This window comes from Zingiber officinale, chromosome 7A (genome assembly GCF_018446385.1).
Source record: "Zingiber officinale cultivar Zhangliang chromosome 7A, Zo_v1.1, whole genome shotgun sequence".
Lineage (NCBI taxonomy): Eukaryota > Viridiplantae > Streptophyta > Magnoliopsida > Zingiberales > Zingiberaceae > Zingiber > Zingiber officinale.
The window spans coordinates 137,022,461-137,094,549 of record NC_055998.1 but is presented as its reverse complement, the minus strand read 5'-3'; the positions used below and the strand labels follow the sequence as shown (position 1 = coordinate 137,094,549).

The 72,089-nt window shown below is 36.0% G+C and overlaps 5 protein-coding genes across 6 annotated transcripts; 1 reads left to right on the top strand and 4 right to left on the bottom strand.

The window, feature by feature from the left end:
- Positions 1–17,760: 17,760 nt before the first annotated feature.
- On the top strand, positions 17,761–20,394 carry LOC122002761. Of its 2 annotated transcripts, none has more exons than XM_042558065.1 (3): positions 17,761–18,018; positions 18,321–18,709; positions 19,958–20,394. In XM_042558065.1, the coding sequence occupies exons 1-2, from the start codon at positions 17,812–17,814 to the stop codon at positions 18,696–18,698; spliced, it is 585 nt and encodes a 194-aa protein (XP_042413999.1). In that variant the 5' UTR covers positions 17,761–17,811; the 3' UTR covers positions 18,699–18,709; positions 19,958–20,394. The 2 variants fall into 2 exon arrangements, with proteins under 2 accessions (XP_042413999.1, XP_042413998.1); XM_042558064.1 differs by having other exon boundaries at positions 17,764–18,018; positions 19,961–20,394.
- Positions 20,395–24,789: 4,395 nt separating this feature from the next.
- On the bottom strand, positions 24,790–27,131 carry LOC122002759 (ATP-dependent RNA helicase eIF4A-like). The gene is made up of 6 exons (XM_042558063.1): positions 26,944–27,131; positions 26,722–26,859; positions 25,690–25,923; positions 25,263–25,302; positions 25,093–25,190; positions 24,790–25,022 (listed from the first exon to the last, which is right to left on the bottom strand). The coding sequence occupies exons 1-6, from the start codon at positions 27,073–27,075 to the stop codon at positions 25,005–25,007; spliced, it is 660 nt and encodes a 219-aa protein (XP_042413997.1). The 5' UTR covers positions 27,076–27,131; the 3' UTR covers positions 24,790–25,004.
- A 2,319-nt stretch (positions 27,132–29,450) lies between these two features.
- Positions 29,451–31,839, bottom strand: LOC122002758 (BOI-related E3 ubiquitin-protein ligase 1-like). The gene is made up of 4 exons (XM_042558062.1): positions 31,710–31,839; positions 31,516–31,601; positions 31,151–31,440; positions 29,451–30,161 (listed from the first exon to the last, which is right to left on the bottom strand). The coding sequence occupies exons 1-4, from the start codon at positions 31,796–31,798 to the stop codon at positions 29,640–29,642; spliced, it is 987 nt and encodes a 328-aa protein (XP_042413996.1). The 5' UTR covers positions 31,799–31,839; the 3' UTR covers positions 29,451–29,639.
- A 1,213-nt stretch (positions 31,840–33,052) lies between these two features.
- LOC122002757 (pinin-like) lies at positions 33,053–53,609 on the bottom strand. The gene is made up of 10 exons (XM_042558061.1): positions 53,470–53,609; positions 53,270–53,365; positions 53,124–53,183; positions 52,858–53,034; positions 52,677–52,790; positions 51,007–51,078; positions 37,953–38,036; positions 37,770–37,870; positions 37,310–37,394; positions 33,053–33,638 (listed from the first exon to the last, which is right to left on the bottom strand). Exons 1-10 carry the CDS (start codon positions 53,545–53,547, stop codon positions 33,282–33,284), a joined length of 1,224 nt encoding a protein of 407 aa, XP_042413995.1. The 5' UTR covers positions 53,548–53,609; the 3' UTR covers positions 33,053–33,281.
- Positions 53,610–67,472: 13,863 nt separating this feature from the next.
- LOC122002756 (leucine-rich repeat extensin-like protein 2) lies at positions 67,473–69,814 on the bottom strand. Its single transcript, XM_042558060.1, has 2 exons — positions 68,562–69,814; positions 67,473–68,481 (listed from the first exon to the last, which is right to left on the bottom strand). The coding sequence occupies exons 1-2, from the start codon at positions 69,779–69,781 to the stop codon at positions 67,737–67,739; spliced, it is 1,965 nt and encodes a 654-aa protein (XP_042413994.1). The 5' UTR covers positions 69,782–69,814; the 3' UTR covers positions 67,473–67,736.
- Between the last annotated feature and the right edge of the window lie 2,275 nt (positions 69,815–72,089).

Here is a 72,089-nt window from a genome sequence, read left to right as displayed (position 1 = left end):
AAGAACGTAAATTAACTCATAACAAGACTAAAATTAAAAAAGATACAAATTACAGGATTGAAAATATAATTTTCTATTCTTACCAATAATATCTTTCTACTCTCTCTAATGCCTTAGCAAGAACACAAAAATCAAACTATAATAAAAGGTAAGAAATCCATTCATATCAATTGCTTACACAAGCATATAACATAGTTCAACTCCCATTAATAGGCTAAATTGAATATGCGATGCCCACTTTAAAACTATCATCATTTCTACTCTATAGCATATGGCTCGTATCAATGAGTTACTTTCAAAGTCTTAAATCTTTCTCCTTTTAGATAACTTCTAAAAATGAAGGGACCATTTATAATATTATTTTTATATACACTAGGTATCATTTATAACAATTATAGTAAAATATTATTATATTCATCTTAAACGTCTTTTACCGTCCATTTCCATGTTAAAATTTGATTTATGTCCTATTGTAATAAATTTATCCTATTCTAGCTAACTGAGCACCCCATAAATTTTGTGGGGATTAACACAAAGTCTCATTTATAACAATGTGACAAAAGACATTTGCTCATCCCCAACCCTCTCGTCAATCCGTCCCTAGGCTAACACGGAGGATGTAAATCATGGATTACTACTGGCTAAGGTATGAGAGAAGACATGCACAAATACACCGAGTTTCGATCCCAAAATCTAATATTACAGTACCTCATATTTTAATTATCGCATCGTCCCAAAAAAAAAATATCATTTATAGCAAGAATTTTATGATGAAGGCTAAAGTGAACCAGAGAATTTAAGCTCAATTGATTTAGACAATTTTTATTTGTTAGCCTTCAAGCTTCACTTAGTATTTTATTGCTCTATTATCGATTAGTCGAGTGAATCCACTATAAGTCGATGGATTTCCTTATCGCTTCATCCGGTAGTCTTTCGAAGCCTAGCTAAGTTGATTGAATTCTATTATCAATTGAGTGATCCAATGTAGCCTCATGTCATTTGACCGTTGCACGCAAATTATTAGATCAATGATTACATTTGTCTTCCTGCTATAACATGTTATCAATTGACTAACCACGAATTAATTGACGACCTAATCAACTCAACAATGAGTAGAAATATTCTATTTGCTAGTTGGTCAACTTAAGCGGAGTATTTAGTTGAATCAGTTCACCAATCAACTAGAATAGCTTCCAATCAACTGAAGCCTCAACTACGATTTAGTCTTCTCATTAGTTGAAATCACTTCCCTCCTAAGTATACATGATGCAAAAGGTTGAACGCTCGCTCCCAACATCTCCGCTCAGGACCGACCCTAGATTTTGAAGGGTTCGGTGTAAAAAAAAAAAAAACCCTTTATATTTATATAAAAATAATAATAAAATCGTTACTAAAAAAATAATTTTATTAACAAAATAAGAATTTTACCATAATAAAAAGAGAATAAACGAACTAATTGAGTAATCTAAAATATTTTTCATTTAATCATGCATCAAGCTAAATCAACATGGATCGAACAAGAAAATTCCACCTAAATTAAAGTTTCGAAGGGTTTAAGTGCGTGTGTAGTGTCAATGGGCATCGGTGGTGACGCATACGATGCAATGACAATGACACTGGAAATCACAGTGTGGACACTAGGAAGGTGACTATCGGTGGTTGTCAAAGTAGCCGAAAGCGAAGAGTTTGAGTGTGAGACAGGGAGTAAAAGTGAATTTAGGATTTAGGAAGAAATAGGAAAATAAGATATGATCGAGCTCCCTTGCGTGGGTATTTCTCTATTTTATTATTAACATTTTTATAAAAAAAATCTACCATCATTTTAGATTTTATAATTAGATTTTTTAAAATTAATTTTTTATTCAATAAAATACTAACATTTTTTTTACTAATAGAAGTGGGGCCCTGCCCGAGGTGGGGCCATGTGCACCGACCCCTCCTTAACCACCCTAGGGTCGGTCCTGCCTCCGCTAATCGGTCTCACGGCTAACACGGATAAGCTAAATCAAGAAACTACAAATAGTGAATGCATGGGAGAGTCTTTTTGAATCCTCAGCATTTTGCCGAGACTCTCCCAAGTATACAGGGTAGCCAAGTGGAGAAGAGACGCGGCCAATTCATCACTGTTCATTGCCAAAAAAAATTGAAATTGACCATTTATTTGAAAAACTTTCAACCTAAACTATCTATTGGTGCCACCTTTATAAAAAATATCATGACTTGAAATATTAAGTATTAAATTTTAAAAATAAAATATATATAATAATAAACAGATGAACTAAATTGTAGAACATGAATTGAGAGCACTAAATTAAAATTGGATCGGATTCAAACTAAATTCAACGAGTAGATACAAAGATAAAAATTAAGTTGTTTCAAACCAGGATTTATTTGGAGTTGATTTGGTCAAATTATGATCGAACAAAGTCTAATGTTTAAACGGATTCGATCTGTTTAAAATGAATTAGGATATTTTGAAGAAACATTCTCTTTCCTTTTTTTTTCTCCCTTTTCTCCCTACGCACGTTGCAACCCCGTCGTGTCTTCGCTCATCTCTCTCTTTTATTTTTCCCTTCTTCCCTATTTCCTTCTTCTCCTTCTGTTCTCCAACAACAGTAAACTTGTAGTTTTTTCCTCTCCTCTTATGAAGAACAAAACTCTCTTTTCTTCTTCTTTCTCTTCTTTAGCAAGTAAGAAACACAACATCAGTTGTTGCCCTCTTCCAACAACAAGAGCAGGTCTCAACCCTCAAATCTTCTTCCTTTTCTCATGTTTTCTAGGGTTTTGTTAGCATCGATGGGCGAAAATTGCAAGTGCATGGATATCATCAAGTAATAAAAAGATCGATCCTACCAGAACTGTAAATCTAGTACCAATCGAATTCGCGAAATAGGTTATCTAGAAAGTCACAAATCGCAAAAGTTGAGAAAGAAAAAAAACAAGTCGAGCACACACATGAAGTTGAAGAAGAAATCTAAATTTTGGGGAACGATTCTAGGATTTTGATTTTGTTACGATGACTTTTGATACCCTAAATACTATTTACTATCCTATCTCAATGTTTATTCGCATATAGGTGGTCTATTTTGACATACTGAAATAGACTTTTGGAATTATACCTGTCTGTCTGCCCAAATTCGATGCCTACTTTCAAGGCGATTGATATTGGGTGTTAAACCCAGCGCGCCATCTCTAGCTTTCAAACAGGATCAACGATGATACTAGAGCGGACGCTTTCTCAGGGAAGCTCTTGTCATGATGCCCCATGGTCCTCTAAGTGTCATCCCCTACTTCATGATGCCAAGTTGGGACAAACTCATTAAGCTCTGTGATAGCCAATGGTGAACTCATGAGGTTTTGGACTGCTTTTGTGGCCAATCCCTCATATCTCGGTCTTTTTGGGTCAAAGATTTAGGTTTACCTTTTGGTCCTTCCTCGTGTCGCGTGAAATATGAAGATATATATTTAGTGTCATAATTGTGTATGCTCAATAAAATCGGATCATGGAATAAATATAGCATGCAATAGAAAAAGATAAATAGGCATATAAAACTAATGTTAACAAATATATTGGGCTACTCTCTCATCCTAGAATTAGAGAACTATTTCATGGATATGAAGTTACAATTGAAAGATAATGAAGAAAGCATCCTGCAACTCAAAACAAAGAGAGAAGACAAGAATAAGCTTAATCGAGATGGTTGTCAGTGTCTTTTGGAAAACTCTAAGCTCCTAGGGTAGACAGAAACTTTGATGACTCCTTGGAATGACGTTCATAGGGTTCCTTATCATAGGAAAAACCCTCTCCCTCAATCAAGAGCCTTTCAAGGAATTTTATAGCCCTTTGAACAGATCGAAACGGTTGAAGTTTGCCTAATTTGTCAGGGCATCGCCATTGCACCACGACCATGTTGGGAGGCATGACTGGGCAGTCAGATGCTGAAATCGAGGGTCAGACATGGTCATATATGCCAGCCGACACAGCTAGACTATGTTCGGCGCTGTGAAGAGGAGCATAGTCGTGTCAGGGGCACAATCAATGCGTGTCGAGCGATATGAGGAAGGGCACAATCATGCCAAGGGCACGACTAGGTCGTGTCATGCACTATGGAGAACAACACGGCCGTGTCTAGGGTACTGCTTGGGTGTGTCAACTCCTGTTACGACTAGATGGGTCATGGTCGTGCCTTGGGGAATGGCCAACCCGTGTCATGGTCTAATAGCCTCATTTTTGCTTCATTCTTCTTCTAACTTTGGCTAGAGAAACATATCTATATTATAGGATACGATCAGAGCATATTCCTTACTTTGAATCTATGTTCCAAGGCTTTTAAACTCTAATTTTTTTTCTAATTTCATGTCCTGTCAATGAAAAAGCACAAATAGCAAATTTCCAAACAAGAAGAATAAAAATAATAAAAAGAATATACAAATATGAAAAATATGCTTATGAAATGACACAATGCATGCAAAGCAATATTAAAAACTAAGCATGAAATACACACATCGGGCACCGTAAGAATAGCCAGATTTTACCTTGCCTTGCTCTTTTTGTGTCATTATCAAGTTCACCGAAGCTAATCAAGATTGCTAATGAAAAAGGTAAAGCTCTCCTCTTTTTTTCTTCTTCCTCCCTATCTTCTCTTCTTTGTTTTTCTCAAAAGCAACGGTCTTCCTTTTATTTTTTCCAACGAGCATCCTTTACAAGCAATTCTTTTTCCCCTTTGTCCAACCACAATAACAACAAGAGTAAGTTATTTCTTTCCTTTTTCATATTTCATTAATTGAAGAGAGTTGTAAAGTATAAATTTTATTTTATTAGGTTGCTAGTTAGGATGGTTATTTAGATTGTAATGAATGTCTCATATATAAGAATACTAAATATTATGAAGAAGTGAAATCAAAATGATTCTTCAATTTCAAGTAATAGATAAGGTCTGGGAATTGAAGGATCGTTATTTCAACTAGAACCAAGGGCTAAATATTTTATATTGTATTAATTTTTTTAATTTAATGAATTTGCTCGTCTAGTTAAAATTCCTGATTATGCCACTTTATACATGTCTCTCAACTCTCATAGCTCACATAAAAGTTTAACTTTCATAACTTGACTTCACCATTACCATTTTTTGCCAAGTTACTTGTCCCTTAAGATGCATTGAGCACATAATCATTCCACATGTCATCCTTTACGCTTCAACTACATAAATGACTATTTTGAGATTGTGGATGGATTATTGAAAGTATTATAGCCTCATTAGCGTTCTTAGATGACTATTGTGAATAATTTCAACCTATTAGGTGTTTCCTTTTTTTACTAAAATAGCTTGATGGGGAAAACCACTCCAAATTGGCCATGTGAGACTATAGATGGATTGATGGTATTCTAGCCTCATTGCTAGTCTTAGATAACTAACAAGGAGGGGTTTTAGCTTATCATGGTGATTTGAGACATCATTACATATAGTATTCTTGACCCACTAGTGTCCTTAGATAACCATTTTAGAGTGCTTTTGCCCATCAAGGTATTTTGGACAAAACATCTTTTATGGTCAAAAAAAAAAAAAAAAAAAAAAAATCTCCCATGGTCATCTAAGACATTGATGGATCATAGATTGTACTCTTAAGTCACTAGTAGTCTCGCATGACCATTTTGAAGGGTTTCAACCTAATATGCTAAGTGTTTTGGCCAAAACATTTTGAAGAATAAAATCATTCCAAATTGGCCATCTAAGAACATAAAGGAATCATTTAATATTATTTTAGACTCGTTGGTAGTCCTGAATGACCATTTTGAAAAGTTTTTTATCATTAAAATGTTCTAAGTTAAACGCATTGACACTTAAGCTTCAATGATATTACTACAACTAAAAAAAGCTCCCCATACACCATTACAAAGTCCAGGGATCACCATTGAACTTTTATGGTTTTCGAAACCTTGATGACATAATGGGCAAGACAAGTGACTTTAGAAGGAAATAAATATTGTGTGTGCTATGGTATGATGTGTGGTTTGGGATTCAATGCTTCATTAGGACATGGGGTTCAACATGAGAATGTTGGTCCCTTGGCGGCCGGTAAAAGTAGGGTGAATTATCCTGAAAGTTAAAATCAACCCTTCTCGACGTAACAAACTAAATTAAGAAAATTGTATAATAACAAAACGAAAATGCATAAATTAAAAGCAGAGACAAAAGAATTTACTAAGTTTGCAATCAGAGGATTGCTAATCCTAGACAAATGAAGTTTACTCAAGTCTTCTTTGGGATGAGAAGCCTCTTATAGCATTGATAGCTTACACGGTAGTAGAACAGATAAAGAAATTGATTACAAGTGATTATTCTAAGCTACTGGGATCAGGGCTGTTGGTTAGTTCTAGGAAGATCGTACCGGTTTCACTGTACAAAAATTTTGTACAAGTGTTGAACCTTTCCTAAACAACATATTGTGTTCTTGAGAAGTTAAATTAGAAATCGCAAACGGAACTTAACATTATTGATTCCAAATTTAACTTATCTATTCTTAATGGTTTAGATTTGGATTGCAAGCGGAACTTAACACTATTGATCCAAATCAACCTATGTTATAAATTTAATTAAATATTAATTTCCAAAATTGGCTTCCAAGACTGCATGGCGAGGCATATGACCTTCTTGGGTATGAGAGCATCCACCACCGCCTAGACAAAGTCTTTTAAGGAAAACTAATATTTAATTTCCTTATATAACTCTAGGTTTAACCAAAAGGAATAATTGAATCACAAACTCGAAAAACAAAAAAAAAACATAACTTCAAAACAAATCCGAAAAACTAGAATCTAATGTCTCTTGTGTTTGGAATTCTTACAAAGAAAAATAACTAGCATGATGCGGAAGAAAATTACTAGTTATACCTTTTCTTTGTATGCTAATAACCTCGAGATCTTCTGTCATATTCCTCGCCTCCTCTTGGGCGTCGTGTGGGCGACGATCCTCCAAGATGAACACCACCCAAGGAGCTTCTCTTCCTTCTCTAGATTTCGGTCACCACCACCACAAAGGAACCAAAGAGAGCAAGGGGAAAGGGAATAGGGAGAGGGTCGGCCACTATGGAGATTATCAACAAGAGAATAAGAATTGATAATGATTGAGGTCTCCTCTCCCCTTCTTTTATATTACTTGCCCAAGACAAATAAGGAAAGACTTTTTACAAAAAATAAAATCTTCCTCTTGTTTTTCCTTTTCCCCTTTTATTTTTCCTTTTCCTTTCTCTTGATTGATTCAATCATCCAATCAATGATTGATTGGTTTATTTGATTGGTCGGCCCCTTGCTTGGGCACCAAACAAGGGTGGCCGGCCCTAATAGGAAGGAAAAATAAATTTGTAAAAATTTTATAAGAAAAGAAGGAATGCTCTTATAAAAATTTTACAAGCTCTCTTTTAATTTCCTAATGTGGATGTTAAAAAAAAAATTTTTAAAATTAAAACCATGTTTTAAAATTTAAAACTTCTCTTCTAAAATTTTCTTTTTTAAACATGGTTACAAAATTTTTTTAAAAAAAAATTAAACTTGTCTTCCTTTTTTCTAAAACCATGAGAATGGTTAAAAAAGAAAAGTTTTAAAACTTTTAAACTTTCTTTTAAACCATGTGGCCTAATTCAAATAAAAAAAGTTTTATATTTTAAAATCTCTCTTTTAAAACTTATAGATTTCTACAAAAAGAAAATTTTAAAACTTCAAAACACCCCTCCTAATTTGAATTATTGTAGCCGACCCCTTCTTGCTTGAGCACCAAGCAAGAGGCCGACCCTATTGAGGAGGAAGTGGCCGGCCACATGGCTTGGTCACCAAGCCATGGGCCGACCCTCTCTTGGACACCAAGATGAGCTTTTCCATGAGTGGATTTAAGGCATTAATGAGGCTACTGTTGGTGCAACCTTAGGTCAAGGTTGACCTGGTTGACCTGACTCGAGTTGACCTGACTCGAGTTGTATTTTGATGTTTGACGAGAATAGAAAAGTTCTATTCTGATGTTTGACGAGAGTAGAAAAGTTGTATTCTGATGTTTGACAGAATACAAACTTGGGAGATTGTGGGTGCAATCTTTAGTCAAGGTTGACCTGGTTGACTCGAGGTGAGTCGACCTAATTCAGGAAATCCTGGTGAGTGAAGCCAGGTGAAAGTCCTGGTGAGTGAAGCCAGGCAAGGGAAAGTCCTGGTGAGTGAAGCCAGACAGTTGGAAAGTCCTGGTGAGTGAAGCCAAGCAAGGGAAATCCAGATAGGTCAAGGTTGACCAGACATCTGGTGAAAAGTCCAAGCAGGGAGCTTGGCACGGGAAAAGTCCAAGTATGGAGACTTGGCACGGAAAAGTCCAAGTATGGAGACTTGGCACGGAAAAGTCCAAGTATGGAGACTTGGCACGGAAAAGTCCAAGCAGGGAGCTTGGCACGGGAGAAGTCCAAGTATGGAAGCTTGGCATGGGAAGTCGGAGAGGGCTCGGCAGCTCGTTCTCCGGACTAGGTCAGAGAGGGATCGGTAGCTCGTTCTCTGGACCGGACGAAGTCGGAGAGGGCTCGGTAGCTCGTTCTCCGGACTAGGTCAGAGAGGGCTCGGTAGCTCTGTCTGAGACTTGGCACGGAGAGGTTAGAGGTAGCTTGCCTCGGACAAGGCCGAGAGGGAGCTTGGCACGGGGAAAAGTCCAAGTATGGAAGCTTGGCATGGGAGGTCAGAGAGGGCTCGGTAGCTCGTTCTCTGGACCGGATGGAGTCGGAGAGGGCTCGGTAGCTCGTTCTCCGGACTAGGTCAGAGAGGGCTCGGTAGCTCGTTCTCTGGACCGGACGAAGTCGGAGAGGGCTCGGTAGCTCGTTCTCCGGACTAGGTCAGAGAGGGCTCGGTAGCTCGTTCTCAGGACCAGGTAGGATTTAGGGCTGGGAGCTCTAAACCTGGATCGGTCTGGTGACCGATCCAGTGATACGCTGGTTAACTGATCGGTCTGGTAACCGATCAGTAACCAAACTCTGTGAATTACCTGATCGGTCTGGTGACCGATCAGTAATTATACAGAAGTGAAGAAGACCGGGAGAAGAAAGAGGGGGATCAGTCTGTGGACCGATCCACCTGAGTCCTGATCGGTCCATAGACCGATCAGCGAGTTCGGCAACTCTCTATGATTCACATGCTGATCGGTCTGGGGACCGATCAGCATAGGTCCTGATCGGTCCCTAGACCGATCAGAGAAGGTCTGGACCGATCAGGGTGGAGCTTGATCGGTCCAGGCCTTAGCCGTTGCGACACAACGGCTAGTTTATGTGTCTTCTTCTTCGCAGGTTATATAACAGGTCGAGGGCTACAGGATTAGGAGCTGCTTCTCTTTTCTTACTGAACTTACTGCAATCAGAGCTTTGCTGAGCTCTCATTTTCCTGAAGCTTCGTGGAAGCTTCCTTCGGCTGGTTTCTGCTGTTGTAGGTGTTTCGTGAAGTTGCTGCTTCATCCAGTCGACGAGAAGGCAAGCTGTGTTTTTACATTCTTACTGCCTTTGTATTGTGCTGTATCTTTGTACTCCTATCTTGCTGTTGCAAGAACTTTGTGGCGAGGTTTCTCCACCCAGAAGGAGTGTTTATTAGCCGATTTTCCGGGGTCTCATCCACCGACGGATTGATAGGCTTCGTCCACCTTACGGACACGCCGAGGAGTAGGAGTTTCATCTCCGAACCTCGTTACATCGCTGTACTTGAGAAAGAAACGCGAATTTGGGGTCGGCTATTCACACCCCCCCTCTCTAGCCGCGACCGTCGATCCTAACAGCTACGACAGAGACCTAGAGAAGAAATTGGTTTTGGCCTTCCGACGAGCTTAAGTATCCCGTGTTCGCCCCGAACACACAACTCAAGTTCATCAATAATAACTCATTCTACTATAGAGTTATTATTGTACTACCGCACCAATCCCAAATTACATTATGGGCTCCTTCTTACTATGAGTGTGTTAGTCTCCCTGTGTTTAAGATATCGAATGTCCATTAATTTAATTGAGTTACTGACAACTCACTTTAATTAATGTCTTAGTCCAAGAGTAGTATCACTCAACTTTATTGTCATGTCGGACTAAGTCCACCTGTAGGGTTTAACATGACAATCTTTATGAGCTCCTCTTGGGGACATTCTCAACCTAGATTACTAGGACAGAGTTTCCTTTTATAATCAACAACACACACTATAAGTAATATCATTTCTCAACTTATCGGGCCTATTGATTTATCGAGTTAAATCTCACCCTTTGATAAGTTAAAGAAATAAATACTAAATATATATGCTTGTTATTATATTAGGATTAAGAGCACACACTTCCATAATAACTAAGGTCTAGTTCTTTTATTAAGTCAATATAAAAAGAGCTTACCTAAAATGGTCATACTCAATACATTTAGAGTGTACTGGTATAATTTATTAGTCAAGATAAACTAATACCTAATGGTTTGTTCTTTTCCATCTTAGTCGTGAGCAACTGTTTATAATTTATAAAGAACTGATAACATGATCTTCTGTGTGTGACACCACACACCATGTTATCTACAATATAAATTAATTGAACAACTACACTTAACAAATAAATGTAGACATTTGACCAATGTGATTCTTTTATTTCAAAAATAAATGTTTACAAAAGCTAGACTTTTAGTATACACTCTAATAATGGCTATATTTATAGCCCTGATTGAGGCCCCTGAAAGGGTTCCAAGCGCCTGGACATGAATAGAATTTGATCCTCTTCGCAACGGATCGCACCACGTCAAATTTTTATAAATTTTTTGGTTTGGGCACCCGGACCCAAAAGGTCAATTGTCTGTTGACTTTTTGATTCGGGTCTTTCGCTCCGGTTTCGCTCGCTTGGGTCCGAATCTTCTGCTCCGGCTCCACTTACTTGGGTGATTTCGGTCATCCGGAATAGAGCTTACCCGAACTCATTTTCTGGCCTTCGAGCAATCTTCCGCTCTGGCTTCTCGTCCCTCGGAAACGTCGTGCGCGTCCTTCTCGTTCGCCAGCATACTCTTCCGCAGCGCCTCATCCCTCGAACGCACTGAGACCGTCAGCTCTCTCCCGTGTCGTTCTTCTCGCTAACTGCATCTTTTACTCGACTTTCTGTGCTCCTAAGTTCTTGCACACTTAAACACAAAACATCAAAATAACAATAGTACCTAACTTGACTTGGCTGACCACATCAAAATCATCATGAGATACTTATAATTTTTTTTTTTTTTATGTGGATCAACCCAAGTTAAATTAGGGTAAACAAGATATTAAATTAAAAATATTGAATCAAATTGAAATTAAAGACATTGAATGGAATTGCAAGTTTTTGAAACAATAAATATAAATATATTCCTCCCCTTAAACTTAACTTCTAACTCTCCCCCTTTGATCACATTATAAATAGGGGTACTTTAAAATGACTTGGAAAAAGTCCAAAACAAAATCTACGGAAAATACTATTGTAAACGATTATCCAAGAAATCATGAAAGTTTAAGTTTCGACAAAATCTAGACTTTAATAAGTTATAAAAAATGATTTGAAAAATATTTTTAAGCATTGAAAAATTCTAAAAATTTTAATAGGGGTTGAACAGACATTTATGAAGTAGATATAAAATTTTGCACAAATGAGTTAATTTAAGTAGGAAAAAAATTCTAAAAAAACTTAAATTTTTAAAAACTATCTTTTCGAGTAATTGACAAATATTTTTGGATTGGACAAAAAATTTTTTATAATAGTTAACTATTTAACAGTTAGTCAACTAAATATTCATTTTAATAATTAACTTCTAGGCTATGACAAGGCACTAAGCCTTCTTGGATATTAGAACAACAACCACTTCTAGACAAACCCTTTTAAATAAATTAAACATTTAATTTTCTTACTGTAAATTGTAACTTTTAAAAAAAAAAATTATTCTAAGTAAGATTTGAGAACGCAATATAGGTTTCTTCCTACTGGATTGATCAAGTATTTTTTAGGAACATATTGTGGTGATAACTTTATAATTTGACCTTTATGATATCTAAAATATCAATTTAATCCTTGATAATATCTAGAATATGAGCACGTAGAATTTTTTTTATTTTTTTATTTGTTCCTTTAAATTAGCATTTTAAATTTATCAAACTCCTCTATTAAACAAGATTTTGCTAAGATTTTTTTTTATTTTTAAATTTTGCTTTTTCAATTTGTCCTTTTTAGTTTTCAATCTATACATGGATTTAAATATTGATTTAATACCATAATATAGTTGATCAGGAAGTAAGAGGCATACCTCACTTATTATGTCTGATCTGAAGCTTGATTCTCCCCCTGTTTCGCTGCATTCATCTGAAGTCGCTCCCCCTTTATCAATGCTAGCTTCTGAGGTACTTTGTTCTTCATGGCTAGTCATTAGTGCTATTCCGGCGTATGCTTTTATTTCTGACTCGGATGATGAGTTTTCATCCCAAGTGGCCTTGAGATTCTTGTGCTTGTTTTGCTCAGGCCCCTTGTCTTTTTCCTTTTTGAGTTCCGGGCAATCCTCTTTTATGTGTCTTTTTTGACACTAGTAGCATCAAATCTTTGTTCTATTTCATGGATTTTTCATGTTCTGCATTTCTTTAAATTTATTAGATCTAAATTTTTTTTTAAATTTCCTTACCATGTAAGCTTCTTGGTATCCTTCCGGATCTGAATCTGATTCGGATTCATCCTTCTTTATGGCTTTTAGTACCAGATTCTGACTTGTCTCTTTTGTTGTACCTGCACATCTGGTTTCATGTAATTCTACAGTTGAAAAGAATTCCTCTAAGGTACTTACCTCTAAATTCTTCAAGATATAGTGGACGTTGATTATCGAGGTTCATTCTAGAGCCTGGGAAAAGCATTGAGTGCGTAGCGTACCGAGTCTCAGTTGGTTACCATTTTGCCAAGTTGACCAGTCTAGAGCTCAGCTCCTTGATCTTCGCATGCAGTTTGGCTACCTTCTCACCTATTTTAGACAGATGTTCGTTATCTTGTTCCGAAGAATGTCCCGTCATGCAAGTTTCACTTCGGATGTTCCTTCGTGGAATTTCAGGAACTTCTCCCAAAGGTCTTTTGCCAATGTGTAGTTTCCGATGTGATTTACTTCTTAAGACGGTAATACACTTAAGAGGTGATATTCCGCTCTATTGTTGGCTACAAAATCGCTTTGCTTCTTCGTCTAGAGGTATTCTTCTTTCTCTACGTCTTGTTGATCTTTTGGAACTGCAAAATCATACTTAATTATTAAAAGAATTTCAAAGTTGATTTTTAGGAATATCTCCATTCAGTGTTTCCAGTGTGTGAAATCTCCCTCGAACTTTGGTGGGATGAGGCTTGGTCCGACCATTGATTTTGCTTCGGTCGACAGTTAGTCCTTCTGAAGTAACCTCGCTCTGATACCAATTGTTTGTCCCTTGGCGGCAGGCAAGAGGGGAGTGAATTGCCTTGAAAATTAAAATCAACACTTCTCGACATATCAAACTAAATTAATAAAACACTTGTATAATAATAAAATGAAAATGCATAAATTAAAAAGCAGAGACAAAAGAATTTACTAGGTTTTCAATCAAAGGATTGCTAATCCTAGACAAATGAAGTTCACTCAAGTCTTCTTTGAGTGGAGAAGCCTCTTACAGCATTGACAACTTACATAGTAGTAGAACAGACAAAGAAATTGATTACAAGTGATTGTTCTAAGCTACTGAGATCATAGCTATATTTATAGTCCTGATTTAGGCACCTGGAAGGGTTCCAGGCCCCTGGATATGGATAGAATTTGCTCTTCTTCGCAACGGATCATGGCACGTCAAGTTTTGATAATTTTACGATCCGAGTGCTCGGACCCAAAAGGTCAATTGCCTGTTGACTTTTTGGTCCGGGGCTTCCGCTCCGGCTCTGCTTACTCAAGTGTTTTCGGCCATCCGGAATATGGCTCACCCAAACTCATTTTCTGACCTTCAAGCAGTCTTCCGTTTCAACTTCTCGTCCCTCGGAAACTTCGCGTGCCTCCTTCTCGTCCGCCAACGTACTCTTCCGTAACGCCTCGTCCCTCAAACGCACTGAGTCTGTCGACTCTCTCCCGTGTCGTCCTTCTCACTAGCTATGTCTTTCGCTCGACTTTCTGTGCTCCTAAATTTCTGCATACTTAGACACAAGACATCAAAATAACAACATAACCTAACTTGACTTGGTTGATCATATCAAAACCATCACGGGGCACTTATAGAGAACATAGTATATTGATATACTAGGCTGTGACAAGGCACTGAGCCTTCTTGGATATTGGAACAACAACCACTTCTAGACAAAACATTTTAAATAAATTAAACATTTAATTTTCTTACTGTAAATTGTAACTTAAAAAAAAATTATTCTAAGTAGGATTGAGAACGCAATATAGGTTTCTTCCTACTGGATTGATCAAGTATTTTTTAGGAACATATTGTGGTGATAACTTTCTAATTTGACCTTTATGATATCTAAAATACCAATTTAATTCTTGATAATATCTAAAATATGAGCACAGAATTTTTTTAATTTTTCTATTTGTTCATTTAAATTAGCATTTTAAATTTATAAAGCTCCTCTATTAAGCAAGATTTTGCTAAGATTTTTTTTATTTCTAAGTTTTGCTTTTTCAATTTGTCCTTTTTAGTTTTCAATCTATACATGGATTTAAATATTAATTTAATACCATAATATAGTTGATCGTGAAGTAAGAGACATACCTCACTTACCATGTCTGATCTGAAGCTTGATTCTCCCCCTGTTTCGCTGCATTCATCTGAAGTCGCTCCCCCTTTATCAATGCTAGCTTCTGAGGTACTTTGTTCTTCATGGCTAGTCATTAGTGCTATTCCGGCGTATGCTTTTATTTCTGACTCGGATGATGAGTTTTCATCCCAAGTGGCCTTGAGATTCTTGTGCTTGTTTTGCTCAGGCCCCTTGTCTTTTTCCTTTTTGAGTTCCGGGCAATCCTCTTTTATGTGTCTTTTTTGACACTAGTAGCATCAAATCTTTGTTCTATTTCATGGATTTTTCATGTTCTGCATTTCTTTAAATTTATTAGATTTAAAAATTTTCTTAAATTTCCTTACCATGTAAGCTTCTTGGTCTCCTTCCGGATTTGAATCTGATTCGGATTCATCCTTCTTTGTGGCTTTTAGTGCCAGATTCTGACTTGTCTCTTCTATTGTACCTGCATATCTGGTTTCATGTAATTCTACAGTTGAAAAAAATTCCTCTAAGGTACTTACCTCTAAATTCTTCGAGATATAGTGGACGTTGATTATCGAGGTTCATTCTAGAGCCTGGGAAAAGCATTGAGTGCATAGCATACCGAGTCTCAGTTGGTTACCATTTTGCCGAGTTGACCAGTCTAGAGCTCAACTCCTTGATCTTCGCATGCAGTTTGGCTACCTTCTCACCTATTTTAGACAGATGTTCGTTATCTTGTTCCGAAGAATGTCCCGTCATGCAAGTTTCACTTCTGATGTTCCTTCATGGAATTTCAAGAACTTCTCCCAAAAGTCTTTTGCCAATGTGTAGTTTCCGATGTGATTTACTTCTTAAGGTGGTAATACACTTAAGAGGTGATATTCCGCTCTACTATTGGCTACGAAATTGCTTTACTTCTTCATCTAGACAGATGTTTGTTATCTTGTTCCGAAGAATGTCCCGTCATGCAAGTTTCACTTCTGATGTTCCTTCGTGGAATTTCAAGAACTTCTCCCAAAGGTCTTTTGCCAATGTGTAGTTTCCGATGTGATTTACTTCTTAAGATGGTAATACACTTAAGAGGTGATATTCCGCTCTACTGTTAGCTACGAAATTGCTTTACTTCTTCATCTAGAGGTATTCTTCTTTCTCTACGTCTTGTTGATCTTTTGAAACTGTAAAACCATACTTAATTATTAAAAGAATTTCAAAGTTGATTTTTAGGAATATCTCCATTCGGTGTTTCCAGTGTGCAAAATCTCCCTCGAACTTTGGTGGGATGAGGCTTGGTCCGACCATTGATTTTGCTTCGGTCGACGGTTAGTCCTTCTGAAGTAACCTCATTCTGATACCAATTGTTTGTCCCTTGACGACAGGCAAGAGGGGAGTGAATTGCCTTGAAAGTTAAAATCAACACTTCTCGACATATCAAACTAAATTAAGAAAACACTTGTATAATAATAAAATGAAAATGCATAAATTAAAAAGCAGAGGCAAAAAAATTTACTAGGTTTGCAATCAGAGGATTGCTAATCCTAGACAAATGAAGTTCACTCAAGTCTCCTTTGAGTGGAGAAGTCTCTTACAACATTGACAACTTACATAGTAGTAGAACAGACAAAGAAATTGATTACAAGTGATTGTTCTAAGCTACTGGGATCATAGCTGTATTTATAGCCCTAACTCGGGCACCTGGAAGGGTTCCAGGCCCCTGGACGTGGATAGAATTTGCTCCTCTTCACAACGGATCACGACACGTCAAGTTTTGATAAATTTTTCGATCCGAGTGCCCGGACCCAAAAGGTCAATTGCCTGTTGACTTTTTGGTCCGGGGTTTCCGCTCCGACTCTGCTTACTCAAGCTAGTGTTTTCGACCATCCGGAATAGGGCTCATCCAAATCCATTTTTTGACCTTCAAGAGTCTTCCGTTCTGGCTTCTCGTCCATCGGAAACTCCGCGTGTCTCCTTCTCGTCCGCCAGCGTACTCTTTCGTAACGCCTCGTCCCTCAGACGCACTGAGCCCATCGGCTCTCTCTCGTGTCGTCCTTCTCACTAGCTATGTCTTTCGCTCGACTTTATGTGCTCCTAAGTTTCTGCACACTTAGACACAAGGCATCAAAATAACAACATAACCTAACTTGACTTGGTTGATCATATCAAAACCATCACGGAGTACTTATAGAGAACATAATATATTGGCCCTCTCGACCATCATAAAATTTAAAGTGTGCACTTTAGTAAAATATCATCGAATTACATCAATTCAAATTGAATAGAAGCATATGAAAGAAAAGACAGAATTAATTCGAGGTATCACTGATATTTTGTGAAAGAAGTGAGATGTGATTGTTTTAAATTAGGGTGTTAAAATGGGTGCTAGGATGCTTTAAATTTGGTGTAGCAGACCAGAGAAGGGGGAGGGAGGTTGGAGTAGTTAATGAAAGCTCTGCATTTACTACTTCAACTGCATGCCTTCATCTTCTTCTTAAGCATTACAACCACTCATTTATAGCCTCTACAATGCACACCAACCATGTCATTACTCCTTCACACCTTATTATTTCAATTCATTATGTTTGGGGGTTAGGTTAGTAGCTTTGTGGCATGACAAGTAGATGCAAATGAAGATTAGATTATGAGAAGAAGAAAAAAAAGGATAGCAATAACAAACATGTATGTGTGCATAGGAGGGGTGGTGTACCCCCACTTACTTAGGGGAACAAATAAGAACAACAAAATTATTCAAGAGAGTGTTTTGGATTTACTCGGTAGGTGAACCGGGAGAAGATCGTCTATCTCTAGAATTAGCGGGTGCAATTTGGACATCCGGATTATCAAAAGAGAGAGAGAGAGAGGTGTGGCAAGTAAGATTTTAGTTAGAAAAAAATTGTAAAAGTTGTGGGACCTCCGATGATATTCTACTATGGTATGTCGCATTAGATTCTTGCTTGCTTTTGTGTGCCCTCAAATTCAATGACAACCCCTTCTTCCTCTGCCTTTACTAGAATCCTGTCCTATATAAGTTAAAAGCTCAAGCTCCCCACTAGAATTGAGAATTGGCTTAGGCTCCGTCATGGTGTCCTTGCAAGAAGCCATGCCTCTCGAGAAGAAGTCATGCCGCGAAGCAAAGAACTTCTACACTAAGAAGAGGAAGATGGGAGAAGGTGAAGAGAGGGAAGAAGGGTTGTTCGTCAAGGAGATGAAGGTGGAGAAAGAGGCGATTGAGCTCACTCTCGATGTTCCCTTGCCTTTGGATTGGCAACGATGCCTCGATATAAAGGTAAACAATACATAATTCAGCTTTGGAGGAAGAATCATGATTTCAAATAGTCGATGCACAATATTATTAAAACAAGGTTATAAGGATTATTACAAGCAAAAGAAAATAACTTGACAAATTATTCAAGGGGCAAAGTTTGGGAGCTAGAAGACTTTGAGTGAGGATGTAATAAACAAATCATTCAGTGGTCATTTTGCATAATTTTCAAAACGGTGCCAATATTTGTAGTACCGTGGGTGCGGTTGCAATTAAATTAAGAAACTGTCCTTTTATGATAAATTTGCGGAGGAACCTACTTGCAGTCCGGCGAAATCCACTTCTACAACACAAGGACGCAGCGGCGGACGTCGACGGACCCCCGGCTGATCTTAGACCCGCCGGCCACCGCCCCGTTGAGCCTCGACCTCGAGCTCAACCTCTCCAGCCGCCACTCGCCGCCCATGAGGCCCCCGGCGCCGCCACTGGAGAAGCCAAAGACAGACCACCGCGACGTCAAAGGCCTCTCCTTGTTGTGGAACTCGCTCGACGCCGACGCCGACGCCGGCGCTGATTACGACACCAAGGAGATGGTGGCGGCCGTCTGCGCCCGCTGCCACATGCTGGTGATGATGAGCAAGCCGGCCTTGTCTTGCCCTAACTGCAAATTTGTGAACCCGCCAGATCACAGCTTCTCGACGTGATCATGCCATCGGTAAAGATTTTGTGCCGTAAGGATTAATAAAGTTTCTCAATTTGATAATGGAATTGGGTTTCATGCTATTCCTCGTTTCTAATATACAAATCTGGCACTTTTAGATTGAGGACTACTTGCTAATGTAAATATTACTGGTAGAGAAACCCTGTTTGATAGGTTTAGCTTCCCCTCATTATATACAGCAGATATAGCTGTAAATGAGCTAAGTCAAGCTAAGCTTTGGGTTGTTTAAGCTTGTTAGAAAAGGTAACCGGGCCTAGAATGAAATAAGTCATTAAAACGGTTGTTCAAGTTTGATTTGATTTTTTTTTTATGCACCGTGAGCTTTGATTCAAGCTTAGCTTGAGTTTGGTTCACTTAGACATTATCAGGCTATTCGAACTTGTTTGATTAGTTGAAACTTTTACATTTTTAAATTTGTTTGGTTAGTGAGTTTGATATTATAAGTTTGTTTGTTTGTTTTAAAAGTGTTTTATTTATTTGCAAGTTCGATAAAAGCTTTATTGATGATGATGATGATTCATCACAAACTTTATTCGTGAATATTGTTCATCTATATTAATGAGTTGAACACATATATGTTCAAACTTGTTCATTTAGTTTAATAATTTGTTCAACTTTATTCATTTAATTGACCTTGTATATATTGAAATAACATAAACAAGCTCTCAAACGCTAAGCTTACTCATGAACATTTAGTTCATTTACAACCCCGGTGTATGGTTGGAGGCTAATCCACATATCTCTCAGCCTCTAAAAATTTAAGCTCCCTACATAACAAAGAGTTAATTTACAAGGTCTGGTTTCTTCTCACAGTTAATTGAGAAAGAAAATTTTGACAGGTGAGGATTTCTTAAGGATGAAAATATCCAAGATGAATTTGTGTTCTTTTGATAGTTTGTTTAGTGGTAGCTCTAGATGCATGGTTGTAGGCTAAATCTATGCATCTCCATTGTTGTGACTCTAAACTTAGTTGAATGATAGAGAACTACATTAAGTGGCTTCATCACTATTAATGATTGTGAAATTCTACTTTAACAAACTATTAGTTCTGTTGAATGATGGAAGGCTTGGGCACTTGTTTGGCCACAGTGATCTTCCTGACATTTAGTATCTCCAATTATTGAGAATGAAAAAGATTACACATGACCCAAAATAAATGTAGAAGAGACTGAGCACTTGGTACTGTTGTGTTTATGAACTATAGATGCAGTAACCCTGTTTGAAATGATTTCTTGGTTTTAGCAGGAAGCTGCTCGGGCTAAACTTGTGTCTCTGTGCCTATAGCGGTTCAACCGCGGTGCTACATTCGCATAGTGTAGGGACTTGCGAGCACATATAGGCATATGCAAGTATTAATACACTAGTTATATTGAGCAGAAGCGAGAAGGGTTGGAAATAATGAGGAAAAGGTGGTGGCTTAGCGGATGTTCAATACTATATCCGCAAGAGATCTTGTTATGAAGAAAAGGTAATGACTTAGGTGAGCATGTAAGTTGTTAAGGTTAATGTTGTTGTTTCTCTTGAGATCTAGGAGGCAAAAAATGGTATTGTGTAAATACTATTTCAATTGAACTTGCATTATGTATATTTCTCCATTAATGTGTGTATCTGAGGTCTCGAGTTTGTGAGACAATTTAGAATTTGAAGTTCATGATAAAAGATTTGTTAGATTTTATTTATTAATGACACTAATATGAAACTACGACCAGAATTTCACCTATTATGGTAGATACCCTAATCCACCTCATAATCCTCCCTTCCTCAATTGACATTGATGCACCTTGAATGTAAAGTTCCCCTAGGTTATATTGTCTAATCTTCATCTCACCTCATGAAAGCGATACAATGAACACCTTGTTTGCATCTACATTATTAAACCTTATAGCACAACAAATGGCAAGGTTGGGATTCTCAGAGTTGATTAATTGGAGGTTCAAAACCATTGTCAATGGTTATCTAGTTCTCAAACTTTGTCATGAGAAAATATTGTACTCTAAATTTCCAATTGAAAAACTTACCATATCAAAAAATAACTTTTTAAACAAATTTGTTGACGATTAATCTTTCGAAAGCAACTTTACTCTGATATCACTTATTAGCATCATATGCAAGGACTAGATGGAGGTGAATAGGCAATTTGAAATTTTAAAATTTTATTTTTACGATTGCAAATGCAAGGCCTGATTAAATATTCGCAATTCATATAAAAAAATGTGGGGAAAAAAAAACAAGATAGTCAATGTTCATACATTAACTGGACTCACACAAATATTAGCAATTTTAAAAATGTTGTTTACGACTTTTGACTCTTAAGATGAGTCACCTCTTGAAATCTCAATCACGAAATAATCTCTCCTTGCACAAAATGAAGGGAAAAAAAAAAACTCATACAAAAATCTTATTTTCTCTTTAACATGAAGACAAAAAATTAAAGTATGAAATTCACCTATGAAAGTATAATTTTTTTTTTTATAAAACTCCCTGCATGAAATAATTTCTCCTTGCAGGAGATGAAAAAACATTAAAAACTGTATAAAATAGTATCATAATTCATAACTCAAATAAATAAATCACACAAGAATATAACTTTGTACCAAAACTAGGGATGAAATGATGACACAACGTTCATAAATAAATTTAGTGTTTGGTTTAATAAGAACTTGTTTATGTTCGTTCAATATATAGAATATCGATTAAATAAATAAACTTAAACAACTCGTTAAACTAAACAAGTAAACTTGAATACATATGCATTTGGCTTGTTAAGGTTCTTAAATAACGTCTATGAACAATGTTTGTGAATCATGTTCGTTAATAAGACTCTTATCAATATACTAAATAAATAAAAAAATAACTTTTAAAATAAACAAACAAGTTTAAATTATCAAATTCAATAACCAATCAACAAGTAAAAATTTCAAATAATCAACAAGTTTAAATTGAGAGTTCGATAACATCTAAATGAAGCAAGCTCAAACTAAATTTGAATTGAAAAATCGATAACATCTAAACGAACCAAGCTAAAGCTTATCAAAATGATTGTGTTTAATATGTCAAAATGATGAAACTCAAATTGATGCATTAGTGGTGGAAAACAAACAACCTCAAATTTTAAATTTTTGTCAAAAATGATGTGTGACATATTATCTATTCTCATTACTAGTGTTATGTCAGAATCAACTTTTAGGGCTAGTGGTAGGCGATCAATAATATCAAGCTTCATTAGGAGTTGAAACAATTAAGTTCTATTTGTGGCGAGGATTGGTTTCATCATTTGATGGTATCAAACGAAAGAAGGTAATTCATTATTTGTTTTCATGATTTTTTTCATAATTTAGTATTTAACTTATGATATTTTTATTTTAAATAGGATCACAAAAGATGTGAAGGAGTATAATTTACCTTAGCCATTTTTATATGCTAAAGTAATGGTTTTAGACTTATGTTTTTATTAAATTATTGATCCTTTAATGTTTTTTTATTGTGGTTGACTTCTTGTAAGAGATGATCTTTTTTTAATATGCTAATATAAGTTATCAAACTAAATTCTATTTTACTCCTTTTGATTGTCCATATAGTAAAGATTTTTTTTAAAAAATATATATATTCTTTTTTATTGGCTAAATTGTTCTTTTCCTCACACTATAGTATAAATTGATATTTGTAATATATTGCAATCTTAATTGTTGATTTTTTTTTTCTTTTTAGGATGAGAAAGGGTAAAGTGAGTCTTTAGAGATGGGGAAGTTACATTCTAGAGACACAACACTTGTGAGTTTCATAAACATTGCAATTCAGTCATCTTTTTTGATAAAGTATGACTCCTTATTTTGAAGTTATGAATTAGAAGTTTGATACTCTATATAATTGTTGTGTAGTTTTGGTGCAAAGTTATATTCTTGTATGATTTATTTATTTATGAATTATGATACTATTTGATGTCATTTTTAAAGTTTTTATAAATGATATTTCTTTATCATGATTCACAATATGATTTTTATGATCATTAAAATATATTTATCCTACAAATTTTGAGTAATCAAGTTTATGACAAATCTTATTAAGCTTATAAATAAACCAACAAGCTCTTATGAAAGAGATCAGGGCCACCTCAAGGCCTTAGGCAGAAAATTTTTTCTAAGGCCTTAATATTATTTTAAAAAATAGATTATTTTTGTAAACTATTATTAGAGATATTTAATTTTATTTTATACATTGTAAAAAAATTATTTTCACAATTAAAAATAATTACCAATTAGGTCACTTATCAATATCTTTATTTTATACCCAAGCTAACTTTTTTATTAATAAAATTTAAAATATGAAAATTCGTTTATGCTAAACTTTGAAGCATAATTTATTAAAAATAATATATTTATCTAAACAATATTTTTAAATTAAATAAATTAAATTAAATTTCATCAAATAACATGTTAAAAATACTAATTAATTTGTTGAGAAATAAATTATAATAATTCTAATAATATACATTTTAATTGTTATTTAAAAATTTTTATCAATAAATTTTAATTTCAATAAAGAAAAGTCTCGACACCATGATAAAATTATTATTATATACTGCGTATAATAAATCCTTCCTTGGAATTTTATATTATCGAGAGTTTAATTCATCGAGTTGTCTTTTATCAATTCAAACATAAATTATCAATCAAATGTATTTACTTAAAAAATTTAACTGATAACATATGACAATATAAAAATGATAATGAATGAAGGAGAGAAAAATGAAATTTAGAGAGGAATAATAGTAGAATATTAAATATGATTTTAACTTTTAAAAATATTTTTATAAATAAAATATAAGTATAACGCATGAATATTTTTTAATTTATTAATCAACTTAATTTTTATCAGTAAATTAATTTTTTATTAATAAAAGATTAAAAAAATTTAGATAAAATTTTAATAAAAATAATAAAAATTAACAACCAAATCTAACTTTAAGTAAAAAAAAATTAAATTTTAAATCAAATCTAAATTTAATGAGTAAAAAATAAAAAAAAAAACTACCAAATTTAACTTTAATTTGTAAAAGATAAAAATTATTGAATAAATCTAACTTGATTAGTAAAAAATTAAATTACCGATGAAGATAAACCTGGATTAAAATTGATTTTAATCATAATTATAAAAATTATATATATATATATATATATATATATATATATATATATATATATATATATATATGTCGCAATATAATAGGAGCCCTAGCCATAAATCTTAGTGGCCTATGCTTGAGCCGGCCTTGAAAGAGATGCTTATAAATATATTTTTAAATAAAGAAACAAGTTTCTAAAATAAACCAAACTCACTAATCAATTAAATAAAATTTAAAATATTAAAATTTCAAACAAACAAACTCGACTGAAGAGCTTGGTATTGTCTAAACAAGCCAAGCTTGATTTGAGTTCAAACTAAGTTCGATTCAAGCTTGTTTAAAAGCTCAATGCCAATTAAACGCGTCAAGCTTTATTCAAGCTCGAACCAAACTCGATCTCTAAAAAAAAAAAAAAAAAATCAAACTTGAACAATCATTTCAAAAGCTTGATTAATTTTAAATTCGGCGTAGTTCAACTTGGTTATCTTATCAAACAATCACGAACATTCTTGATTCGTTTACAACCCTAATTGTTCATTAGTGGATCAATTTTTTATTAGTCGTCTTTGGCCTTTGTCAATCGACTCATCTAGATTATTTTTTAACGTTTTCTTCTAACAACTGTCTTTAGTCGACTCGATCAATCTCCAACTGAGTAACCTAAATAACCACAACCATTTCTTCTACAACTGTATTTATAATCAACTACATCTCCGACCAATCGATTTATTTGGATAACCTCATATGATTTTTTTCACTACTGCTTATTTTCAATCAATTTGATCATCCCAATAACTCAATTATTTTCTCTCATGCCTACGGTACTTCTATTATGTTGGTGCATATATAATAAGAATTGCACTAGCTGTTTAGACATCATTTCTTTTACGATCTGTTTAATTTAGCAAAAAAGTGAGAAAAAAAAAATCAATAAATATACTGAACCTGAATCGCTTCCAAGAACATGGGTGATATTTTCTAGAATAGCAGCCAAGAACATGGGTGATATCAAAAGCAATTTTTCTTCTCAAAGTCAAAGATTAATTAGCTAACCATGTCAGTTGAAATCATCTCTGTTAAATCTTTGGCGACGAGGACCACAAACAGGTAAAATTTTGATGTATACTGAAACTGAATGGCTTCCAAAAGCTAGAGCGAGGAATAAAATCATATAATCTCAGATATCTGCCGAATGAAAAACTCAATGTTAACCAAAAGGATGCAATCAAAAAAGTTGGTCAAAGGCTAAACTCACATTTATGGGCATCTCTGCAACAATGAGGCCACTGCTTTCTTCAAGTCCTCTAAGTGTCACCACCTCGCCTCCAACGACCATGTTGATGACGATACCGTCTGAACCGGCTCATATTAGATCAGTGCTATGAATTGTGAGTTGGCGAATGAAAAGTGGAAGAAAATGGGTACCTGCAGCTAAACAGGTTGACATACGCCTCAAGTACACTTCCTGCAAATAATTGTAAGATACAACTACAGATCAAAAATGATTCTAGGATATTGTCAGAGTTCAATGCTTAAACTTATAAAATGGGTTTGTTTCCAGCATTTACTCAAAGATACATTATACATTCTGCATTGCTACAAGTTGATACTGCCGAGAAGTTGGTTAATGGTTAGACATGTTCAGAAAATGTTCTAGATTACTAATAAGTGAATAGGATGAATGTGCTTGCTCTCTCTATATATGTCTGACTATATTCAAAACACATGATTCAGTTACACTTTCAGATGCTAAAGAATCTAAGGTAAATAATTCCAATAATGCTTTCAGAACCTAGGTCATTTTCCCGTTCTAAAATGGTGAAGAGATAAGCGTATATGCATGAAAATTCACCTTCTTTGTTGGCAACTCATAATTAATTACGACACGAGCAGAAAGAGGTGCCTCTCCCATGCCAACTAGAGGAAGACATGCATCTGTGACAACTATCATACATGACTTTTTGGTTTCACTACTAGATTCCAGACCATCCCCCGGAAAAAGGCTACTGTTTTGATTCCATCCAGCACTGGAGTGGCGGAACTTTTCCAGTATCAATGCACGATCATTATCAGCCAAATCACTATACTGCAGAGGCAATATTATTTCTTACTAGTCAATTTATGGTGATAGCAAAATGAAAAGTATTACATCTAATGAAACAGTATAGTTACAAAAAGTAACAGAATTAGCTCTTAGGACTCCATTGATACAATTAATTCCCATCAGGAGAGCAAGAAATACCATAGTGATCTTATATATAGGGATAATTTTCTTATTTAATTAGCAATTGCTGAAGAAAACAAGAAAATTGTTCAGCAAGTGGCCAACACCTAATAGTAGCAATTAGCATGTATTTGTTAACTCCCATCTCACATATAAATAAATATACAAGAGGACTATCTTTAGCCACTATTTTATAAAGAACTGAAATGAAGAAACTTAGAACTATAGGTATTAGAAATATCAGGAAAAAAAAAATCATATTGTTATTTGTTGTCTCATCTTGCAGGGATCATAATTATGAAAACCAAATGGAATGCATCATGTTAAACTGTGAGACATGAATTAACAAATGGACGGTTCATCTGTATGGAGACCGGTTGACTATAGCTTAGGAATGAATCCCAATTCCATAGCCACAACATTAACAAACGCTTTAGGTTTCTCTGATGGGATTTCTGATGCTAGTATTTCTAACAAGAATTTGTTTCTGTAAATACTCGTATGAAAAAATTGTTCCTACTTCAATTTAAATAACCAAAAAAGTCCTAGGAAGGATAAGCTTAGTCTTCTGCTAAACAAAAATCTGTCATTTAATGCCCGCCAATTTATTTTGTGCAAGAATCGAGTAAATCAACTGTTCGAAGGTGAAAGATCACGCACCAACGGGGTAAGGGAGATGAAGGAGAGATTGGATACGGCAGCGCATACTGCATCCAGCTCGTCGCGTGAACTGCAGCAGATCACGATGGGAAGCGACTGGCGGCGCCCTGCGACCCCTAGAAGATCCAGCAGCGTCTCCTGCCATCCACAACTCAAGCTAGGTCCAATTGAGCCTCACTAAGAGTAACACACCTTTCTGAAGTGAGGCGTTCGGGAGCGTACCATCTTGAACTGAAGCCGATCGACCGCGACGTAGAAATGATGCCCAGGGCTGAAGTGAGAGGCGAAGGAGGAGGAGGGAGGGGAGGGGGAGGGTAGCGTCGCCTCGGCGTGATCCATGCCCGTTCCCCTCATCTCCCTGCGTGCTTCCACAACGACGGCGATTACTGGAAAAGGAAAGCGAGCGCCTCTGGAACCGACTCTTGCTGGATGCTCAGTGATATACCAGATTTGTCCTAGCGATGCCAAATGGGCCGGATACAGGCCCTATACGGCAATGTTGGGCTGAGCTAGACTGGCCCGATTTTGGGTTGAGTTGAGTTTAGATATCTCAATGGCAAATCTCAGCCATCACAATTTGCATTAAGGTAAGATTTTTTTTTCTATCATTGTATTCATTAATTTAAGTTGCATTTTTATCATGCAAATAAAGTAATACTATTTTAAAATTTGTATTATGACATTATGGAAGGGCCAAATGCAGAATTTAGATCAAAATAACACTCAATCCGCGCCAATATTTTTATTTTTTAAAACTAACTTTTAGCGGTATTATAATAGCAACTTCCAGTTCGTAGTTGCTATATAATTATAATAATTATAATTTCATCAGCCCCGGGTTAGAGCCCAGGTTGGCCATAACCTAGCTCTGCCCTTGGTTATAAGAACCTATTTGATATATTTCCTATTTATATGGGGTCCTCATGTCGATAAGTGTAACTAGTCCTTAAACTTGATATTAGTACTTTTATTATAAGACAATTATCTAGTTCAATGGGGGTCTTACCTAAAAGAGTGCAACTAGTCTTTAGACTTGAGACTACTATTTTTCTCATAATATGATTAGCATACTTTAACACTTAGGGGTTGGAACTAAAAGAGTTATGCATAACTATTTTGTATGTTTGTATCTTATGAGGATGAGGGAGAAATCCATATAGTATTTAACATTTGAGTAATGATATACACATAGAAAAAATCTCGAAAAAAAATTCAGGAATAAACATATAAATTCATAGCCCACTATTTTTATTTTTTGTGAGTCCATCACTTTATTATTTGTTATTTACATTTTTTTTGAGATTTTTTCCCTATATATATCATTTTTCTTAACACTTATGGTAAAAGAGAGAGCATGTTAGACAATTGATTCAATCAATGATCTTTGAATCTAATCTATGCATAGTGGAAACACATGAGATGAGTTCTCAACTTAATATTCCTTCTAGTGACACAAATATATTGAATGAGTTTGGATGCGCTATGGTAAGACAACTCTAAGTTGCTAAGAAGTTTTGCTTCCGGATCTTCCTCTTCTTGCTAAGCATCCAATTAATATTAACTTATCAAGACTTTCATTTGCTAAATATCAAATTAGCCTTGATCTATCAGAACATGATTTAACTTAAATTTTTGTTCAAACATCAAAACTCATGCACTAATCATAGGAACACAACAAGGGTTCATATTTGATTTTTGGATATTTTGAGTCCACGTACTAGTTTTGTCAACTACTATATGAGTATAAATTGAAAGGAAAAAAAAAAGACATTAAGAAATACGGTAGGTTATGTGATGAAGACGGAGACTACATAGACCACTTGGCCAGCCCAAGACTCGATCAACAATAAGTCCATTTCAATTCTCATGATGAATCCAAGTCAAACTAAGATTGACTCGGCCAAGCTCGGGTCAGCTAACTCTAATTGACTTCAAGTCGAGTCAATCTAGGTCACATCCGAATTAAGTCCAAGCCACTCCTGAACTTGGACGCGGTGCGGCAATTAACGACGATTACAAAAGCATCAGTTACAGAGAGAGGTCACGTCCTTTGGTGAAAAGGAAAGAGGTACGACCTTTAGAGAGGACTGATCCTCTGGACGACTATTTTTTACGGTTCAAAGGATGATCCCTAAATATGTATTGGTGGAATACATAACATCCACTTATAAAATAAGTAGGGATCATTTATCCTCATCAATACATGTTTAGGGATCATCCCCTGGACCGCTTTTAACATCCACTTATAAAATAAGTAGGGATCATTCATCCCCATCAATACATGTTTAGGGATCATCCCCTGGACCGTAAAAAACGGTCCAGAGGATTGGGCTCCCTTTAGAACGGTCACCTTTCCACTCCCTATATAAAGTCTTTCCACTTACTATCGTTGGAGATCCTTGCCCAAGTTCTTATGTTCCTCAGTACATCCACAGTCAATCCAATAGAAGTCGATCTTATAGAAGCCTACTCGACAGAAATCGATCTGACAAAAGTCGAAAAGCTGATATGACAGAAACCGACCCGATAGAAACATTGATATATGACTCCACGAGCTTCAAATCACATGAACTCTAGCAGTGAACATACCATGAGTCAAGCATAGATCTTGAAACTCTTTGGGGTATCATAAAATCCTAAAACCCTAAACCATGAAATGCATCAAACTTGTCACTATCCTTTGAAGGATGGCTTGTTCATAGACTGAGTTTGCTATAAAGTCACTCATAGACATTCTAAACTTCTGTGGAAGACTGGATTCACATCATGTGGAGGCTTTTACAAATTTCAAATACAATACCCATTACAGCATTGTATGCAACAGCAATTGATAGCTTCTAGCATATAGCAAGTCATCAATAAGAGTAGTCCAACATATTATACAAGAGCAAGTAGGCAGCCATAGGCAACAAAATTCACTATAGATAGACTTCCATGCCGATGAACTTTGAGGACTGGCATAGCGGGCAGAAGTTGAACTTGATCTCGCACTCCTTGCACAAGCAAAGATGCCGACAAGGCAATAAAAGCATGCAAGCCTTCTTGACTCCGCAAATCTTACAAGCAGTCTCCTTCAAGTTCCTGTTTTGTTTTAACATGAGCTGCAAATTGACATCACTATTGCAGCAAGAGGCTGTGTCATCAACTTCACTGTCACCACAACCTTCTTCATTGTCCCTGTTCTGAGCATTAAGTTGCACGAGATTACACTTCAGCGAGTTAATCAAGTTCTCGTTGTACTTTGCACGTTGCTGCCAAGCACCTACTTCTACTGACAATTGTTTCATCTGTTCTTCAAGATCCATGTTCTTCTTGTTCATGTTCTCCAGCTCTGAATCTTTCTCACTCATCTTTTTGAGGATCTTATCCTCGACCAACGCAAGAGCTTGAAACTGTTTCGCTTGAACCTTCTCTAATATTGATTGTCTTAGACGCTCACCCTAGAAATATGGGAGTAAATCATGTTAGTGCACGATAGTACAAACACTGGATACACAGCATGGTACACAAAAATATACCTTGAAAGGATATGCATAATCATTAAGGTATACACTTCAACCTGACTAACAACCTACAGTGATGAACCTGAACACCTAAACAACAGATATCATTCCAGAAAACCAGCTCCAAAAGAGAAAGAATTACTTCTTATCATGGTGGCAATGTAGTTTGCAACATCAACTCTCTGCTCGGCAGGAATAAGCAGGAGAGTAGGGTGTTCGACATAACAACCTGTCCTACTCAAATGTTGTTGACGCACAAGCAAGTTTACCAGAAAACAGCAAGCAATGATGGTTCATTTCAAAAGGGAATAGCTTTTAAAAACAAATCAACGACAAACATGCAAAAACAATTAGACACTACAAGCGTATATCTCTGGTGACAATGAATTCATCCATTCCGTTCAAAGTGGCACACACCATTGCCAAGATTTAAAAAAAAGCATGAATGCTGATGAGAAGAAAATATGTCAATCAGTGCATAGGCTAAACTCAAGCTCTTATCAGTTTGTAGACATTTTATACTTATTTATATAATTAGTGAACTAAACACATTGCTCTGTTATCATATGAGAGAACACAGATGTAGAACATCGATAAAAGATGAATCTCTCACAAGAAGCACATTGCTTTGGTGATGTTTAAATGGCAATCAGTAAAAAAAACAAGCAATTGTTCAGAACACAACTGATCTAGGCAACAACAACCAAATCATTCACAAACTTGGTGTGCTACAAAAGGGCAGTCATATCCTTTTTGCACTTGAGTTGAAAGAATAGGATGCAAAAGATGAAGCCATATTGAATGCATCACGTTAACTTCACACCCTAACTTCATAATTGGAGACAATGGAGCAACAATAAGCATAAAATAAGAAACAGAATTTAACCTATAGCAAACTTAGCGATGCTACAGCGAACAGTCAATACCTCAATCTTCATAAAGCGGTCCATTTCAGCCTCCATTCCCTGCAACTCGCGATCGATTTCCTCATCGACAACCCGGAGGAGCAGCTGCGGCGACTCCCCAGACGAGACCGCCACTCTCCGGTCGTCCAGTGACAGTCCCAGCCCTGTGGACACTGGTCCCGTCTGCAGGAAATCGATGGACGTTATCTGCGAGTCATCTAGCGAATCCTGCTCCTTAAGCCGCTTCGTCCTCGGTTCCCATCCGTCCTCCGCCACCGTAGGGCCAGGTGCAAGGCCCATAACGTTAACGACTGCGATTAATCAAAAATTAATGAGAGAAGCAAACGGGAAGGAAACCCTAAAAAGAGCGCAAGGTAGCAGATTACCGGAAGGGCGAGGAGGGTCAGGGAAGCTTGCAGCATTGGGCAAGGAGATCGGGGGCGAGATTTGGCCATCAATCGGCACAAAGTTTCTGCTTTTGCCGTAGAAGTGGTTTGGGAATTGCGGAATTTCGGGTCACGTCAACTGAAAGAGAGGAGAGAAGAAACACAAAATTGAGGAGACGAGATGAGTTGAAAACCTGAAGAGAATGGATTGCTGCGGCTTCTGCTGCTGCTGCCGCCGCCGGTGGTGGTGTTCGAAGTTGCGCTGCTGCAGGAAGAATGCCATGGCTAGGAGAAGGAGGGAGAGAGAGAAGGGAAAGCGGCAAAAGAAAGATATTTTGGGCCAGAAAACGACAAAGTTTATTAAAAATATTAAAACAGCATCTTTGTTTAATTAGAATTCATAGCAATTTTATTGAAACGGTCACATATTCTTATTAATTTTAACGAAAACTAATACATATTATAATTTTAACAAAAGTTATTACATTTATATAATAATTTTAAATAAGATCGTTATATGTTATAGTGATTTTGAATAAAAATAATATAGTAGTATAGAAGAAAATTTAATTTATAATTGTTATCGGAACACAATAAATTATGATACCTATCTAAATTTATCGTCCCCCAAATTATAATTTGAATTTGAGACGGATGATTGCCCAGAGATCTCCCGCTCCACGTCAAGCTACATAGTCACTTGACCACTGTCGATAGTCATCAGTCATCTGTCCCAATCTAAATTATAATATGGAGATAGTAAATTTAGAGAAAAATCATAATCAATTATGATAAAATTATTATCACGATCCGACCATAATTATAAATGGTCTATTCCTTAACCTATTTTTTATATATATACCAGAGGACCTGCCCCCAATTTAATTAAGCTGGAATAAATTTTAATAAGTATAACTAATTTTATTTTATATTATAACAGTATCAAATCTACAAGCTAAAACAAATATATTTTAAGATAAAAAAATGCGCAAATATTTTTAATCCACATCTTTTTAAAATAATTAAAAATATTTTCTATTTACAATTTTAGTCTTCGTAGAAATACTCTGCTAACCACATGCAAATCAAAATTGATAGCCAAGTTTTGAAGGCTCTTACAGAATCTCGCCTGGGGTTTTGGTGTGATAGTAAGAGATGAGCAAATTTTCGAAAGTTCAAATATCACCCAAAGCACATTATATCATGCAAATTTAAAAAAAAAATGTGACATTAGATCACCTGTAATTATTTCCGATTTATCTTGATGATTAATAACTCATCTACGCTATTGATAAAAAACTTCTATAGGAAGAATTAAATACCTAGATTACTAAAAAAAAAATACATCACTGCAAATCATTTCAAAATTGGCAACAACTGCAATCAATGTTGTACCATCTTCGAAATCTGTCGTATAGATTAGCAGCAAGTAAAGCATGTCTAAAGATTTTATAATCATGCTCAGGCATGAAGTTGAACGTGCTTAAAGACCATTGTTCATTTATAAATCAGCCAATTATGAAGTATCAACAGAATCTTTAAAAGCAACCAGCTTTCATGTTAGGCGACTGAATTAACCGAAGCGGAGTGCAGATACACATTTTTGCCAATCTAAACAACTCCAGATCTTTAAGGCCACAACAAGTTGCCGTTCCAAACAAGGAGTGAACACAAACCCAGATTTTAAGAACATGGGCAAGTTGAGTAAATAAAGTAGACGGTTGAGTAGAGATTATCATGACTATCAATTGCCTTACTGCCCAACTTCAATTGCCATTATCAACGTCAGAAATCTTTGTTGCATCCGCATCAATCCTTTCCTGGTCATGTGCCCCGAGAACCTCATCCATTAACTCATCTTCGGCAGCTATATCCTCCACATCCTCTTCGTCGTCATTGCCTCCGGCGATCCTCCGTGTCTTTGGACCATGCTCCAGTTGATGTGTTTCCAGCTCCTTGTCCATTGTCTCCTGTAGATTCACCAGGCTGTCAGCTCTCCTGTTATTCCTAGCATTCTGCCACCTTTCAAGTTGTTTCTCCACGTTTGATAGAAATTGCTCCTCGATCTGCTTTTGGTAGTCTGAAAGCTCAGCCCTTCTTGCAGTCTTCCATTTAATAAAAGCCTAAAAAAGATGCAAGAGATTTTAGCTTTCATCATAAAGCAGTTTTTGTGTCAAAGAATGTACCAAGTTGATCTTTAAGAGCAGTTGTTACAAAGCTTGCCGTAAAAACGTGGCTATCAATCAATCTACGAATTTGATGTACAGAAGCATCGCACCAACAAATTTGGCTGGTCCACCAACCATTTAAATACAAGCACAATGATGGTTATTCATTTAACACCACCAAAATGTATGGAAAAAGTCGTAGAACAGCATATCAAATTAACAGTGCATGCAATTCGTCATGGCAGCTCATCAGAATTTTGTTAACCACCAGTATTAGTTGTCACAATATATGTTGCAGTTTCTTGAATAACCTATGCAGCAAGGGTTACAAATTTAATGAAATTTCTTCTCTGAGACAAGATTTTAACTCTGCTTGTCATGGTAATGGCTGGTCTCAGATCCGGATAAAGGAGGAGGATTACGTTAAGTTGTCCGCTAACGTTAGAACTATGACAAATATTCAATGAATAAATTCATTAAACTATTGTACTAATATTATATTGTTCCCCGGAAGGAACGTGTTGCAGAATCCGACTGTAACATCTTGACAAGGACCGCTACATCTTCAGAATTCAGGTGTAGTGCTAAATATGCAAGAGTTCACGTTATAAGGTCCGATTATAACATAAAAACAAGGATCACTACATCTCCATGAGAACTTGAGTGTAGTATTAAATAGGCAAGAGTTCTCACATCATAAGTTGGATAAAAATAAATATGATAGGAACACTAATAATCTAAGATTTGGAACATGAAACACAGGAACCCTCACTGGAGGTAGTAAATACGATGATTAAGAGAAGAATTAGTATTTTGTGTGTACAAGAGACAAAATAAGTAAGTGAGAAAGCAAAGATGATAAAGAACTTGGATTTTAAGTTATGGTACACTAGAAAGAGTAAAGCAAGAAATAGAGTAGATATTATTATAGATAGTTCGTTAAAGGATGAAGTTGTAGAAGTAGTTAGAAAACTATAAGCATAATTTGAGTATATGCACTACAAGTAGGATTAGATGAAGCAACCAAATCAATATTTTAGAACAACTTAGATAAAATATTGTAAAATATTCCACCAAATGAAATGATTTTAACAGGAGGTGATCTCAATGGACATGTCGGAGTGAAGAATGAGAAATATGAGAGGGTACATGGGAATTATGGGTTTCAAACAAGAAATGAGGTAGGGAACATTATTAGATTTTGCAATAGCATATGACCTTATATTAGCTAATACGTTTTTTAATAAAAGATAACACTTAGTCACGCTCAAAAAATGGAAATAACAAATCGCAAATTGACTTTCTTATAGTTAAGAAGAATGATAGAAAGATTTGTAAAGATTGCAAAGTCATTCTTGAAAAAAACTTAACTACACAACATAAATTAATAGTGTTGGATATACATCTCAAACATAATATCAATAGAAAGAAAATATATACGATTCTTAGAATTAAGTGGTGAAAGTTAAAGGATAGGAAGCAAAATATATTTAAGAAGAAGGTAAAAGTACAAGCATTAGATAAAATATACGATAACTCTAATACAACTTAAATAAGATGGTATCAAAGTTAAAAATAGTAGTTAAGAGTGTACTCAGTGAGTTAAAAGGACATACACCACTAAGTAAAAAAATCTTGGTGGTGGAATGAGAAAGTACAAGCGAAAGTGAAATAAAAACAAATAACTTATAAGGAATTATATATTTATAAGAACGAGAAAAATTTAAAAAAATATGCAATATTCAAGAAAGAAGCTAAGAAAAAGTAGTGAGCGAAACAAAGAATGCAACTTTTGAACGATTATATCATAAATTAGATACAAAAGAAGGAGAAAAAGATATTTATAGAATAGCTAAAGTGATTTATCCAAATAAAATATATTAAAGATTAATGTAATAGAGTATTAGTAAACGATGGAGAAATAAAAGAATGATGGAAAAAGTGTTTTTATCAACTTTTTAATGAAAGTTAGGTAATTTAAGTAGGTCAAATGAGCATAGAAATTTAAATTTTTATCGTAAAATTCAAATTTCAAAAGTAGAACAAACTTTAAATGGGATACACGATAAAAAATCTGTTGGACTAGATGATATTCCGATAAAGGTATGGAAGTGTCTAGAGAAACAAGATATTAAATGGCTTACAAAATTATTTAACATAATATTGAAAACGAAAAAAATGTCTAATCAATGGAGGAAACTATAGGAGTAATCAACAAGGGAGACCAAAGTGACAAGAAATTGTGCAAACTATAGGTGTATTCAACTAATGAGTCATACCATGAAACTTTAGGAAAAAAAATTAAAGAAAAAGACCACAATGACTGAAAATCAATTTAGGTTCATGGTTTGAAAGTCGATAATAGAAACTTTACATCTTTTTAGACAATTAATTGAAAAATACCGGAAGCAAAAATACGATCTAACACATGGTATTTATTGACTTAAAAAAAACTTATGATAGAATTTCAAGAGAAATTATATAGAGAATTATAGAAAAACGAGGTATTAGCGTAACATATATTGAATTAATTAAGGATATGTACGAAAATGTAACAACCAAAGTAAAGACTTCAGGTGGAATAACTGAAGCATTTCCAATAAAAATAGGGTTACATCAAGGATTTGTTATAAGTCCCTATCTTTTTACACTAATTATGGGCAAACTCACTGTGTACATTCAAGACATAGTACCATGGTGCATGTTATTTGCAAATAATATTATTTTGGTAGATAAAGCAAGTGAATGAGTAAATGTTAAATTAGAATCTTGACGAGAAATACTAGAAGGGAAAGGTTTTAGATTTAGTAGATTAAAGACAGAATATATAGAATTTAAGTTTAGCAATATTAGAAGTAATGAAACAATTATTAAGTAGAAGAGAATGAGTTGTCCAGAACTGAGAGCTTTAAATATTTAGGATCATTTTTGTAAAACGATGGAGGGATTGAGAGATATCTTACATAGAATACAAGCAGGATAGTTGAAATGGAGGAAAGCATCGGGTGTTTTATGTGACCGTAAAATACCTCTAAAATTTAAAAGAAAGTTCTATAAAACCGCAGTTAGATCTGCTATGTTATATGGAAATAGACTAATGACTAGATCACATGAATAAAGATGAGAGTTACAAAGATAAGGATGTTAAGATAGATGTGTGGACATACGAAAATGGACAAAATAAGAAATGAGAACATTAGAGAAAAAGTCGGAGTTGCATCTAGTAAGGGAAAACTCCGAGAGACACGTTTAAAATTGTAACGGCGTATACTTAGACGACAAATAAATGCTCCAGTCAAGCGATGTGAAACTATGACAAACACGTATATCAAATGAAGAAGAGGAAAACCAAAAAAAAATTTGGTTAACAACAATAAAACAAGATAAAATTTAATTAAGTATAGATGATAATATAGTAGGACATAGAGCTCAATGGAGTAAAAGGATTCATATAACCGACCCCAACTAGTGGGATAAGGCTTGGTTGTTATTGTTGTTGTTGTTGTTTGTCTTCTCTGAGATAAGATTTTCAGGCTACCGGTACAATATGAATCTTAATGCAGAATGTAACACATGCCAACTTAAGAGAAAGCTAGGGGAAATAGTGAGAGTTGGATTAATCATGCCTGTTCTCTTTGCTGTTCAACTGCTGCAGGATCATCAAGAAGAGGTTTGGCTGGCAGATAGTATATAGGAGGTTCTGCCTTGGTTCTGATAGAAAAATGGAAAATAGTTAACAAATTAAAACAGGTTTGAGAATCTCAATAATGCATTAGTAGAGAAGCTTCCTGTCGCATCAAATGCAAAAACTATGCATACAAACAGAAACTTATCTGTCTGAAATAAATTGTCTATATGGACACTTGGGCCAGAAATAAAAATAACCTACAAAAATGAAGTGTTTGATTAAAACAATAAGTTAGCTGGAAGAAAAAAGTGAATCAACTTGCTGACATGTAAAGTTTAAGTTTTTCAGAAGCAAAGCGTCCTACAGAGAAGAGGCAATAATCAAGAAATTCATTTAGATCTGATGAAGCAAAGACAACGGTAGGATATTTCCAAATAAAAGTTGGTAAACATCTGAACCTTAAAAAGTTGGAAAGCTTCTTATGATGTTCAGACCAGGAGAGAAACATCAACTCCCACTTCTTCTCTTGTGCCTTAGCAGCAACACGAGCTCGAAGAGTCTATCATACCCACGACATAGGCAAAAAGTTAGTTACTTCCAAATGCATTCCAGGTTACACAGCATGTTAAAACATGATATACCAGATCACGTTTCCGTTTCTCAGCAATTTGCTCTCGCTCTTGTTGCCTTAATTTTTCACTTTCTTCTCGAGCCTTTTCTTCTGCCTGCTTGAGTTATAACTACTTAAAATGCATGGCAATCACTGTATAGATAAATGAAAGTGATTCGAATTTACACGAGGTACCATAAAGAAAGGATAATAGTAAAAGATTCACAAGAAAAAAACTTTATGTCAATACGAAAAGATTTGCTACAAGGGAAAGAAACCAGGGAGGAAGAAAGGTAATGAAAAGATTTCCCTGGCTGCACTATATATTTCACGTTGAATCCCTAAGAACTTGTATTGTTTAATATATAACAATAATTGCTTATAAACAGGTATGCAAGTAAAATTTCAGAATGGGCCAGAACTCCACCAAAATCTTACAATAAAAAAAAAGGACAGCCCGGTGCACGGAGCTCCCGTTATGCGGGGTCCCGGGAAAGGATCCATTGTACGTAGTCTTACCCTACTTTTTTTTGCAAAAGACTGTTTTCAGGATTCGAACCCGTGACCTTTTGGTCATAAAGCAACAACTTTACCGTTGCGCCAAGGCTCCCCTTCTCACCAAAATCTTACAATCTTAGGTTATAATAATATATGAACGCAATTTCTTAACTACATGAATGGAGCAATCATATTTTACTTTAAAAAAAAAAAATAATTAATCAAGCTGAAAAATGTCAAGCTTGGGATGACCGGTCCGGCCCCACGAAAGTTTCCCACCAGCCACTAGGATAAATCGGGAAACACTTGCGGGAGTGGCCCAAAAGCCCAACAACCCTTAATTGCAAGTCCTATTTGAAGAAAAAATCCCTATAAATACGCCGTAATTGGGAATCAAACTGTGGGTGTCTGGGAGCCTACTAAGCCCCCTTGAATAAATTGCAAAGAGTTACTTAAGACTACATTAGAAAATGGATCAGTTGAATTACATAAAACTAAGAGTTAAATGAACAAAATCAGTTGAAAATTGACCGAGTTGGGTTTGGAGTACAAACTAAATATCACTGATCCAAACTTGAATTTTATTGAACTCACATGAATGAAAAGGAATTTTTGTGGCTTGCTACAATATCACCTTGAATTTCTGAGCCTTGCAGCAGCTTGAGCCACCACAAGCTTCAAAATATACCTCATTAAACATACTTCTTGGTCATCTCTCTCACTCATTGCCATTTAGGTTATTGTTAATCGAAAGAGGGCTCAGTAAAAATCCACCAATGTTGATCCCAAGCCCGAATGAAAAAAGATGAGGATTGCGCGTCAAGTTGCCAGCCCATGTGGACTTTCACTAAAATATTCAATGAATAAATTCATCAACTATTATGCTAATATTCTGTTGTTCTCTGGAATGTGCGCATTGCAAAATCCAACTGTAGCATCATGGCAAAACCACTACATCTCCATAAAAACTTGAGTGTAGTATTAATTATGCAAAAGTTCTCACACCATAAGTTAAATAGTATAACTAATTGTCTAAGATTTGAAACATGGAATCTAAAAACGCTTACAGGTAAAGTCACAGAGGTAGTAGTACGATGATTATGAGAATAATTAATATTCTATGTATATAAGAGACAAAATGAGTAGGATAGAATGCAAAAATGATAAAGAATTCATGTTTTAAGTTTGATACACAGGGAGAAAAATAAAAATTGGAATAAGTATTTTGTAGATAGTTCGCTAAAAGATGAAATAATAGTAGTTAGAAAGGAGAATAGCAGTATAACTCTCAAAATAGTAATGGTGAAAGAAATTATTAATATAATTAACATATATACACCTCAAATAGGATTACATGAAAATACGAAATCTAGGTTTTGGGACGACTAGGTATTGCAAAACATACCGTCAACTAAAATGATTTCAATAGGAGGTTTTAAATGTGGATATCGGAGTGAAAAATGAGAAATATGATGGGCTATGTGTTTAGAAAAAGAAACAAAGAAGGAAACAATATATTGGATTTTGCAATAACATATAATATTATACTAGCAAATATGTTTTTTAAGAAAAGAGAAGAACACGGCCACGTTCAAAAATAGGAACAATAAGTCGCAAGTAGATTTTTTTATGGTTAAAAAGAAGGAAAAAAAGATTTGTAAAGATTGTAACGTCAACCTTAGAGAAACTTAACGATTCAACCTAAATTAATAATATTGGATATACGCATCAAGCATAGTATCAATAGAAGGCAAATGTGTGCAACACCTAAAATTAATAGCAAAAGTTGAAATATAAAAAACAAAGCATATTTAATGAGAGTAGGAGAACAAGTATTAGGAGAAATACACGGTTGTTTGACCCCGTGATTGTTTTGATGTGATCAACCAAGTTAAGTTAGGTCCTGTTTGGTTTTGATCCTGTGTCTAAGTGTGCATGAGCTTAGGAGCACAAGAAGTCGAGCGAAAGACGCAGTTGGCGAGAAGGACGGCACGGGAAGGGAGTCGACGGGCTCGGTGCGTCCGAGGGACGAAAGAACTACGGAAGAGAATATCGGTGGACGAGAAGAACGTACACGACGTTCAAGAGACGAGGAGCCGAAGCGGAAACCTGCACGAGGAGAAGGCCGGAAATTGGATTCGAATGAGCCCTATTTTGATTGACCGCAATCACCCAAGCGAACGGAGCAGCGGAAGATCCAAAGGAAAGTTGGAGTTATTTATACGCTGTAGCATTGAGGACGCCCTCCACATTAAGGGCGCCCTCCATAGCGTTGAGGGCGTCCTCAAACCAATCAAAGTGACCGTTTCACATTTAGATAAAACTTTATCCAAATGCCACGACGAAAGCGTCCTCAAGCCAAAGATAGAGTTTCCAGACCCTATAAAAAGAACCCTGGAGCTAGGGAATTAATCATCAACTCTTGTACTAACTTCCTACCAACTACTTAAGTTTTTATTATGTAAAAGACTTCTCCATCTTCAAAGAAGGAGATTCTGACTGAACTTTTCAACCGCCTTGGATTAACAACCACTTAGGTTGTAACCAAGTCAATCCCTTAGTCTCTTCTTTAATTCTGTTCTTTTATTTTTATTTATTATTGTTGCACCTTAAGAGTTGAAAGAACGAGGGTATTTTTTTGTTTCAAGCAATTCACCCCTCCCCTCTTGCCGGCCCGCTGCACCAACAAATGGTATCAGAACCCAACCGCCGACTAAAGCATTAAGATCAAGACGATGGCCGGTGCAAGCATTCACCCTCCAAAATTCGACGAAGACTTCGGACAATGGAAAAGTCGGATGGAGGTATTTTTCAAAACAGATTTTGAAATTTTGTTAATAATGAAATACAACTTTGTAGTTCCAAAAGATAAAGAAGAATATCAATGGACGAAAAAAGAACAAGTCGATTTCGTGACGAATGGTAAAGCAGAGTTCCATCTGCTCAGCGTCATTCCGCCCCAGGAGGTCAACCGAATCAACAATTACGTCTCCGCCAAAGATCTCTGGGAGAAGTTCCTGGTGCTCCACGAAGGTACTTCAGAAGCGAAATTATCAAGTCGGGACATCCTCCGAACTCAGCTAACAAATCTCCGAACTCCAAGCACGACTCGAGGAGTCGATAACTCAACTAAACAATCTCGGAGAATCAGTAACAAATCGAGATTCGATCCAGTCTGCGCTCAACCCCTTTCCGAGAACTTCAGAATGGGTGTCCTTAGTAGATGTATACTACATCTCTAAGGATTTTGAGGTAAGTACACTAGAAAATCTATTTTCTACTTTCAAACTTCACGAATCTCGAATCACAAATTCAAAAAACATAGAAAAGATAAACCTCAACATTGCCCTAAAGACAAGAGCGAAAGATCAAGAGTCTGAGACATCCATCGATGAAGACGAAACGACTCTATTAATAAAAAGGTTCAATAAATTTCTTAAGTCTAATAAGTTTAAATCGCAGTTAAGAAGGCATCAGCGAAACAAAAAGACCGTCCGTTGCTACAACTACAACGAAGAAGGGCATATCAAAGACGATTGCCCAAAATTGAAGAGCAAAGATAAGGAAAAGAACAAGAAACCAGCTCGGACCAAACATAACCTCAAAATCACGTGGGATGATTCATCATCCTCCGAATCTAAAGTCGAAGCATACGCCAGACTAGCCCTAACGGCAATCCATCAAGAAGAAGATGAGACCAAATGAGTATAGATGAAGGGGAAGGATCATCGGAAGAAAACAGCAATGAAGAGAGAGCATTAGCACTTACGGTAAGTGAGATACATACTCTTTCACCTGAGCACTCTTTTAAGTTCATTAAAGTACTTTCAAAAGATTTAGTAAAAATAGAAAAAGAGAATGCTGAGTTAAACAAAATGTTAGATAACTTGAAATCAGAAAATGAAAAATTAAAATTGCAAATTGAAAATTTGAAAACAGATACATGTTGTCAAAAACCAAACAATTTTCAAAAGTCAAAACTTAAGATTTATGAAAAAATAAACTGATACATTAGAAAACATCAAGGACAACTTAGAAGAATACCTAAAGGATATGTACCCCCCCCCCCCCAGATATCTAACTAACTCAGTAGGAAGGAACCTTTATTGGATTCCAAAATCATATCTAGATTATACCTTCTGTTAATCAAGGCTTTCAGAAGAAATTAAATGTTTAAATTCCTTAAAAGGCTTTGTCTAGAAGTGGTTGATAATCCAATAACCAAGAAGGTCTGGTGTCTCGCCACAGCCTGGAAGTCGATTATCGAATTAAATGTTTAATTGACAAACTGATAAGCAATTAAGATAATACTTTTAAATTCTTGTCAACTATTTAAACATTTCAAATTCTTTTTGGGAATTTCTAACTTGGAAATTGTTTCAAATTTTGTTTAACTTGAAAATTTTTATTCGGAATTTTTAAAAAAATTTACATTGATTTTTTTTATGTGATCAAAGGAGGAGAAATAGATACAAGTTTAGGGGAAGAAAATTATTATAACTTCGAAAAAAAAATTAGCTTAGAAAATTTTTAATTTAAATGTTGCAATTCCTTTTATTGCAATTTTTATTCTTAAATTATTAGTATGGTAATTTCCTTAAATTATTACTTGTCTGTTATTACCCTAACTTGAACTTAAGTTGATGCACATCAAAAAAGGGGAGACTGTTGGACCCCGTGGTTGTTTTGCTATGATCAACGAAGTTACGTTAGGTCCTGTTTAGTTTTGATCCCTGTATCTAAGTGTGCATGAGCTTAGGAGTACAGGAAGTCAAGCGGAAGACGCAACTGGCGAGAATGACGGCACGGGAAGGGAGCCGACGGACACGACGTTCGAGGGACGAGAAGCCGGAGCGGAAGTCTGCTCGAGGAGAAGATCAGAAATTGGGTTCGAGTGAACCCTATTTCGATTGGCCGCAATCACCCAAGCGAAAGGAGCAACGGAAGATCCAAAGGAAAACTGGAGCTATTTATACGTTGTAGCATTGAGGGCGCCCTCCACATTGAGGGTGCCCTCCATAGCGTTGAGGGTGCCCTCAAACCAGTCAAAATGACTGTTTCGCATTTGGATAAAACTTTATCTAAATGCCACGATGAAGGCACCCTCCATGCTTATGGGAGGCGCCCTCAAGTCGAAGATAAAGTTTCCAGACCCTATAAAAAAGGCCCTGGAGCTAGGGAATTAATCATCAACTCTTGTACTAACTTCCTATCAACTACTTAAGCTTTTATTATGTAAAAAGCTTCTCCGCCTTCAAAGAAGAAGATTCTGACTGAGCTTTTCAACCGTCTTGAATTAACAACCACCTAGGTTGTAATCAAGTCAATCCTTGAGTCTCTTCTTTAATTCTGTTCTTTTATTTTTATTTATTATTGTTGCACCTTAAGAGTTGAAAGAACGAGAAGGGTATTTTTTTGTTTCAGGCAATTCACCCCTCCCCTCTTGTCGACCCGCTGGTGACTCGAATACGACATAGGATAAGATGACATTAAAGTTGAAAATAATAATCAAGAATGTACTAAGTGAGTCAACGGGTCATGCATCGTCAAGTAAAGAAGGTTGGTGGTGGACTGAGAAAGTATAGAAGAAAGTGAAGAAAAAACAAACAACAAGGTATTATAGCTTGTTAGAATGAGAAATTTTTTAAAAATATATAGTGGCTATGAAAGAGAAAATGAAGCAAAAAATAAAACCTATGAACACTTGTATAGAAAATTGAATACAAAAAATAGAAAAGTGATATTTACAAAAATAACTAAAGCGACAGAAAGGAAGATAAGAGATGTTATACAAATAAGATGTATTAAAAATGAATGAATAGGGTACTATTGAATGATAAGAAAATAAAAGGGTGATGGAAGAGATATTTTCATCAACTTTTAATTTAGATTTAGGTGAACAAATTAACTTAGATAATTTAAGTAGGTTAAATGAGTATACAAATTTAAATTTTTATTATAAAATTTAAATTTCAAAAGGAGAATAAGTTTTAAATGGGATACAAAATAGAAAAGTAATCAGACTTGATAATATTCCGATAGAGGTATGGAAGGGTCTAAGAAAGCAATGTATTGAATGGCTTATAAAATAGTTCAACTTGATATTAAAAACGAAAAAAATATCAAATCAATGGAGGGTAAGTACCACGGTTCAAAATTTCGTTCCGTGACGGGCGGAACGGACGAAACTTACTGTTCCGCCCGTGCACCAAAACCGACACCAAGCCAGCACCGATTTCGTCGCGTCCCCATGTGCATCAAGAAGAATCGCACAAGCGCAACAGCATGGGTAGCGTCGCCAGACGCTTCCGGCGCCACCGGAAGCGTCGCGAGACGTCTGAAGCGTCGCAAGCGCCGAAGGTGTCGCAATGCAACGTTTCTAGAGGCGCTTTCGACACCATCGGAAACGTCGTCGGACGCCTCCGATGCCGTCGGAAGCGTCGTCGGACGCCTCCGGTACCGCCGGAGGTGTCGCCGGACGCCTCCGGTACTGCCGGAGGTGTCGCCGGACGCCTCCGGCGCAATCGGAGGCATCCGCGGGTCGCGAGCTTATCGTGAGCGCGAGTGCGTCTCGAGTGTGGGACATGGCGTTATTGTGCAAAACCCTAATTAAATCAAATAATTCCCACTTAACTGTGATATTTTAAAGAGATTTTCATAAACCATAATTAAATTATCCTAATACAATATAAAAAATATATTTAAAAGTTTTAAAAAATTAATAAATTTTATTAAATAATATTCTGAAATTATTTTTACTGTTTTAAATTTTATTTAAAAATTCTAAAAATATATAAAATTTTATAAAAATTATAATAAATCAAATTTATATTCTTATATATTTTTTAATTATTTTGTATTTTTTTTACTATTTTAATGTTTAATTAATATTCTAATTATTTTTACTATTTTAAATATATATTATTTAAAATATTAATTAAATAAATAAATAGTTAATTTATATGATTATTATATATAAAATAATATTCTGTATTAATTTATATAATTATAATTATTTAATCTGAACACTGGAGAACTATATAGGTTATTTAAGCAAAATATTACAAGAACCCTTCAATTTGATTCACGTCATTCTTTTTAGTATTAGTAATGTAACATATTATGATATTATAATGTATCAATTTTAATTTGAATTTTGATAGATCAATTTTTTTTAAAGAAAATCATATTTAATTATTTTTTCTAACAATATTAAGTTGTTTAATAATGAAAATTTATATAAAATTAATATATAACTTATCTTTAAATTATACACTAAATATATTTATCTAATAATTACTATATATATAAATAAAAAATACCGAAACATTATCGACACTGCACGATCCGATACCGAAATCGTATCGTTCCGATCTAGGACCGAAACATCTGCACGGGTCGAGATTTTAAATCTTAGTAAGTACTTTAGTTCCCTTATATCTTAACAAAGGAGACGAATAAAATTATGTAAACTATAGGAGTACTAAACTAATGAGTCATACTATGAAACTTTAAACAGAGTAATAATAAAAAGACTAAAGAAGGAAAACACTGTGACCGAAAATTAATTTTAATTTATACTTGTAAGACTAACAATATTACATCTTATCAAGCAACTAATTGAAAAATATTAAGAATTAAGACTTACACATGGTATTCGTCAACCTAGAAAAAACTTATGATACGAGTCCTAAGAGAAATTATATAAAGAATTCTAGAAAATAAAGGTGTTAACATAGTGTATATTGAATTAATAAAATATATGCATGAGAATGTAATGACAAGAGTGAAAACTTTAGACGGATCATCTGAAACATTTCGCATAAAAATAGTCAATAATCATGGACGAACTCACTCCAAGATATTGTACCGGCATGCTTATTGTTTGCAGATGATATTATTTTGATAGATGAGACATATTAAGGAGTAAATGCTAAACTCGAAGCATAGCGGAAAACGTAATAAGTGAAAGGTTTTAGGCTTAGTAGTGTAAAGACAAAATATATGAAATTTAAATTTAATAATATTAGATGCAATAAGATAATTGTTAAGATAATAAATGACGAGGTGACCGAGGGCTTTAAGTATTTAAAAACTTTTTTGCAAAAAGATAGAGGGATTGAGAGATATATCTTATATAGAATACAAACAAGATGATTAAAAAGAGGAGAACATCGAATGTTCTTTGTGATTATAAAATACTTCTAAGGAAAAAAGGAAAATTTTACAAAACAAAGATTATACCTGCTATGTTATATGGAGCTGAGTGTTGAGTTATAATTCGAATACATGTGTAGAAGATGATAGTTGTAGAAATAAGGATGTTAAAGTGAATGTGCAACATACAAGGATGGACAAAATAAAAAATGAAAATATTAAAGAGAAAGTCGAGATTGTACTTATTGAGGAAAAACTATGGGAGACACGTTTAAAATGATACGAACATGTACATAGACAGCCAATAGATGCTCCAGTTAGGTTATTTATGCTCTAGTTAAGCGATGTGAAATTATTACAAATGTGCACATCAAACGAGGACGAGAAAGATTAAAAAAAGACTTGGTTAGCAATAATAAAATAAGATAAAATTTATTTAAATATAAATGATAATAGCTCAATAGTATAAAAGGATCCATATAACCAATCTCACTTAGTGGGATAAGGCTTAATGATGTTGTTGTTGATACAGAGCTTAGTAATCTCTTTTTATCCAGGATAGCATAAAAATTTATTTTTGTTCAAACATCTAATTTAGATGTAATTAAGGGTCTAAGTCAACCGAATAACATGGATAATTGAATAATAATATGATTATAAACAATATTAATATTATAAAAATAACAAATTATTTACTATGCATATAATTTAGTATCAATAATTTGGTTGTCATTCAAATTAGACATAAGATATTTGAACTTCTATGTAATCCCAAAGATGTAATAGCTTTATTTTTTCATTTTAATTTTCCTATTGGTTCTAATTTCGTTGATCCTAAAAGAATGGGGGTGTGTGGGGGGAGGTAGTCACTAGACTCTTTCACTTTCGTTCGTTTCCTTATTTAGAAAAAAAGGACAGCACAATGCACGAAACTTCCGTCAATGAGGAATCCCAGAGAAGGGTGCATGGTACAATATTAGTTTGTGCAACAATGTACGAAACTCCCGTCAATGAGGAATCCCAGAGAAGGGTGTATGGTACAATATTAGTTTGTGCAATAGAAGATATGCATAATCAGTAAACAAACAAAACATAATATAAGTAAATCAAGACAGTATTTAATATGGTTCGACAAATCACCCTCTGAAGTTTCCACTAACTTTCTCCTTCTTGCCAACTAAAGGCGAATGAACCTCTTACACTATTTCTTCTTACAAAAGAATAGCAATTTGATGTCAGGAAGAAAGGGAATCTTAAAACACAGGAAGTGATTGTAGAGAGCTTGGAATGAAAAATCTAAAAACTTTTTATCTCCTTGGTCCACCCCTAAGGTATTGTATTTTTAGACTTCTATTTTCACTATTGTTTTGTTTGTTCACATCCTGATTAATCGACTGTGCTTATCCATCAGTCAACTAGTGAACAATATAGTTGCAAATCCAAACGTTACAACTTGATCTTATTAGATCAATGGCTCCTCACAAATCCTTGTTATGACATCAAATGATTGATTTATACAATCCACTGCCTTAGCTACAATTGACTAATCAATGGACTGCAGTTCTGTTTGCTTCTAAGTCAACTAATCAATGTATTAGTCAAATGCCTAGTCAACTAGCACTCGAACAATACCTAAACAGAAGCATTCTATTCATTTCTATTTGGTGTCGAGTCAACTGATGAAGGCATTAGTCAAATGGTTAATGTATCAGTTGACTATTTAATTGACTAGCATACAATAAAAACATTTTGTTTATTTGTTCAACCATGAGTCAACCGGGCAGTCAACCTTTGCACCGATAGATAATTCCTTTCACTCCAGTCACTCGTATAATTCCTGTTACTCCAGCCACTTTTAAGGTCAAGTCCACTTCTAAGTCTATTCCCACTTGTTCCCATGTTACAAGTGCACTTGACTCTCCTCACAAGAACTTATCATCGTGCCTTTTGCCCACCATGCCTTCGTGACTTCCTTGCTTAGCTTCACGACCTTCTAGGACTTCACACCGCAAAACAATTAGCAAAGTTACAAACAATTTAGTAATGGAAATAAACATAAACACAAGAAAGGCACATACCAATCGCTATCACGTGGGGTTTATGAGCTCCTAAGAATCCTACTTCACGGCCTATGATCTGTCAGTTACTCCAGAAAGCCATTTTCCTTTCTCCTTCTCGATCAACTACCGAAGGTGAAGAAACCTCTTACAAAACTGATTACAAAACGAAGGCTTAGGAAAGAACTTTATTTCGTTGACCATCATTCCTCCACCTAGCTACCATCAGTTGACTACTTAGACAATTGACACATTCTATTTGTTGACTCCATTTGTTCGTTGGCTCTTCAACCTAAGTCCACTGCCTAACCAACTCAACCATCAATCAACTGGAACAAACCACAATGGACCACACCACAAACCTCAAACAAAAATATTACGTTTGCTCACTCCTTGGCCTGAGTCTACTATCTAATCAACTTAACCATCAACTAACTAAACCAAACCACAAACCTCGAACATGCATTGGTGTTTTAAAATTATCAAATCAATTGAAAGTTTCCATCAGTTGACTCCACCAATCGACTAGATTCAAGTTTCAATTGACTAGATTCCTAACTATGATCTTCTTAATAATCGAATCTCGCCTATATTGAGTTCTACCTCCAACTCTCACAACTCACCATGAGTTTTTATCATCACAGATTGATTTCACCTTAAGATGGTTTCCCATCAAGATTGTTGTCGCTTAGATGCATCCAAGTCATCGGCTCCTCCACGTGCCATCCTTCACACTTCACCTACATAGTTTGCCTTCTCTAGCTATCGTCCTCAATGCTCCTTATCATGCAGTCACTTGGTTGCCTCATACAACCATCTTCAATTTTTTCAAACCTCAAGCCAGTGAGTTGTCAATTTGACAATGTTAAGTCATGCTCCAAAACTACTCCAAATTTCATGAGTGTTCCTCCAAGTCTCTGTAAGGCAAGGACTAACTTGGACCTTTGCCCAAATATCAAAATCCAAGGTTGCACTGAGTCATTTGAGGCACAATAACACCAACATTTTTTATATGCATTGGGAAAATTTTATTTTTTATTAAGCTAAAAGGTCATATTGCATAGATGTTTTGCCTAGTTTGTTATGCATACTATTCACTTAGTATAAACATACTTTAAAACCTAAAATTATTTGTTTATGCTTGTTTATAAAACACAAAGTGTGTAAACACGTTAAAATTTACTTAAAACCTCAATATCTGGAGCTCAATAAGGGCTTGAGCTCGAGAATATTTTAGATGATTGCGTATGTTCAAACCTAGCTCATTCGCCTATGAGAAACATGTCCTAAGAATAGGAAAGTCAAATAAGTTAAGTGAATCCAAGGTTAAACAAAATTGGAAGGATAAATACTAATTTCACAAAAAAGAAAAGGCAAACACTTGAGAAGTATAGGTTCATACTGTATTAAATTTTCTTTAATGATAATTAATAGTTAAAATTTTAACATAAAATGCAAAATAGCATCTAAATTAAATAAATAATCCAAACCAACACGACGACAACCAAAGCACTTCAAATATTAACTCTTGTGAACACTTATCACTAAGATTTTACAATGCACATGTAGGCACTATGTAGTGAACTCACTGCATAAGTGCATATGGGCATTAGTGGAGGCATGTGATTAGTATTAAAATATTAAAAAATTATATATTTAAGTATTAAAGTATTTATCACTTACAAGGCTTATCTACAAATTATAAGCTAGGAAATAGGGTTGGTAGTCATATGTGGTCGCTAAGTGGTCCCTTTCAAGATCATCCAACACAACCTATTGTGTGGCTAAAGTGGGAGGCTTTATAAAACCATGCTGATCGCATGTAGAGTAAATGCAGTAAAACTTTATCAATTATATTAAAATAGAAAAACAACTATAGATTAACATATGGTACACCTTCAATCGCTTTCATAAAGAAGCTTGGTTATAACATGTTAGCATGGCAAGTAAATATTCTATACTGATAAAAAAAACAGCCCAGTGCACGGAGCTCCCGCCACGCGGGATCCCGGGGGAAGAATCTATTGTACGCAGTTTTACCCTGCTTTTTGCAAAAGGTTATTTCCAAGATTTGAAACGGTGACCTTTTTTGTCACAAAGCAACAATTTTACCATTGCGCCAAGGCTCCCCTTCTAAACTTTCTATACTGATGATGATGAAAATTTGTTCCTAACAAGAAGACCTATAGCTACTATGAATCTTCAAGGTTGTCATTAGCATGGATAATACTTCTTTAGTAGCCAAAGTATACTGATTTTTCCACTTAAAAGATTTCTTCCATAATCTATAGAACTGTGCACACAAACCTTATCAACACAGATCACAAAAGAAAACAGATTGAATAAGCAAAGGTTGAAGCTAAGGTTACAAACCCTTTTCAATAAATCTGATCTACGCATATATGCTTCTGTTGATGATAATTTCTCATCCTCTTCACGAAATTTCTGCATTGACAATATACAAAGTTTAATATATGATTTTGTGATCAGATTAGGAATCAACAGTGATAATCAAATTTGATAGTAACAGCACTATTTATGTTGTATAGTTAATCTAGCTTATAAATATATGCATAATTTAAGTTTTTTATCATGCATCTTGATCAGTGAATGTATAGCTAATTTGAGTAGGGTTAGATAATTACACTCCTTAGATTAGAAAAGTTGGTATGTCAGAAACCACATTCCAACTACTGACATGCATGCCAACCTCCTTTTGAGAGGGCTCAGGTTGCATAATCTAGCCTGATGCAATACACAAGGAAGAAACTCTAGACAGTCAGAGATTTCTGTCAATATAGCACTCATCAAGCAAACAACCACTTTATCCTCCACTTTTTGCAGAACTGCTGGCTGCTGCTTAAAGGAATTTTGTTTCTTGAACTTTTCTGCCAGCTGCAACTTGAATGCCCACTTAACTTTGCTGAAAACTTTTCTCTCCCAAGAAGACGTCTGCATTTCCACAATCCTGTCATGAGATAATGCTTCCTCTTACTCCAAAAACAAGCAACTGAAGTTCTTCAATCACAGAATTCGTCAGATTCAGACAACAGCTGTTTCAGTGGCAACCACTTAGTCAACCCTCATCGATGGTGATGGTTGTGATCCCATCCACAAAGACTTGATCCACTTCAACGCTGAAGGTTAAGATATTCTCTTGGCACACATTCAAACTAAAAATAATGCACATGAGCTAGACTATGGTAACTTGGATTCTCCACAATGCTTCTACATTATTTTCATGTCAGGTATGCACCTACATCTCTTGTTTTGTCAGTACTGCATTATGACCTTGAAAAAACTCCCTAAACATCACCTCCTTCCAGGATCTCTTCTGTTCATTCTTCCCACCCCTACATCAGCCAGATTTTTACTGCATTGCAAGCCTAGCATGGAACATGTTGGCTCCATCATAACCAAGCAATCTTCCACAGCAAACCTCCACAAAAACAGGACTACTGCAGAACTTGATTCTCTTTGCTTTCTTACAAAACACAGCATATTGCACAAAATGGAAATATCTTTCTACATTTTCTGCACTCCTTTAGGAGCTTTTTTGGCTTCATTAACTTGTATTCATGCCTCCTCACCTTATTATAACCTTTTAGTGTTCCTATGTAACAATGAAGTATTGTTCTTGAGTTCAACCACTTGGTCAACTCACTAACTCTTACTTCATGCGATATGCATGTGAGCTTGCACACTTCCTCACTTTGTTATAACCTTTTAGTGTTATGTAACAATGAAGTATTGAGCTCAAGTTCAACCACTTGGTAAACTCACTAACTGCTACTTCATGTGATATACATATGAGCTTGCACACATTTTTATTTAAGAAAAATAGTTTAAAGAACATATATTATGCAGCATACAGATATGGTGAATAATAAGGTCACTCATCCATTTGGATACTTAATTGTAATTGAAAAAACCCATTGATAAAGGCATCATCTTCTCTTTTTTATATTTTTATTTTCATAAATAAGCACAATGCAAAAGATGAAGAAACCATAAATTAAAGTGTATCTAACTAAAAGAGTTACCTCCAGCGTCCCTAATAGTTGACCCAGCATCCTTTTATTCCTCTTTATCAAGCTAGCATCCTGAATTAATTTGGGCTCTCTTGGTGTTGGCTCAGGTAATGCCATATCAATATCCTAGCATATTTACCGAACACAATTAGAAACAGATGAAATAATGAAACGTTAGGTTGAAAAAGCTCACCATCCTCCGCATCCTAGAACCACCATCCCTTCTAAACCCACCAACATTGCTCTGTGGATAAGACATATTCTGATCATTCCTATCCATGTTGGCAGCAATACCACCCCTGGAAAGAGGATCTTCTGTGTTGCCACCCTCTGCTGCGCCTGCATCTTCTTTGATCTCTCCATCCTCCAACTCCATGCAAACCCAAAAAAAAATCAAGTTTTGCAACAAAACACTGAAAATGAACAGAGTATATGTAAATTGATCAGAAAGATGATTACTTTCACGATGGCAGAAGACAGGCGTCTCTTTTGCGGTGGCTGGTCCTCCGCATCAACCGCCTGAAACCCATACCACAAATATCAAGACGGAGAAACAACCAAAATGAAACCAGATATCTGGATGTGCAATGGTTAGGTTATCATACAGGTCGAACGACACCACGGTTGCGGGGTCCTGCTGCGCTTCCTTGAGCCAGGCCACCACGGCGGATGCCTCTTGGATCTCGGAGCCGCTCCGTGATCTGGCAGCGAAAAGGAGTTAGGGTTTAGCGGAAAAAAAACGAAGTGACGGGGTGTCGTTAAGAAGGATCGATAGGAGAGAGAGGGGAGAAGGGCTCCTACGCACCTCCCTCTGTCGTCGATGGAGTTCTTGAATCTCCTTACGGAGCTCGTCCGCCGTCTTCTCAGCGGCGCTGCTAGCCATTTTGGTTCCAGCTTCGATGGTCGCGGCTCCCTTCGATGGCTTGGCTATATATATTGTCGCTCCACGCTATTGCCCTACCGGTATCAGGTTAATTAAAAAAATTATTATTATGTTAATTATTTTATATGATTTTTTATACTTTCAAATAATTTTAAGCATATAATGTTCTCATTTTTAAAAAAAACAATATCAAAATATCACCTAATCCCATGTTATAATATCTCTCTTGTTTTTTTTAGTCTCATTTTTTTTTCCACCTTCTACTTTATCGTCGGCGTCGGGGACCATTTCTCTGGTTCGACATTAACTTAATCTATATTGTAGATCGAAACGGAGTCTACAAGTGGTCAACGGGAGCGCCACATCCTCAACTTTCTATCCCATCGACTTTCAGACATGATTAGTACAAATTGAACTATCAATTGTTCACTAAACCCATTAAAAGTTAACTTCTCATTTTAGTTGATTTTCATATTCCTCCTTGAAATTTATTTTAGTTTTGTTCATTTCCATCTTACTCTTTTAAAATTATTTTAATTGATATCAGATATTCAGTTTATACCGATTAATTTTGAGGATGATCGATCCGGTCTATAAAAATTTTCCATCGATCATCCAAATAAATTAAAAAGTGCTCACAGTGAATAATACATCAGTCTAATGTTCTTAAATCAATCGTCCAATTAAAAAAAATAAATTGATATGTTGATAGTTAAAGTACAATAATCAAAGATCAATGCATAGATTCCAAGCGTGGCATCCTGACTTGTTTCATCAAGTATAATAATTTTGGAAAAATTACTCCGAGTTGTAATAGATTTACCCTAAATTGCTATACAACATCTAGATTGTGCAAAGTCAGTTATAAATAGACTCTTTAGAGAGATAAACTCTCTCTTCTCTTGGGAAAGGGGCGACGGAAGAGGATTATAGGACAATTGTTTGGAGGGCAGATGGCGAGGGTTGAAGGGAGTATTGTTCGAGAAGTAGTGAGGATTGGAGAAAGCATTATGTTCGAGAAGTTACTTGACATAAGAGATTATTTAGTCATTTGGGGTTCAACAAAAATGCATCTAACGTAAAATATTACCGAATTGTGAATTCACTAAAGATTCCAAGTATAAAACACATTGACATGAGTACAACTTGGTGAGAGACAGTTGTACAAAAAGAAGCTCACATATGCACAAAATGGTTGTAAATCTCTTTATGAACCTATATTCATTGATCGTGTTAATGCTCTAGGATTACATAAATTTTGAAGTAATGGTATTGATTGTTGAAGAACAATTGGGAGATCAGTTATCCCATACTTTATGTATGTTTGCTTATTTATTATCAACACCTCAATAAAGTTTAATAATTTATCTTACAAATCATATACATAAATCTATGTTAAGTACATGAACGAAAATATGTTAAACAAATTTGAAATTGATAATCAAGTTATCTAATTTTTATAATCTAATTAATATTGGAGATGATTGACCTGGTCCTATAAAAATTTTCCACTGGTCACTAGGACAAATCCGAGAAGCACAAGCAATGGGGGTGCGACTGGTCGCACCCCCCGAAATATATATATATTGAATGTCCTCGCCACCATTTTGACCGGCCAATTAATCACCAAGCTGTGGAAAGCCCTCACTGACTCGCTGCCCATCAAGCAGTGACATGGTCATTGTCGAGTGTCCAAACCCTCATCGCCAGCAATGACAAGGATCATCAACAACCCCTCGACCACCTAACGTTGCTGGTGCCACTGGCTGCGATCGAGGATGACACTATGGCTCCACCTGTGAGGGGTTGCGTACCAGTGAGACCTGTTAAGTTCATGCACTCACCGACCACCGCTACCTTGCAATCGTGTACATCACTGCTTTCCATAAATATTTCTTTTATTCCATTTTGTACATTGATATTTAGTTAATTGTGTTTGCTACTAAACTAAAAAATTCTAACATTCTAAAGCTTTGGGTAATTATACAACAATGTATGATTTTCCCCTTCAAATTCAGCTACTTGCACTTCTATTATGCAATTAAGCAATAAGTATGTGAGTTTTATCTATGTTATTAAATAGTTTTATGATTTTTCAATATTTAAGTTTAGATTGTTAATTTATTTTTTATTTATTTATATTAGGAAATCATTATATGTACAACGTATATATATTTTTTTTAAAAAAAAAAACTCTAGAACCGGAAGAACAAAATATCGGAGAGGTTAGAGTTGAAGAATTTATTTTTTCACGATTATTAGCAGATCATGAAATAAGGTTTACAACTTGTGCTTATAATGCTAACATTAGGGATCAAATTTGAATGATATATTTGCAAAAAGGTTCATGTCAACCTTTAGGTTATGAATTCCCAAAATAAATATTTGGAGTAAGCCAATTTAAATGGTTCAATCATTTATGCTTTAAATAATTTGGTAATTGATTGGAATATATTATAGAAAAAGATGTATGGATTGTTATCTCTTTAAGATAACTAAGGGGAAACATGTAGGAGGAGAAACTTTTGAAGGATTCACAAATTGAAAGGGTAAAAATAGATTAAATATTCATATTGGCCAACATGATAGTAAATATCATAAAGCACGAATGAATTGTGATGGTTTGATAAATCAAGATAAGCACATTCAATCAATTTTGAACAAATAGTCAAAGGAAATGCTGAATGATTATAATATCTATCTCAATGCTTCGATTGATTGTATTAGAATTTTGTTGCAACAAGAGAATTTATTTCGGGGTCATAATGAGACTGAAAGTTTTCTTAATCTAGGTAACTTTCTTATTCAACTAGAGTTTTTAGGTACTTATAATGAAGAGATTAATTATGTGAAATTGAAAACGCTCCTAAAAATTACAAGTTAACATCACCTAGTATTCAGAAGGATATAATTAGTGCTTGTGTAATTGAAACGATTAATATTATTATATTGGTGATTCAATATTATTCTCTATTTTAATTGATCAATCTTGTGATGTGTCAATAAAGGAGTAATATCATTTGTTTTACACTATGTGGATAGTAGTGGGCATATAAATGATCAGGTTATTGGAATTGAACATGCTAACACAACACTCTCACTTAAAGTTAAATGTTCTCTAAATATAATTTAAGCCTATTAAGTTAAGAGAATAGTGTTTTGATGGAGCAAATAATGTGCGAGGTAAATTTAATAAAAAAAACACTCATTTTAAAGGAGGATCCATATGTATTTTACATATATTGTTTTGTCCATCAACTTCAACTATCTCTTACAGTTGTGGCCAAGAGCAATCTTCCGATTTCTAATTTCTTTCATATTATTAGTGATGTGGCAAATATTATTAGATCATCTTGCAAATATTATGATCTTCTTAAGGTGAAATTTATTGTTAAAACATCGAAGAGTAATGAAATTTCAAGTGATCAGGGACTTAATCAAGAAACTACCCTTCCGTATTGGGTATACACGTTGGGAGTCACATTATAATTCTTTGATTAACTTGATTTTTTATGTTCTCTATTGTCAGTGATGTGCTTGAAATGATTTTAAAAAACTTAGGCATTTAATTTATTAGAGTAAATATTTTTATTTGATTTTGCATTCAATCTACACTTATCAAACATGTCTTAGTGACTTCAAGTGAATTGTCGACAATATTACAAAAGAATGATCAAAATATTGTGAATGAAATGGATTTAGTAAAAATATGCAAACATCAACTCTAAAATATGAGAGATGACAGTTGGGATTAGGGGTGAGCATTCGGTTAATTTAGTTCATAAATTAATTGAATTAATCAAAAATCAATTTATTATTGGCTAATCAAGTCGAATCAAAATTTTACTGAAACCAAGTTAATTGAATCGATTATTTCGGTTAATACCAAATTAACCGAATTTATTTAAAAAATAATAAAATATATTTATATATACAAAATTAATATCAAATTAACCCAATGCTTACCCCTAGTTGGAATCCATTTTTAGAAAAGGTTCACCATTTTTATCAATAACATTACATTAATGTTCTAAAAATGGATGATATGCTAATACATCAGACATCACATGGTCGTCCCTATCATAATCCACCAGAAGTGCCAAATTTACATCACTATTGTGTTAATTTATTCTATGGTGCTATTGATATGCAACTTCAAGAGTTAAATGATTGTTTCTCATAGACAAGTACATAATTCTTTATATAGCTTGTTTGTGCCCATAAAACTCATTTTTATCTTTTGACAATAAACAATTGATGCAACTGGCTGAGTTTTATTCATAAGATTTCTTAAGATTCGATATCCTTATGATCAACTTGAAACTTATATATGTTGTATGTGTTCTAACAAAGCATTTCAAGAATCAAAAGACTTTAGTGATTTTTCAAAGAAAAGTGGGGTGTATTTGTTGGTTTATAAGCTTTTGACATTGACATTAATTTTACCAGTTGCTACAACGATGATAGCTAAAGTGTTTTCTACAATGATAATTGTGATTATGAAAGAAAGATTACACAATTGAATGAGTGATGATTGGATAAATGATAGCCTTATTGTCTATATAGCTAAAAAATATATTGTACAAAGAATAATTGTAATTATACTCGAAAAGAACAATTGTAAGGTAATTATTTTGTGATGTTTTATGATTATAATTTTTTTATTTTATTAATTATATTATTTATTGTCAACACTCAACTAAAATCCTAGCTCCCCTCCTTATGTTCTTCTCTTTTGCTTATTTCTTCCTATCTTCTCTTCTCTTCTCTTCTCTATTTTTTCTCAAAAGTAACAATATTCCTTTTATGTTTTTCAGTGAACAACCTTTTATAAGAAACTCTTTTTCTCCTTTGTCCAACCACAATAACAATAAGAGAAGTAAGTTGTTCTTTTCTTCTTTCATGTTTTATTAATTGAAGGAAAGCTGTAAAGTATAAATTTTTTATTAGATTGCTAGTTAGGATAGTTATTTAGAAAGGAATGGAAATCTCATATATAGAAATGCAAACTATATGAGAAAGCGAGATTATAAATAATTCTTCGACTTTGTGTTATAGATAAGCTTTGAGATCGATCTATTCCAACTAAAACCAAGGGTTAAGGTTAAATTTTTTGTATTTAATTTGTTTTCAACTCCTTAAATAAAAAAAAAATATTTTTTTTTTTTGTGAATTTTCAAAATTTTGAAAATCACCCTTCTATATTGAAAATCCTGGCTACACTAGTGCAAGTGGCTCCTGATGCAGAGACTTAGCATCAGGAGCAGTTCAAGCATTGAGGCTTAGAATGTCTAGCATGAGAATCAAATCCTTATTGTATGGGAGAACATCTTGTCTCTTACCATCATATTTAGCATATGCTCTCTACCTTTTAGAAGCTCAGGCACTTTTGATGATGGGACAGAAGTTATAAAAAGAATAAAATATTAGAGGATTGATATCGAAAAAATTAACAAATTATATGACTTTAATTCGTTTTTATCCTAAGTGGACATATAAAAAACTTAAATAAGTTTAGGCCTTTTATTTATTTATGTTTTTCACATTTATAAATTTTCAAAATATATTTGTTTTTTAAAAAATAAAATATAAATACTAATTTCAATTTGTCGTGAATCATGAATTGAATCGTAATAAGCGATGAATCGTAATAAGTGATTTCAAATTATAGATTGTAATCGTCTATGAAGATTAAGATTAAAACTAAGGATTAAAATTTTTTGAACGGGTGAACTAATGATTCAGAACCGTGATCGGATCTAATTACAAGAAGTTATGACAATATGTTTCATGTGAAAAGAGCAAATACACTGCCACATGCATGATCCATATCATATGCTAAAAACAACCAATAAAGTGTAATAAAAGTTTGAACTCAACTTTATTATTATGACCTGGTTATTTGAATTTAATATTCTTATTATACTCTTATCAATTTCTATGAATTTTTATTTAATATTTACTATCTTAGAAGGTTACCAAAATATCATATATAATTTTACATAACAAGCAAATTAAGCAGTAATTAAGAGAATTCAGACAGAGGACGTGTGGATTATAAAAATTACATAATGTTTGAAATGTGAACCCCCAATAAAAACAATAAACTTTGTATGATATGTTACATGACTCCATCACTCTCCTCTTCCTATCTCCTTTAGATAAACGAGAGGATTTCTCATTTTGCCCCACTGGATATGGTGGAGTGGTAAAAGATAAGACTCATTGTCATATAACCACGGTTTAAATCTCATGTTGAACATTTCCAAACACTAGTGATGCTGGGTGTCTCCACCTCCGTGATTAGTTGCACCATAGACTCAAATACCTGGATATATAAAAAAACATCAGTGACTTTTCCTCTAGAGCAATGATATAACACACTCACACTCTCTCTCTCTCTCTCTCTCTCTCTCTCTCTCTCTCTCTCTCTCTCTCTCTCTCTCTCTTTTCAGTGATCCTCCTTCCCTCTCCTCTTCTATGTTTTTCCTACATTAAGTTTTCTCCTAACCCCGCGAGGTTATCTGAGATGATAAGTAATGGTTACATTTACAGTTGAGAATACAAGATCAAACCATAGGAATGTCGAGGTATAAATCTCCGGACCCTATGTACCTGATCATCTTACCTATCACTTACCCTTTCTGCTACCATAATTTATCTCTCTCATGATAATCTTAAGTTGGGTATAAGAGAGACGTTGGGACGAATGATTTCACCTTTTACCACTACATTAAACTTTCCCCTTCCATCGAGCAAACTCATTCCTGAAATATTAAAAAAAATCCTGTAAATTCAATTCAAGCAATAGAGCTTATCTTAGATAAAGAAGGCATTAAAGAAGCGTATCCACTTTATTTACTAGACTATCTATGCTAGAAATCTCTTTCAAAAGTAACCATGAATATTCACTGAAGGAGCTTCCGTAGAAGTTAGAACAACGAAGAAGGAATAAAAAAAAGAAAAAGCAGGAATGGATAAGACAGTTCATTTCCCCTTGTGCATAGTAACTTCAACCTGGTGCCTTTTCCAATCTCCACGAAACCCACCATACATCCAGGTTCACTGTTCCAGGACCTTGTGGACCAGCTGAGAAGGACAGACGAGAGGAGAGGATTATGGATTCAGCAGTCCCGAGCCACGGCAGAAGCAATTAAAGCTGAGGATAGATTCAAACTGCAGTCACACCAGCTCAGTGCTCACTCCGATGCATTGCAGCAGGAGTCAGTCCAAAAACTTCACTCGCCCTGGGCCTTGGCCATGGCCAGACTCACTGCTTCTACTTCGACGTTTTTTTCTTGACTATTTCTTTCTCCGTAAATTAGGACAACAGTGATTTTAAAATAAATCTAACGGTATATTTGACTGAAGGTTATATGGTTGATAATCTTAGTTATTTATCTAAAATTATATTATTTAATTTTGTTTGATTCAAATAATGAATGATTTCAAGTTAGAATATGTCCGTCACGTCAATAAATGAGGATATAATCTAGAATGTAATTATCTTGTAAGGGTAAGGTATAATTTTACATGATTTTTGGATTAATATAAAGTTTTCTTAATTTTTTTTTCAAAATTCTTTCTTCCAAAATGATATTTCAAATGTTGAACCAGCTGCATTTGTCTTTACCCTAAAAATATTACTTCTAACACATTATGATTCTTCTCGTATTGGAGGATTCTTTCCAATTCTTGTTATGGGAGGATTCTTCTTGTGAAGAGATTTTCACATCCCTCCTTATGATTGCACTACAACAAGAATTGACAACAAAAGATTCAAATGATTTAACACAGGATCTTATCGGAGATGTATAATAGATATGTGAAATCAAAAGCGGAAGCATAGAACAAAATACTATAAATCAACACCTTAATATTGAGAGACATCCTCATCCTCACTGTCGCAGGAAGAATTTGAAGATTAAACACGAATCAACTGTGATCCCGTCCAAAAACTGAGTCGGATGAAGGCGGACCTTGATGTACTGGAAGTTGACGGAAAGTCGCTGCGACATTGGATCTACCTGGTACCTCCCCTGAAAGGTTCGCATGGGCGGCTAATGAAGGAAGATGACCAGGACGATGACACTGCGGCTCTGCGCACACTCAAACGAGCCCACGAGTCGTTAGAGACCGGAAACCAGGAAAAAAGTTCCTGGGTCAGGCCCTTCGACGCTCAAGTCAGGTACTTTTTTCCTCAGAAAACACAGAGACAGGACGAAAAGTAAAGACTAGTGAAAAATGAGGAGTGAGCGTACCTGCAAAAGGGACAAAACATCCCTTTTTATACTGCAACGGATATTTCTAGGACCTAGCGGGTGTCAGGCTTTGTCTGACGGTGAGTGACACATGGCTTCTCCTGATAGGCTGGCGACATAACCAAAGGGGGAATGAGCCCCGACTGTTAGCATATTCCCTGACACACTGATTATTCTCTGACATTCTCTGACGAGCAGTTACGATTCCCTGGCTTGCTTGTCCTGTAGTGCCTGGATGCTAGGTTTGTATCCCGACCTGCTTCGATCCACTGCTATCCATGGCTTGTACGTTCAGACCTGCTCGACTGGTCTGTTCCCCGACCTGCTTATGTCCGCTGTTATCCATGGCATGCACTTTCCGACCTGCACGATCGGTCTGTTCCCCGACCTGCTTATGTCCGCTGTTATCCATGGCATGTACGTTCCGACCTGCACGACCGGTCTGTTCCCCGACTTGCTTATGTCCGCTATTATCCATGACATGTACGTTCCGACCTGCACGACCGGTCTGTTTCCCGACCTGCACTCGCTTACTATTATCCATGGCAGGTGTGTCCCGACCTATATGCCAGGTTTGTATCTCGACCTGCATCTGTTCTACTATTATCCATGACTTGTACGTCCCGACCTGTACACTATGTCTGTATCCCGACCTGCATCTGTTCTCTATTATCCATGGCATGTACGTTCTGATCTGCACGACCGGTCTGTTTCCCGACCTGCACTCACTTACTGTTATCCATGACTGGTGTGTCCCGACCTGTACGCCAGGTCTGTATCTCGACCTGCATCTGTTCTACTATTATCCATGGCTTGTACGTCCGACCTGTACGTCAGGTCTGTACCCCGACCTGCATCTGTTCTATTATTATCCATGGCTTGTACGTCCCGACCTGTACGCTAGGTCTGTATCTAGACCTGCATATGTTCTACTATTATCCATGGCTTGTACGTCCCGACCTGTACGCTAGGTCTGTATCCCGACCTGCATCTGTCCTACTATTATCCATGGCTTGTACGTCCCGACCTGTGCGCCAGGTCTGTATCTCGACCTGCATCTGCTCTACTATTGTCCATGGCTTGTACGTCCCGACCTGTACGCCAGGTCTGTATCTCGACTTACATCTGTTCTACTATTATCCATGCCTTGTACGTCCCGACCTGTACGCCAGGTCTGTATCCTGACCTACTTCAGAGGCCTTCTTTGTTTCGACATAAGCTTGACTTTTGACCAGCCACGGAGACTAGACTTCTGACTTCCACGTAAACTTGACTTTTGACCATCTTGTGGTCTTGACTCCTAATCACATCATTTTACTGACCCCACAATCATGCACCGTATCAAACCGTAAGGCGTGATCTTCCATGGATGTGAGGGTGACAACTCCAAAATCTTGATTTGATGGGGAAAGCAAGAAAGCCGTTCAGTTGCTCTCCTACGGGATCACACCCTTAAATACATAACGACCCAAACCCATTAGCAATCCATCAATGCTAACAAGATCAAGTGAAAATTCAAAATTTGTAACATTTGAACAAGATGGACTTAGGATAAGTCGATTGATGATGCATTCAGCATGAGATTTTGTCAATATATAATGCATAAACTCAAGTTTAGTCGACTGATGACAAAGCAACAATCAACAAGAGATTCAGTCATAATGCAGTCTTGATAAACTCAAGATCAATCAATTGATGATAGTAGCAGTCACTAATGACACAATCAGTAGATGACTTATTCATTCAATGTGGATGACGAAATTATGGTCTAGAGGATTCAGTCTCAATTTATGTGGTCCAGTCAACTAATGAACTCGTTAACAAAAGAACAGGTCCAGATTCAGACAAAATGGACTATGTGTCATGGATGAGTCGGCTAATGAAGGCAGTTGACTTATAATCAATACATAGTTGACTGGAGACAGTAACAATAAGGTAAGAACCATTATAGATAATGATCGAAACTGAAACACTAGTCTATTGATTAATACCAACCAATAGACTGATGATTATTGATCAATAAGTATAAAAGGGATTTTAAGAGGATGTTTAGCTAAATTTATTAAAAACAACTTATAAGCTCATACAGTTTATAAGTTGTTTTAGAAGCTTATAAGTTGTTATGTCTTATTTTAAAAAAAAGTTGTTAAGGTATTTGGTTCAACTTATTACAATCAACTTAAAGGTATTGATGTGTTTGTTATTATAAGATCTTTTTATTAATAAAATTATCAAAAAGTGTATAATACTATTAATAGAGAGTTTTCGGTTTTTTATTAATAGAGGGTTTTGGGATTTTTATTAATAGAGGGCGATCCTGTCCGAATGGTGAGTCGACGGACGCTGGGGACGTGGCGCTCTCCGCTGTCTTCGACTGGCTGAACGAATCTCCGGCGAACCTACAAGGAAGTCGAGCCGGGAAGGGATTCCCGGCGACGACCCTCCGACGCTCAAGTCAGGCAAGAGGAAAACGATGAAGTGACTCCAAAGATGAGAGATCGTGTACCTCCGACGAAGTTTGAGGGCTCTTATATAGAGCTGTGGGGAGACTTATGCACACCTACCAAGGCGTGCACGTGTCCTTTACCATACCTTAGTATGGGCTTACCAGAGGAGCATGTCTGACACCATACTGCTACAGTCCGAGCACCTCTCTGATGGGACAACAGAACCTTCCGTCGTAGGATTCTGCGTATGGCTTGGTCGTCGAACATGCCTGTTGTCAGAAGATGTTCCCCAATGTCCCCTTGTCCTTGTCCCCTTTTTCCCCGTGCCGAGAGTCCATCTGCTCGGCAGGCATCGGTCCGACCGGGCGTAGGTGTCGGTCCGACCGGGTGCTCGGCTGAGACTGTTCCTTCACAGAATTGATGCCTTACGCCTCGGCCGAGCGGGCTACCCGCTTGGCCCGGCGATCCTGTTCACCATGAGCGTCGGAAACCCGACTCCCCGTCGGGTTGTCTTTGATTCCGCCCGGACCCGTTCGGCCGGTTGACCCGACCCTTCTCCGATCGGATGGACCTCATGTTGACCCTTTTGACTTCTGACCTTCACGTGTCATTGGCTCCCCACAAAGGGGGTCCCCCGTCCTTACTGCCGGATCAGAGGGTTTTGGACGAATTTCTGTACTGGGGGAGAGAAAATTGAAAAAAGACGTTGGCGGAGAAGATGACACAGCGCTAGAAGAGAAGTCAACGGAGATAGAAAGATATTAGGTTTATAAAAATTTATAGAGGATAAGATGAGGATTTATGAAATTATATAAGGATAAGATAAGGATTTATGAAATTATATAAGGCTTTTGAGGGGCAACTCACTTTATAGTGGCAAAAGGTGATTCGTTCATCTTAGTATCTCCGTCAATCCGTTTTTAGATCAATACGGAAAAAGGAAATCACAAGTGACTATTAGCCTTGGGCAATTGAATAGTGCATGAGAGGGGGTTACTAGCCGGAATTTGACTCCAAAATTTTATGGTGACAACACCATCATACGCTAACTAATTGTCCATCTCAAAAAGATAACAACTCACCTATGGAGTCCATAGATTGTGGAGTAAGAATTAAGGTTTCAAACCATGTCAAATCATTATGTCTATTTTCTATCTTCTTGTGTGATTTTTCTTTACTTGTCACTTGCACAATTATTCATGTTAAGCAAGGTTCTCAAAAATCAAATGTCCTTCTTACTCTAAATTATATCATCATGATTTTCTAATTAATATTCTGTAAGACCATTTGAAAACCAATTCTTTCTGCTGCATATTTCAAATTATCTATTTCAGTGGATCTAAAATCTCTAATAAAAAGGATTTTAAAAGGCTTTAAATCAGAGTTCTGTTTTTAACATAGTATTCACTCCTTAGCATCCATCCATCTCAATCCAACAGGTTTATCAATTACTTTCATGCTTATATATTAGTCTTTCTTTATTCCCAATTTAAACTCATTTTTAAACATACAAAAGGGGAGATTATAATGGGATAATGATTCCTCTCTAGTGGTTAGGTTTAACTATTATGCTTTGATATTTAAGAATGTGAATTAAGTTAGATGTTTATAGTTGATAATAGGCATCAAATGTGTATGTTGTCATAAGGTTAACAAAAATGGGAGTTTTTCCAGTTTTATTGATGGATCTTAATTTTTTTTTAATCAAGGTATCCAACTATTCGGCAACTAATTTTAAAGATGATCAGTTCGGCTTCATGAAAATTTTTTATCGGTTATCAGGATAAATCGAGAAGTACTCACGAAAGTTAATCCAAACGACCAGTGTTCTTAGAGTTATCGTCCCATGGGAGGAACATCTTTGCAATGCGCTGTAAGTGTTATTCGACCTTTAGATGTTTGATTAATTGTTTGATGGGCCTTAACTCCTAGGGTTTATTTATGGATTTTATTGGTGGCAAAAGATCATACGTTGACTCTGGACACTCAACAAGATTGGTCCCATAATTATTTGATGAGAGATAAAGCATCAGTGATTTTGCCTCCGAATAGTGATCATTATAAGAAGAGAATATGAATTTGATAAGTATTTTGTTGTTAAGAATTAACCTCCAAACTTTTTAATGGCAACCTTCCGTATAATGATATCTGCCCGTCGTACGAGGACAAATTGCACCTCATTGATCAGGAGAGGAGTCGTGAGGAGCTATGTGGCCTATCTATTGCATTGTTTATTTTGTAATATTGAATTTGTTTAACGGTGTAGATTAATTGTATTGATGTTAAGTAGAATTTATTTTATTAAGAAGTCTGGTGTGCCGTAGGACTATGTGTAAGATATTTACTTATCATGGGCCCATAAATTGACCTCAAATTCATCTGTACCAAACGAATAGAATTGTTTTCTGGTTGATTGTCCATGTGTTAATAGACGAGAGGAAAGGTCGATTAGTCGAAACCTAAAAGAAAATTAGTCAATTGCAGCCTACCCCAGACTATTGTAACCTACTTTATACTTGAACTGTGTTTATTAAAGATTTTTTTTTTATAATTTATGTATCTAGCTAATCGATTAATTCTAAAAGTAATCATTCAATCCTATAAATTTTTTCAAAGATAAATTGATAAGTACTCAATTAATTTTCTTATATTTATTGTCCTATTAGAAGATAATTGAGTTTTCTTGTCTTTTTTTCTTAAAAATTAAAAACCCCGCCCTCCACTGAGTCCTGGCTAATGGAGTTTCACATGGATGAATCAAAGTCAGCTTCAACTTCAAGGAAACCATCATAGCAGACACCTAGTTTTGTTTCCAAAGTGAACAAACGAACTCAACAAAAGACTTCACGAGACCGGCGCTGCTCCTGTTTTCCACAGCATACCCACCTTTAAATGTAGATTGTGAGTAGGTATAGCACATTTTTAATGGAGAATATGGCACGACGGGACCGAATGACTCATCTTGATCTTACCATGGTGCTCCTCCTGATATGGACAGCTCAGACAATGAGTGTAAAACACATCCAAACATTTATTTAGTGGGCAGAATCTAGAACCGGGCTATCTATCTCAGGGTTAGTCGACTCATTCATGTTCTCTGACAGATTATTCACCTATCAATATGTCATCAATGGAGCTCCTAAATTCACACACAGAAATAGGATACAATTCACAGTGAAGAAAAAAGGTACAAGATACCAAGTGAAAAACAAGATCATAATAAAACAAGGACTCGTGATAGATGAGAATAACAAAGATGATACACAGTATATTGTAACTCTAGACACACTGACTCATGACATAGAGGACCCAAGAACAAGGACCTGTTCTAAATCTTTCACTTATTCAAATAGCATAGGAACATCATGACGATATGCTAATAGACTTATTTAGCTACATCTACAGAACGCAGAAGTAACTAGACTATCTAAGCACAGGGGTTTACTATAATTCACCTCAGATTTCTTCTTTTTGATCAAGTTCATGATGACTTTGGATCAGCTGGAGCCACAGAATTCACAGGTTGGCCAGGAGAAGCAATTGATGGAGCGGCCTGAGAGTAGTACATTTGTGGACGGGTATTATCAGTAGTAGCAAATTGATACCCATAGTTAGCTATTGTTGCAGGGGACTGGGAAAGATGGTGCTGCTGCACCACATGATACCCCATTCCGGCTACATATGGGTGGGCTTGGTCGGCACCGATGTGGATCAAAGGCGGCGGTGGCGGTTGCACTGTGGCAGAAGGTGGTGGGACTGCAGTTCGATACAAATTTGCTGGCACATCAGGCTTCACGGCGACTCTAGGGACAGGCATGGCACCCATGGAAGGTACTGAATTGGTGTCCCCTGGAGCGGGCTGCAATCCCCCTAAGTTGTATGCCGGACTTGGGCGAACGGGATAGTAATACATGGGGATGTGAGCTTGTGGTGATTGTTGGATTGTTTGGGTTGCAACAGGAAAGTAAGGAGGGGCAGGGATTACACCACCGGTGGAAGGGTCTTGGATGTAATAAGAATTTGTAGGGATATATTGTTGTTGTTGCTGCTGCGGCGGCGGCGGCGGCTGCTGCTGCTGACGAAGTTGAGGATGGAGGTGTTGCTCTTGAAATTGCTCCGGCTGCACCAAGGGCAATTGCAATTGGTAGCTGGTAGAATCTGCGGCAGCAACCGATGGGACTGGGAGTTGTCGTTTTGGATCGGAGATGACATTTGAGTATGTTGTTCTGAGGAAAGAAAAAAGAACTTCTTTTGTACACCTTCACAAAATTGCATTCGATGTTGTAATTAAGAAACAGATCAATACCTAGAGCCTAAATCGGGCATGGAAGCTTCGATCTGGGCTGGATTTGGAGGCTGCACCGCCTGTTTCCGGAAGCCACCATGATCGGACTTCTCGTCGTCGGAGGAGAAAGATCTGCTAGGGTTTTCGGAAGGGGAGATGTACATGACGGATGATGAAGCAGAGAGGGGGATCGGCGGTGGGGCTTGGGGCTGAGTGACGCCCGATGGTTCCTTGAAATCGTCATCCATCCTTTGCCCGTCCCTGCCGGCTTTGGCGGCGGACGACAGGTTCATGTGGGCGAGGTGCTCATCGAGCCCGGCGATCCGCCGATCGGAAGGGCGGTCGTCAGGGCGGACGCGGATAGGAGGGAGGTTGGAGAGCGACGGAACGGAGGAGGCGGATCCAAAGGAGGAAGACGTGTCGAGAATCGGCGAGTCCGGCACCGAGTGGACGTCCTGGCCTTGGCGAGCGAGCTTGCGCGATGAGTCCGGGTGGGGTAGGACGAGCTGCTCGGCACGTTCCGACTGAGGGGCACCCAGACCGAGCCCTGAGGGAGCGGTTGCAGTACCGCCGCCGCGTGAGTGAACGGATGAATCGTCCTCAAGCCCGAGGAGACAGTTCACGGAGGCAGAGTCGGAGGACAGGCCCCGAGGGATCCCGTCGATTCCCATCCCGCCCATGGCGCTATTGAGCGCATCCACGAACCAAGTCTCCGACTTGGAATCATCCAGCAACGAACCGATCGAGGAAGTCGGCGATGTATCCGGCTTAGACGGAAATAAGAAGAGGCGCAGGCGGGAGGAGCGGGTAGCGCCGCCGCCGGAACTGACGGATAAGGCGGAGAGAATGCGATCGTACTCCTCGATCATATTCTCGAGGTCTTCGTCGGTGGCGATGGAGATGAGCGAGTCGAGGTCCTCGTTGGGTAGCTGGTATTTGAGGGTAAAGGGGCGGCCGCCGAGAAGGGTCCGGGAGAGCTTGGCGGAGAGTTCAGAGAGAGAAGAGTGTCGATCTACGACGACCATGCGGGTCTCTCCGCCAAGGTAGCACAGGGATTTGTCGGTGGGGCGGGGGCAGATGCGGCCGCCGTAGCTGCACATCAGCCGGAGGCGACCGGGGGCAGCCACAGACGAGAGAGGGGGGTCGTCCCATGAGTCACCGCCTCGTGAGCGAGGTGACGAGTCGACGGAGTCCGCGTAGCCTGCTCCTCCGCCTCCAGATGCTGCCGCCGGCGTTTCCATCACCGGGTGGGGCAGCCGATAGATCGAGTGTGCCGTGAGGTGTACCGCGTTTATATTATTCCAAGGGTAAAATTTCATTTTTGCCCACCCATTTTCACTCTAAAACAATTTAAACAAAGATACCAACACTAACAAAGAGATGAGATGAGATGAGATGAGATGAGATGGTCCCTCCAGATGGTCTAGTGATTAACATAGGAGATATTATCATCATGAGATCTAGAGTTCAAATTTCGATAAAATCGAAGTAAATGTCTTCCTTATGTGCTAGTCACTATTCTAAAAGTTAATATCCACCTGTGATTTATCTTTTCCATATTAATTCTGATACAGATTGACAGAAACATTGGAGACGAACGTATTCAAGCTTTTGCAACCGTTTTCTCTCATCTCGCCTTTTGCCACTGCTGAAATGAGAGAGAGAAAAAAAAGTCTTAAGAATGCTAAAAGGATAAGTTTTGACTCATTATCTTTTTATTTTGTATTTTATTTTCTTCTTAAAATTTGAAATTATTAAGTTTGTTCACAATTTATTTTCAAACAGCGTTGAATTTAATTTAATTTTATTTCTCACTAACATATTTGAAAAACCCCTCTTTTGTTTTTCTTCCCATTGTAATATATAATTAGTAGAAATGCTTTTTTATTGCTTGCTCATTATATTGTTAAAAAAATACTTTAAAAAAAAAATCAAAATAGTGGTCCATTGTATTTTTCATCTAGAAAATAATTTTATTTTAGTGTTGTCGTAATAGTTACAATATTAATTTTTAAAATATGAAATAAAATTATTTGAACTTAATCAAAATTATTACACATACAACATTAGTATATCAAAGTTATTAAAATTATCTAACTTATCAAAATCCCTTCAAAACTATTATAGCAATTATAACCAACCATCTTATACTTGAAATAAAACTTAATCACTTTTGATATATACTTTGAAATAAAATTCAATCACTCTTACTATCGATTAGCAAGGGCATAAAACCATTAGTACACTAAAATACAAACCTAAACAAAGAAGTAGTTGCACAATCACTAATATGTTATTTAATATGGTTTGGTAATTTATTAGACTTTTACTCCACAACTTAGGAATCGTTAGTGAATCACCTCCCAAAAGCTCTACTAACTTTTTTCTTAGTCAATAATTGGAGGTGTAGGAACCCTTACAAAAAATGAATATAATGAAAATTAAAATGCAAGTATACAAGACTCAAAATAGATTTGATCAATCCAAAATTGCATGTCTTGAGCCACCTAGAGCTCCCCTTTTTATAACCATCAAAACTTTAATACTTCATTGTTACCTGCCACCAATTAATCAATTAGCCTAAACCCATCATTGATTGATGTACAATGTACATCAATAACTCTTGTTTTGCTTTCTATATTTAGCATTAGTTGACAAGATTATGTCCTCTTGAAGCGGTGCGGTAGTTGAGGTATAGAATACTGCTATATGAGGTCTTAGAGTTAAAACTTGATGCCTCTGAGCATGCCTTTTCCTATGTCTTGGCTACTTACACTAATGACTAGTAGTTATCCATAATTCACCTTCTCCGTGTTAGAGGATGTTTAGCTAAACTTATTAAAAACATCTTATAAGATCTAATAGCTTATAAGTTGTTTTAGGAGTTTATAAGCTGTTAGATCTTATTTCAAATATAAGTTGTTAAAGTGTTTAGGCGAACTTATTATAATCAACTTAAAGATATTGATGTGTTTGGTATTATAAGATCTTTTTATTAACAAAATTACCAAAAGGAGCATACATCCATTTTAATTATTGCATGCAATAAAGTTATGAAAGAATAACTTAAATTAAACATATGTTAAACATCGATTTTTTTAATAAAGTTAACATAAATTTCAAGCAATTAAAAAGTTAAATAACAACTAATTAGCAATAATTAAAAGAAAATTTACGTCAAAAAAACTTATAATCAACAAATAATTAAATAAAAATAAAAATATTACTTTAACCATATGTGGCAGGTTCCTATGGAACTCCATTCTATGGGGTAGCATAGATGGGGAGTGCATGGTTCTGTGGCTGAAAGGTCCAGGGGTCGATCCCCGGGGTGTCATTGCCTGGGGTTAACGTCTCTGCTATGCACTTTCCACCTATGTACCTGCATTTACCTCCCTTCATATCCGTGGGACCGGCTCTAGGGGGGCCGCTGATGTGGCGATTCCACATTTTTTTTTCTATGGAACTCCATTCTCAAAATGCTTAATTATTTGCGTTGCTTTCGACACATGTGTTACCTTCGGATAATAGAGTGTTTTGGTCTTCAAA

Excerpts from the sequence above, each read along its gene's own strand:
- LOC122002761 (XM_042558065.1), top strand. The coding sequence starts at position 17,812 with ATGGTGTCCTTGCAAGAAGCCATGCCTCTCGAGAAGAAGTCATGCCGC. Across the intron at positions 18,019-18,320 it reads AACGATGCCTCGATATAAAG|TCCGGCGAAATCCACTTCTA; the intron begins GTAAACAATACA and ends ACCTACTTGCAG.
- LOC122002759 (XM_042558063.1), bottom strand. The coding sequence starts at position 27,075 with ATGAGGGGAACGGGCATGGATCACGCCGAGGCGACGCTACCCTCCCCC. Across the intron at positions 26,860-26,943 it reads ATCGGCTTCAGTTCAAGATG|GAGACGCTGCTGGATCTTCT; the intron begins GTACGCTCCCGA and ends TGTGGATGGCAG. Across the intron at positions 25,924-26,721 it reads TCATCTCCCTTACCCCGTTG|TATAGTGATTTGGCTGATAA; the intron begins GTGCGTGATCTT and ends TTGCCTCTGCAG.
- LOC122002758 (XM_042558062.1), bottom strand. The coding sequence starts at position 31,798 with ATGGCATTCTTCCTGCAGCAGCGCAACTTCGAACACCACCACCGGCGG. Across the intron at positions 31,602-31,709 it reads CAGCAATCCATTCTCTTCAG|AAACTTTGTGCCGATTGATG; the intron begins GTTTTCAACTCA and ends CGGCAAAAGCAG. Across the intron at positions 31,441-31,515 it reads TGACCCTCCTCGCCCTTCCG|TCGTTAACGTTATGGGCCTT; the intron begins GTAATCTGCTAC and ends GATTAATCGCAG.
- LOC122002757 (XM_042558061.1), bottom strand. The coding sequence starts at position 53,547 with ATGGCTAGCAGCGCCGCTGAGAAGACGGCGGACGAGCTCCGTAAGGAG. Across the intron at positions 52,791-52,857 it reads GTTCTAGGATGCGGAGGATG|GATATTGATATGGCATTACC; the intron begins GTGAGCTTTTTC and ends TAAATATGCTAG. Across the intron at positions 37,871-37,952 it reads AGAAACGGAAACGTGATCTG|ACTCTTCGAGCTCGTGTTGC; the intron begins GTATATCATGTT and ends TGGGTATGATAG.
- LOC122002756 (XM_042558060.1), bottom strand. The coding sequence starts at position 69,781 with ATGGAAACGCCGGCGGCAGCATCTGGAGGCGGAGGAGCAGGCTACGCG. Across the intron at positions 68,482-68,561 it reads ATGCCCGATTTAGGCTCTAG|AACAACATACTCAAATGTCA; the intron begins GTATTGATCTGT and ends TTCTTTCCTCAG.